The sequence below is a fragment of the Bacillus rossius genome, chromosome 10 (genome assembly GCF_032445375.1).
Source record: "Bacillus rossius redtenbacheri isolate Brsri chromosome 10, Brsri_v3, whole genome shotgun sequence".
NCBI classification, from domain to species: domain Eukaryota; kingdom Metazoa; phylum Arthropoda; class Insecta; order Phasmatodea; family Bacillidae; genus Bacillus; species Bacillus rossius.
Genome location: NC_086337.1, coordinates 57,027,582 through 57,099,670, shown reverse-complemented (window position 1 = coordinate 57,099,670; position 72,089 = coordinate 57,027,582). Strand labels below are relative to the sequence as shown.

At 36.7% G+C, this 72,089-nt stretch overlaps 3 protein-coding genes across 3 annotated transcripts in view; 1 reads left to right on the top strand and 2 right to left on the bottom strand.

The window, feature by feature from the left end:
• LOC134536357 (uncharacterized) overlaps positions 1-5,204 on the bottom strand; it is a 5,910-nt gene extending 706 nt beyond the window's left edge. The window contains exons 1-4 of the mRNA XM_063376110.1: positions 5,074-5,204; positions 2,503-2,635; positions 1,099-1,239; positions 175-335 (exon numbers count right to left, since the gene is read on the bottom strand). Coding sequence (XP_063232180.1) covers positions 175-335; positions 1,099-1,239; positions 2,503-2,635; positions 5,074-5,204 — 566 coding nt within the window. The remainder of the gene's footprint in view (positions 1-174; positions 336-1,098; positions 1,240-2,502; positions 2,636-5,073) is intronic.
• Positions 5,205-6,792: 1,588 nt separating this feature from the next.
• LOC134536245 (uncharacterized) lies at positions 6,793-25,330 on the bottom strand. Its single transcript, XM_063375941.1, has 5 exons — positions 25,205-25,330; positions 17,801-17,933; positions 15,305-15,451; positions 11,537-11,697; positions 6,793-7,146 (listed from the first exon to the last, which is right to left on the bottom strand). Exons 1-5 carry the CDS (start codon positions 25,267-25,269, stop codon positions 6,972-6,974), a joined length of 681 nt encoding a protein of 226 aa, XP_063232011.1. The 5' UTR covers positions 25,270-25,330; the 3' UTR covers positions 6,793-6,971.
• A 2,238-nt stretch (positions 25,331-27,568) lies between these two features.
• LOC134536244 (uncharacterized) lies at positions 27,569-62,181 on the top strand. Its single transcript, XM_063375940.1, has 11 exons — positions 27,569-27,908; positions 29,260-29,420; positions 31,434-31,613; positions 33,985-34,086; positions 35,385-35,525; positions 37,039-37,177; positions 38,742-38,848; positions 41,335-41,497; positions 52,745-53,191; positions 54,366-54,515; positions 56,088-62,181. The coding sequence occupies exons 1-11, from the start codon at positions 27,797-27,799 to the stop codon at positions 56,126-56,128; spliced, it is 1,743 nt and encodes a 580-aa protein (XP_063232010.1). The 5' UTR covers positions 27,569-27,796; the 3' UTR covers positions 56,129-62,181.
• The last annotated feature ends 9,908 nt before the right edge of the window (positions 62,182-72,089 follow it).

The following is a 72,089-nucleotide window of genomic DNA, read 5'->3' as shown; positions in this document are numbered from 1 at the left end:
CCAAAAAAACACGCTCGAGACGTCTCACGAGTCAGCGGCCGGTGAGAAGGTTTGCCGTCAACCCTAGCGTGCACAGGACTTTGGAGTCTGTCGCAGAGGTCGATGGGCCTCTGGGAACGTCACAGCTCCCCCACTGGCCACTGTCTCGTCGACCGCTGAGCTCTGTCCCCTCACCCGTCGTCGGTGAGCTGGAAGGTCGAGAGGGTGGCCCTGACGTCGGAGGAGTTCCTCATGTCGGCCAGCAGCACCACCTCCACGTCGAGCATGGTGATGTCGCCGTGGACCTTGCCCGTGGGCCCCAGGTCCCCAACCTTCGCCGCGAACTCCATCGAGTACTGCAACAACGTGGCGGCTGGAAGCACTGACAGGTCAACAGGTCACTTGGAGGGTTCAGCGACACTTGTGCCAGACTTGGCTGTTTGTGTTCTTGGAGTGATCCTAGCAGTGAAGGATGATATATCGAGAAAACCTCACGAACGGGCAAATAAACAGAAAAGAAAGCCAAAATCAGCCTATGTCTGATGTCAAACGTAAAGACAGCACAGAGAATTCCGTAGAAGGAATAAGTCAGAAAAACATCACAAACCAGAAGAGACAATGCCAACGACAAGTAATAAGTTAAGATAAAAAAAACAACACTGGACAGCACAGTCAGGGGCACAACAACTAAATTTACTAAAGGGGGGGGGCAATATACCTTTTTATAAAGAATCATCGATCCCCCCCTATTGAAGCGGGGGTTACGGGTGTCCTCCCCCGGGAAAATTTGTATTTCAAGGTGGAAAAATGGTGCTATTTAAGCAGTTTTACTATCTAAAAATTGATTACACAGCACTTTCTTTGCCCCCGTTTGCCCCCACTTCAAGTTTTCAGAGGGGGGGGGGGGCAAAATACCCTTGCCCCCCCCCCTTGTTGTTGCGCCCCAGAACACAGTGACACAACGTATAACCCTCCGATGATACTAAACACCCTAATATGCCTATTACTTGTCGGGGCAGAACACACTATCGTCTCTAGCGAAGGCCAACGATGATATCTATTCGGCACTAGGCTGATGCCGTGAGGATGCGGTGAGGGTGCGAAGAGCTCAACTCTTACCGAGAGCTCCTTGAACCCGAGCAAGACCTCGACGGTGGCGTGCCCGTTCTGCACGTCTGCCGAGGTGTTGCCGTTCCTGAAGATGGTGTCGATGCCGTATATCTGGCCCTTCTTGAGGTACAGGCCACCGTGGATGATGCCCTGCAACACCACGTGGTCAGCTGCCTGTCGCTTCGTTCGCACGCCATGCGAGCACTGGCACATAGCTATGGCTGTAGGTACCAAATGTGGGCATCCACCACCCAACCAGATGGTTAATACATAGACACTTATCTGCTTATGTTCCGAATGTCAGGTAAGGAAAGTTTCGGCCATTGAAATAAATAATAGTCTTTTTTTTCTTCAGAAGGGCAGGTTAGGTTAGAATATCGTTACTAAGATGAAAGGTTGTTTATGTTAGGTTAGCATAATTTATAATATTCTATGACCGTAAAATATATCAATATTTTTAATATAGTAATTTTAACGAGTAATCGGAAAACTTCGGAAATGTTCGGGTGTGGCTCTCATCCCTGTAAATTGCAGACTTCTCCTTCCTTGTGAACCTATGACACAGCAGTTATGTTGTCCTTTATATAACCACTTTTCTCAAGGCGAGTTCTCGCCATAGACACTCTACAGTGGGCAGCTGCGATTCCATCCTCGAGCTTTGGGAGGGCGAATAACCGAAGAGTTTGGGGCGTATGGAATACATCCTAGTTACATAGTGAGTCCGAAACTTTCAAACAAAATGGTCCATTAAAATACTGTTTTAATGCATTTATGACGTCTTGAAAATTCATTATCAAAACTATGTTTTATCTTAATCTTAAGAGAAAAAAGTTTTAAAAAAATTACATGCAGTAAAGCATAACTATTAAATGAAAACTACTTAATTTATTTTTACTCAAAAAAATTTATTATTAACCATCTTGAAAGCTTGGGTGTGGCCTGGAGTAGATTATTTTTTAGTTATATCTACAATATCTTTTTTTAAGTTTTAGGATTGGTTACAGGGTAAAATGGGGGTATTATGGGATTTATTTCCTATTCCCCATTGTTCCACCCACATCATACCCACTGACCATGGGCATGGAGAACTTCGTGAATTCATTTGGCAAGACCACATAACATTACAAGTCTGAGACACTTTAGCAATCGGGTCAAAATTTGATCAGGCTTTTTGAGGGCTCCAAGGCAAAGGCGCACCTGCAGGGACAGTGGTAACTAAACTGTTGAGACCCATTCACTATTAAACAAGACTTTCTAAGAAATAAGATGTCACATAGCTTTAAAAACCACACAGGATAACAATCTCAGTAAGCCAGCATTTAAATAAATTTATAGTCCTCACATATGCCCTGAACTAAATGCAGCTCTGAATTCTTCACTCAAATTGAATACCGTGATGGGGCTAAAGCTTACGAATTTGAACGTGTCGTTGACGTCTTTGATGTTGTAGGGATTCAGCCCGTAAGCAGAGGCGTTCTTCTGGATGGATGTGATCACGGTGTCCATCACAGAGTTGAAGCTGATTGTCAGGCGGGGGTTGATGATCCTGTGAGGAACAGACAGGACATGGTCGTGTTAGCCGAGAAGTAGCTGCAGTGCTGACACCGCTGAGGTCGTGACCCTTATGGTGAACTACCAGACACTCATCCGCTTCACAGCACACTGCTAGAACTTTCAGTAAATTTACGGACTTTTCGAAGAAGAAAATAACCCAAATAACGGAAGAGTTCTTTGTTTTTTCAAATAACACAATCTTCGTAAAGACTACGCCGTATTTCGACCTACGGGTTGTATGTTTCGTTCTAAACGAAAGTAAACACACTCGTGAACAAAATAACAGTGTTAAGATCGAAGAGTGACTTAATCAATGTGATTTAACTTTGTGCGAAGAGTGACTTAATATGTTGTTGAATGTTTTGTTAATATACCGAGAATTTTTTTTTGGGTTCATATACAAAGTTAGTGAACTCAGGGTCCATAAATTAAAGAATATCCCTGGAAAATTTGTAACCAGTGTTTTTCGGAAATTGAAAGAGAAATTTTTTAACAGTGTACGTATTGAACCAAACTTTAATTTCAATCATCTGCGCATTTTTTCTTCAAGTGTGAATATACCATCCAGGAGACCTCCAGCCAATGGTAAACATTTAGCTCTGGTTCAAGCCAGGGAGCGAAATGGTATCTAAGTGAAGGGAACCCAAATAGCAGTTAACCACATCTCGATTTCGTGTAGAAATTTTTATTCTAGCCTGGCAGTCAAATTTACCGCTAATTTTTTGGGTGTATTATCATTGATTCTAATAACAGTTTTATGTACACGGATTAACACTCCTTATTGGAGAAATGTTTACTTTTAGAGGAAAAATAAAAATGACTATATACTGCAGTCGTTACTATAATAAAATTTCCTGAATTTTTTTAACCTATCTGCAAGGGGATTATGTCAAGCCATGGCAGTGTCATTTCAATAGGATTATTTTTTTTAAATTCTCCAAAAATGTTGGAATCATTTAACAAAAAAATATTGCAAACATTTTATCCGAATAGAGAATGCAAAGGTATTTGTTATATCATTTTAAAATATTCGAGAACATATAGCATGTTTTTGTAATTATAGTTTTCATAAAGTTCCAAAAACTATGGACATCGAAATCTCTCCGCGCCTGCATCTTGACATATGGGTAAGGATCTTGTGAGTTTGCTTTACATTAAAATAAAAGTCTAATGTAAATTATTTTACGTTGATTGACAACTGAGTTGTATTTGCCTAGAGCAAATGTGCCTAACTCGCTTCACTGCCTCTCCTGAAGCCAGGCCGCCAGTTGTCTACCCGTGTATCGCGGGTTGCCGAGCACACAGGCTACCTTTACTGATAGTCAACCAGCTTGTCGTGTATGTGCTGCGCGTTGTCTACCTCCCGGGTGTTCGCCACGTGCCGCCCTGACACGCAGCCGACCAACAGTTCCCCGGTAACAGATTAAAGAAGAATTTCTTTCAAATTTCTTCAGTTGGCCAACTGAACTGTTTCTGAAGCGAGGCCAGGACTTCTTACGTCAAACACAACGCGTTAACGTAGAGGTTACATAGCGTGACTCATCTTTAGTTGGCAGTATGCATGGATATTTACCCTCTCTTTCCAATGCACGTCTTCGGCCATTATCGTTGTCCTTGTTTCGGTGTGCTATGTTGCCAGATATAAGGCATAGAGCGCAAAGGTTTTAGACACAACTTTATAAATCATTGAAATTTTTTGTTTAATTAATCTGAAACACTGTACTGTATAAAGCGAACTTTGGAATGAGTATTTCATCAACGACATCAAAATATATAACAATCTACTTTTAATTGTTAGGAGGCGTAGCTGAAATACGCCATTTTGGTTTCAATCATTAAAAACAATTCTTATATAATTTAATATTATAAATGTTGACTCTGCTTCAGAAAAGCACATAATTTAATGGAATACCTTCTTATCTATAGTGAAGAACTGCTACACATAGTTTCTCCTGTGAAATAATAATTGGTGTTTAATTTTGAATAAACTTTTGTACTTTCAGAATTACTATAACTGTAATAATAAGTACAGTGCTGTAAACAGACACAATTTCGTGGTGCTATAAATATTCAAAAAATAGTAAAATAAAAAATTATATATTTAAAATTACTATAACAACGATGTTACATGAAACATGGTTCTTAAAGTTAACATCCTGGGTGGTATGCCTCTGGCAACAGTGTGAGCCATTCACGCTGTCCTGCAAACTAAGAGAGAGAGACACCATGTACCTAATGAGCTCTGTGTCTGAGCTTCTCTTCTCGACCGTGCGACTATCAGAACTCAGGCTGGCGTCATCAAGAGTCACCAAGCATCACCAAGTGTCACCAAACATCACCAAGTTTTATCAAGAGTCACCAAGTATCACCAGGTGTCACCAAGTATCACCAAGTGTCACCAAGTGTCACCGAGTGTCACCAAGGACTCACCCGCACTGAACCAGACCGCCGGCGACCAGGCAAGCAGCGAAGACGCCCAACAGCGCGGCACACTTCATGGTGACGTGAATCGACGACATGTGTTCTCTCCCAGGGCACTTGCGCCGCTTTATATCAAGCATCGGTCATATCCCGATAAGCGGCCTCGAAGGTCTCGATAATTCATTTATTTTTCATGTCCAGTGTGTCATTTCACCGCAGCGATAGTGTCGTATGGACAGGGATTATACCAGATAGATCACACCCATGAGGTATGTATGGTCTTTGGAAAAGAGGGTGGTAACCTTGAGAAGAGTAACAGAAAGGGAAAAATTGAGATGTACCTTATTTAACAAGTTCTAAATATACCAAACCACTTATTAAAAGCTACTAATATTTAAAAAAAAAAAAAATCTTATATGTGCCTTCTGAATACAAAAAAAAAATCGTATTACTGACTAAAAGTGGCTACATAAACCATGACTCTACACCACGACTATGTGTAATTTCAAATCGGAAAATAACTATAAGTTTATGGTTTTGATTCGAATCACAATTTTCTCTAATCAAAATCTTGAATTCGAATCCCAAAATGTACCTCGAGTTTACCCATCGAAGTTAAAAATATTCAACCCTTGAAATGTTTGTTTCACAAACTAAGTTTCCAGAATAATTACATATTGTAATTTATTTATATATTAAATATTAAAAGCATAATTTATTTGGGAATGGTAACAGGATAGGTATGAAGAAAAGGTTTGACCTAGTAAACTTCAGCGGTTATCAGCATTGCATTTTTTGATTAATTGTATTTCCTCTAATATTTTTCTTTGAATATTCTTCCTCGAATATCAAGTGCTTTGAACATTAAGGATTTGATGGTATTTTAGGATTTTGCTGGCCCATCCCTACTTATAACACAAGGTTGATGCTAGAATAAAAATGTTACGTGTTACGATTGGACACTTTCAAAAGCATCCAGACACACACGTGTTTCGTACTCGCCTTATCTGGATGAAGGTTATCAACTACTTCTGTCAGCAAGCGATACGCCAACTTCACAACCACCGGCAAAATTACGTAATGTCTGCCGGCAGTGATTTTAGGCAAAATATGTTTTTTTAATAACTGTAGTTAAAACTAACTTTGTGTTTATTACGATTTTGAAACAAAGTACTTAGTTTGTTTAGATAATTTCACCTATATGGCACCCGTGCTCAATACTGACTTTTCGGATGCAAAATTAAATAACTGTCGTAAAACCCTTATTTACATATGTAAAATTAATTCATTTATAATTGCTTGAAAATCTCGCCCTTCTGACTATACGAAGTGTGAGTAAAGAAAACAGTTTTTTTTTAATTTTAGGAGCCCAAAATTCATGTTTTCAGCGTTTTATTTGATTATTCGAAAATGATCTGTGAAAGAAGCGCTTTTTAGCTATTTACTGGGCCAACGAGATGGTGATAGCAGTAGGCCTATGCCTCCGAATGAACGTCAATGGTCTACCCGAATGCAACTACACCCTGCAGAAAAGTCACCAACACAGAATTTTAATTTTTGAAAGGAAACCTACTTATAAAAATTACGATAAAATGGCTATACTGGACCCCCATCATGCACGAAAACTTAGCTGCGGACCTGGAAAAGGGAGGAGGGTGGCATTTTCCGAAAAACCAGCCTGGCCGATGGGGGAAAAGGTTCTATAGGCCATACAAATAAAAACCATAATAAAAGGTAAAGCACCGTTTATTTTAAAAAAAAAAATTTTTTGGGGACAAGAGTTTGTGAGGATTAGTTACAAATTTTTCTCTAACTACAGGATGTTGCTGAATGTTTCAACAAGGGAAGGGTTTTCGAGACACGACACCACCGAGTGATCGTGCGTCTCATTGGCTCGACGGTCCGCTCTAGTCGGACAGGTCGAAGTGCCGCGAGGCGAGGATGTTGTTCAGCGTCGACTTGAACTCGTCCTCCATGACGGACACCACGTAGCCCTTGAAGAAGGTCAGCATGGCTGCCAGGATCTCGTCCTCCACGGCCGTGGATACAGGGTTGCCCGTGTCCACCGCCGCCGTGACGTCACTGCAACAGCGCGCATGCGCACATCGACCTCCTGATGGAGACACGGAAGCGTACAACCAAAACAACCGGTGTGCAGCAGCAACCGATTGCTATGACGTCTGAACCTAAGACGGTGTTCGGAGCATTACAAGTGAAGGATAATGGCTTCTACTTGGCGCAGTCTGCATCAGCGTCGCGGTAGGTGATGGCGACACGATCCAGAGGCGCGCACGACATTTTTTTTTTATGTGGACTATTAGAGTTAACACAGTAATACGCGTTCACTTCTGTTACTATATATATATGGTTTTATTGGATTGACTTCACAGCCTACATCTTATTATATAAATGAAGTGTGTCAGCAGCCTACACAACAACAACAACGGAAGTCGCTAAAAAAAAAAAAAAAAAAAACAATGCTGCCAACATTAACACATAACATCCTCTTCCGCTAACAGAATAATACCAAAACCAGAATCACTTATATTACGTGCCTATACTATAATGTAAAGAACTAAATCGGAATTGTCATCAACATGGACTACCAAAAATAGTGAAATAAAAAGGCGGATGAAATAATGACTATTTTTTATTTCACCTCATTATCAACAATCATGCGGGGTTTGATAATAAAATAATGTAACATAAAATTTTCACGTATACTGTAAATTGATTAAAAATATAAAAAACTATGCATGTTGCGGTTGTTTTTTTTTGCTTTAGGGAAGGAATAAGGGTGTGTCCCCGGGTGCAAGGAAGTCCAGTTGCGTCCCTGGTGGAGTTCAAGAGATGACAATGGAGCACTGGCCAAATACTACCCAACCACCCCCTCCCCCTCGGGGAAGTACCCGGGTAAAACCCACCAATAAGGGCGCAAATGTTAAGGGTTCGTAAGGGGAGGGTGTCCCTTGGGGACTCGGCGACGCAAGGGCTTTGATGGACACAAGTCGTCTCAGTAGGTGGTCCAGGCCTTTATACACGTAACAAACGGAATTATTTATCATATTTAAAAAAAACGTTCAAACATAGTTGTGGCGTTATTGTTGCGTTTATCATCACCGTTTTTAAATAACGATTTCCTCCACAGTGAGGGTTTTTTTGTAGTTCCATGGAGCCTGGGTCTAACCCAACTGCCTTAATCCCAATCGGTACACGCGTCCATGTGGAACCACGATTCCCGCAAATGGAACGTGTGACTGCACTAACAAACAGCCTGCAGGGCACACGGTGGAAGTGGGTTGCGAGTATCAATCTGCTACTTTGTAACTGATACACGCCTGTATCAAGTACTGCAAACAAGTACACTATTCAAGTATCAAGTACTTTAGTATCAGTTTAAAATTCACCTGGAACAACACCACGGCCAATGTGCGCAGAACCTTACGAAAGGCGTGGAAAGAGAACACCGATACCTTTTTTCGACTACGAAGAATGTAGAATTAGAAAACTGATACCATTTTACGACTGCGAAGAATGTAGAATGAGAAAACTGATACCTCTTTACGAAGAATGTGGAAAGAGAAAACTGATACCTTTTTTTACGCTGGTGATGACGGCACGGAGAATGTGTAACCTGTAGCGAGAATGCTGATACCTTGTTGCTCCCTGGGACCGCTACTGCTGTAGCTGATACAGAAGTATCAGCTACTTGTAACTAGTATATTACTGTATCAGTAACTGGATGGAACAGATACCGAAAATTGCTGCAACAACCCACCTCTAACGGGGACTCACCAAGGAGCATGTAAGAAGATCTGGAGTGGACATGTGTAGGGCGAGAGCGAAGCCAGCCGGTTGCGAAGAAGGGTTGAAAAGAAAGAGGAGGAGAGCGTATTTCTACTGCAAACGCAGCCCCAGCCCACTTGTCCTTGAGGTTTGAGTGGCGCTGGTGTGCGGCTACAATGGTGATTTCCTGTAGCGCATATGGCTGAAGAAATCGATGGAATTCCAAGCCGGATGGCGTTGCTTTTCACATGTATTAAAGATTTTTTTTTTTCATTTGTTAACTAAATTAATTCCCAAAACTTTTGAAGCATCAGAAAAAAGTGGCAAATGTTTTAAACAGAAGTAACTAATCTTCGAACTTTTCGAAAAGCCTAAGAAAACTATTTAACAAAGAGAAGTAATTTCAGTTGTATAATTCTTTACTTTTTACATGCTTTATATTAGCTTCACCTGTATGTTTGTCTGTCCGTCTGTAACTCTATCTGTCCGTCTGTAACTCTTTCGACTAAGAGTGAGTGACTCATCACTATAAAATGTCCGTTCGTTAGCCGAGCGGTCTAAGGCGCGCGACTTCTGTGACGTCAGCTGTTGGATTCAGCGATCGTGGGTTCTACTCCCGGCCACGCCGAAAAAAAAAATGTTTTTTTTTCCCCCGGTAAATTCTAATATTATATCCATACATCTAACTGCAAATGATTCGTAGAGACTTTACCATTTCTTTGTGACGTTGCAACTCCAAATAGTTATCTCAGATGGTAATAGGTAGTGTCGGTAACTCATTTCCCTATGATAATTATACATAAATATAGTTTAAAAAACTAAAAAAACATGCTTTTAAAGAATATCAAACTAAAAAGTTAAAAATAAATATAGTTTAAAAAACTAAAAAACATGCTTTTAAAGAATATCAAACTAAAAAGTTAAAAATAAATATAGTTTAAAATCTAAAGAAACATGCTTTTAAAGATTATCAAACTAAAAAGTAAAAAATAATTTTAAAATTAAATTTATGACAATAGTATATAAGCAATACTAGTATAAATGAGAAAAAAGCATGGGGCGCTTAATATTCAAAAAATATGGCACAAAGCGCCTCAAGCTTTTTTCTCATTTATACTAGTATTGCTTATATACTATTGTCATAAATTTAATTTTAAAATTATTTTTTACTTTTTAGTTTGATAATCTTTAAAAGCATGTTTCTTTAGTTTTTTAAACTATATTTTTTCATATATTTCCAAAACGTGACGATCAACGACAGATCTGGGAAAAAGCGACAAAGCGGAAAAATTGGACTGCGTCTCCGAACCATGCATTGTGTACAGTGCATTTTGAAGACAAATGGCTCTTAAGAAGCGAAAATCTAACTCGATTAAAGGATGATATGGTGTTCGGTATATTAAGGTTTCCCTCAAAGGAACGGTTTCACAATGCTTTTAAGATATTAGATAAATCCCAACATAAGTTTAAAACATTTCTCTTAAGAGTGTGCTTTGTAGCATTAAAAGACGTGCCTTAATTATTTTGCAAATTTATCATTGTTATGGTGACGATGTCAGGGGTTTTCGTATTTTTTTTAGAAATATAGTACAGTATGTATTAGCAACTACGTTAAGAACTGTTATTTTATTCACACAGAGAAAAGAAATACAAAATGCTAAAATTTGGCGTCTGTCTTTTTATATCCTATATAGGCTTATTATATGTGTGTTGTAACATGTATAAAAATGTTAAATATATTCAACAATATTTGGTAATTATATATATTTAAAAACTTTTATGTACGCTACTTGAAACTACGTGAAAGGTTTTCAGTCTATAAAGGCCTATTCTATGATTTTTTAAAATTATTAATTCTTATGCAAACAATTAATAAAATTGAAAGTTTCTTACATTGTCAGTATATGCATAGCATTACAGTTATTACAAACAATTCTCTACCAGTGTTAAGCTAAGGTTTGCATGTTACGTTGGTTGAGTAAGTAGACTGGAACATGAACATGATATTGAAAAGACTTCTAACTTCTACTAATACACGTATATTACAAGAGATTTGTAATAGATTAAATGAAGTAAGTAAGAATTCGTTTTTTATAAACGTTGTGTATGAAATTATAAAATTTGAGAAGTATAATAACAAAAAGAAGTGCGTTACGAAGACATATGTCGGTAGTGTTACCCACTGAAACATTATTCCCACTTCAACTCTCTGTAAAAATAAAAGTATTGGGTTGAATGCGTCTAGAGTGGTATATAAATAAAATTTGAAGCTTCTTCCTAATTTCATTCGCAGGTGTCCCCCACCTATAGTTGCAAACAAAAATTTTTCCTCGATGTTGAAATTTACTCTGCGTATTCACAAAAAAATTTGGCAGTAAATAGGTATTTAATTTTTAAAAATGAAAGTATTCATGTTTCGAAAAAAATATTAAAGCGGCGTGGGGAAGAATGTTTACAGATAATCCAGTAAAACTTTCAGTTTGATTGTTTTGATAGTTTCGGAGCTGTTGCGAGTTTAGTTTGGAGGATTTTTTCGCCGCGCGAGACAAGTTTGGCTCGTTTTCGTTTTCTTCCAGCGTAGAAAGCAGGGAACAAACGCCGATACCCGGCTTCACCTCGCATCCTTTGCTGGCCTTCCCTTGTCCTCTCCAGATGTATTACTGTATATTAGCTCCATGGGACTCACCCGACGGAGGTGACCTTGACGGCCGCGACCCTCACGGTGACGTCGGAGGAGTTCTTGACGTCGGCCAGCGCGTAGAGGTCGAGGTACAGGTCGCGGACCTGGCCGCGCGCCACGCCGGAGGTGCTGAGCACCCCCCAGCTCGCCCTGTAGTCGGTCTTGTACTGCGGGGAACAAGCGCCCGTCTCCGCGGTCACTGGTGAACACCCCCTGTCCTCGACCGCCGAGCTAGGCTCAGGCGAGAACGTATCCAGCCCCTTCCCAAGTGGGGGGTTGTCTGTAAAGTCGGTTTACGGTAGAGACCTGCAAAATTCGCGGTTTCAACGGCCTTCAGGATAGACTGCACGTACCCCTGTACACTCGGGCAAATAACGCCCAGTCCGTTGGCTGCCGACTTGTGAGTCGTCTCAGCTTGGTTTTGTCTGTGATTCGATCCTTCCTTGGTTCAAGGGTTTATAACTGGTTGAGATTCGTCCAGATGAACAGTATGTCATTATCAAAATTATCTAAGAGGTGTATGTGTGTTTGAATTCTAGCCTATCGCCGAATGAATCCGCGAATTTTGCAGGTCTCTAGTTTACGGACGATAATTTTACGCGATGTCATAAGAAAACAGTGACGAAAAAAATTGTATACTTTTTTTAATTTTCAAATGTTATTTACAGTTTTTGAAAATCTAATTTAAATAATTTTTTTAAAAATATAATAACGAACAATTAGTTAAAAAGCCCCCGCCTTAATTTGTTTGATATTATAGATTTTCTCGCACGGGGGTTGGCCGGTTCTTGCACGCTCGGCTCGGGCGGAACGTGACAATTTTTCGTGCGTGCAGCCGGTAGTGCAGACGTTATCACTTCAAAAAATTTAAAGCAAGGAGAAATGAACGGTAGTTGGAAGATTTTTTTAACAAACTATTGTTAACTTTTTTCCTAAATTACGTTTTTTTGTTGTTTTTTATTATTATGGGTACCATGGACACACCTCTGCTTGAATTACGAAAAAGGTCCCTCATTGCTACATATACACGATCCTTCGCCCATCCTCCCCCAAACCACAATTAGATAGCCCCTGCCTCCTGTCGCCCCTACACCATTTCATAATTCAAAACAATATCTTTGAGAATGCGGTTGATAGATTGGTAAGGGAACCGACAAGTTCCTCATCCAGAGGCAGGGCATTTGTTAGCCGGTAACACAAATTGGTTGTACGATGTTTTTACAAGCATTATGGTGGACGACTTAAAGTGGTGTGATTAATATTAATATGAACACATGTAACAGATTGATATATACGTAAGTGTTGTGACGAACAATTTTCCTCTTAGACTTGAGCCACTCTTGGAATACACACATCCACGGGCTCCATGATTACTTTCGGCTCAAAGTCTGCAAAGGCTGGTCTGGTAGCCTTGGTGCAAACATTCAATCGGAAGAAACGCACATGTACATAAAGGATAGCAGTGCTGTAGCATACAACATAACGCTTTAACATCAGGGTCAATAATTACCATGCATTTATGTGTACAGTTGATAGCTCTGATAAATATTCAATTCCAATTTTCCTCTACCAGAAGGAAAATTCAACTTTGCCATGGCCCAGTGGTTCGTGCACATGCGTTGATGACATAAAACTGTTTAGTTGCTACGAATATAAATACGCTGCATTTACGCGATTTTTATTCTAGTATTCATAAGAAGAAGGAAACTTTTTTCAATGTCTCTTCAATTTGAAAGTAGCACTCTCAATAACCCATCAAGGCCTGGCAGGGCCGCAACTAGGGGGTAGCAAGCGGGGCATACGCCCCGGGCGCAAAGCTGCGGGGGCGCCGAAATCGCTTGCATTGTAATTCCTACTACAACTGGTAACTGGTAAAAAGTTTTTTAACTCGCATGCCAGGAATGTCTAATCTGATTTACAATATAACGTCTCAACATATTTATTTTAAAATACTATTAGAAAAATGTTAAGTTCATCATTAACATAAAAAATTGTAAAGGGAGAAGTTAGAAAGTTTTAATGCGTCCTCTATACGAATACAGTACAATGTTGTCAGAGAGGGTGGTACCACTGGCTGTGAGGAAGCAGTGGCGATGGAATAGTGAACGCCTTAAAATCTCGGTTTCAGGCTCTTCAAGCAATTAATGACAAGTTTAGCTTTTTAAATGGGAATAACATCTACAAAATGGAAGCTAAAGATTTGATGACTGCAGCCAAATGGTTGTCTGAAACATACAAAGATGACATCAATGGAGAAGAAATAGTCCAAGAAATGGAAAGTTTTAAACATCACGCCTTGGCAGTTGATGACACTATGAAAACAGCATCTGCAGCGACCCTCTTGAAGCTCATTCACGAACACAGAATTGAAGAAGGATATCCAAACCTGACCACAGCCCTTAAGATATTTATTACTCTTCCTGTAACAGTTTCTTCAGGCGAAAGAAGTTTCAGCAAATTGAAATTTTTAAAAAATTATTTAAGAAATAGTATGAGGCAAGACAGACTGTCGAATTTGAGCATTATTTCCATAGAACACAAGAGAGCATCCTCTATTTGCTATGATGATATCATCAAAATCTTTGTTGCAAAAAGGTCTCGCAAGTTGAATTTGAATCTTTAAAAAACATTTATGACGACAATTTAATGAACAAGTCTAGTGATTATACGGACTCCTTTATGGACATAGTGGGTTCATGCATGGAAGTTACAGTAGCACAGAAACTGTTACATGTAGGTATGGAAAATGCTTAAATGGCACCATTTTTCCGTGGGAGGGCCCCCGGACCCCTCGCTTTATTGGTGTGGTATGTGCAAAAAAGAGGGGGGGAGGGGCGCATGAATCCATTCATGCCCCGGGTGCCAGAGACTCTAGTTGCGGCCCTGAGGCCTGGAGTCACCTGCCATTTTGTGTAATCGCATTTGATTGGCTTTATTTTTTATTTGGGTCAATGTTTTGAGATGTTCCACTAAAAAAATAATAAAAATTTGTGCTGTGTAATAAATTGTAATGCTAGACATAAGTTACCGGTTATATGCAATTTGTAAAATGTCATACAAATATTATAAACTAAAATATTTGCCTAAATAATTATATAGTAGCCATCTGTTCACACCCATGAGAGTGCTCAGTGAGTATCTGTTCAAATAGTCGCGACAGAACTAAAAAAGCAAAGGAGGTATCAAGTTAAAATTTTAGTATAAAAGCATAACGAAATATAAAAAACAAAAAATTCTATATGGCATGTGAGACTGAGACTGAACATACAAAATGGCTACTATATTATTATATTTGAATATTTATTCGTGAAAACATTTTCAGTCAGCGAGGAACCGAAAGTTTTACGTGGTAGAAGACACGTTCTCACAAACTATGGTTGTTTACCTTTCTTGTCATTAGTAGTAATCAAAGGATTTACCTGCATTTTTATCCTGATAGGTCTCTTGCATTTGTTGTTGGGTCACAAATTTTCAATCATGCCTAAATTCCTTTCACGGAATTATTGTGCTTTCTGATAATTTATTAAGTTTTAATGTGTTCGTCTCTGCTGTCGACGTTGTGATGTCCATGATACCTGTTTAGGTTCATCATTGGGTTTATCTGTTTGATATCAGCTGGTTTAGGCTTGTTATCTGTGGGTTTATGTTTGTCTTGATTTACACGACAAACAGTGCAAAACTGCTATGGAGTACGTCCAAGAAATTGTATCAAATCAAACACACCCCTTGAGTGTTGAGCTGGGCCTGTGCGGGCCACACGTGGTGGGACTTTACCGTGAGGTTCTTGAATCCCAGCGCCATGGAGATGTTCGATCTGCCGGTGTCGGCGTCCACCGTCTGCTCGGCGTTGCCGTACCTGAAGACCGTCTCGGCACCGTACATCTCCCCGTTGGTCAAGGTCAGCAGCCCAGTGAACAGTCCCTGCGACAACACTTGGACTTGAGGACGTTTTTCCCCTCATTACATATTATTAGCTTTCAATAGTTTTGTGGTTTCGATCATAATTTATATTATATCAATACGTTTAGGATCATTAATACTTCAACACAGAACCAAATAAGCTTCAGTCTCAAGAAATTAAAACAAATCTACTCTTTCAATGATACTATGCTATCGTCCTGCCATTCTCTGCCATTGTTAGGAGTGGCAGGTGGTTGTTGAGGGTGCCAACCAGCCTATAAATGAACCCTGCGGGCCAGTTAATACTTTAACGCAGAACCAAATAAGCCTCAGTCACAAGAAATTAAAACGAATCTAGTCTTTCAATGATGCTATGCTGTTGTCCTCCCAATCTCTGCCGTTATTAGGAGTGGCAGGTGGTTGCTGAGGGAGCCAACTAGCCTATGAATGAACCCTGTGGGCCAGTTTGCAGGTAGAGCAAGACTCTTCTCCTGGTGTGACGTCGCTACGTGACTGACAGAGAGTAGGAATAAAATGGACTAAGGACCCCCCCCCCCCCCCCCCCCCCCCCAGGCTGTTGTAGCCACCAGGGATGTTTATTGAGAAGGAATGTGTTAAACACTTAAGTTGAAATACAAATGCGAGACATTCGGTTATACGGTTTTATTGGCCAGATATTTACCACACAGCGCTGCCAGTTGGCATGGCCACTATGCCATCTGGAGCCTAAAGTTGACTCTTTTTATAGCCACAATCATGTTCAAAAACACATTATAAAAACGAAATCCATAAACAGAACTATAATTATGACTTCATCTTATTTTTAGACGCCTTTCTTAAACAGACAGCTGTCAGACATTAACAATTTTAATTTCTCTAAATTCTACTTCCCAAAAAAATAAATTGTCACCAAACTTAGTTTCACGCTTAGATAGAAGAAAAGAGCAATTGTCTCCCACATATTGATACTAACCAGTTTTGTTACCATTAAAAATGTTAGTTTTTAGTCTAGCAATAATTATATTATTTATTGTATATTTTCAATTTCATTATTTGTTGCTTAATAGTGTCTTTTAATAATATCATTACACTTGTTTACATTTGAAAGAAACCATTATCAATTAAAAAACCAAATAATATTAATTTACAGGAGAAACTATTTGCAGCAGTTGGTCACTATAAATAACAAAGCATTCCATTAATTATATATTATGTTCAAACGGATCCAAAATTTTTAATATCAAAAGATATTAAAAATATTTTATGATCAAAACGTTTGAAACCAAGATGACGTCTTTCATTTACATAGAACCACAGTGTCACATTAAATTTTTTAACTTATGACTTTTGAGGATTTTTGAAATTTTTTAAACATGTATAAATTTTACTCAAAATAATATATGTTAAATAATAAAATTATCGTTCAGTTATTGAAACATAGTTTCCTTTTTACACATAAAATTATTTCGCAAACGATATTCAAATCAACATTATTTTAGTTAGTTCACTTTTATAACTTCTTCAATCGCCCATGCGTGATTAGCCTTTTTAAAGATTCCTTCTGACGATTTTGATTGGGTGATTGTATTCAACATCCCACACATTTTAGAACCTGACCTATATGCAAAATATTTGATGGAAACTCAAGTCATCTAACATGTCAAACAAACATAGATGCGCAAGTTAAGTTTTCGGTGACGTAACAACACTTCAACTTTATTTATCAAAACGCATTGGAAGGTGTTGTAAGGGAAAATTTGACTGTTTTACGGGGTCTTAAGAGCCCGTCTACAATAGTCTTAACATGTGCGTGGTTCGTGTCCTTATCTGAATGTGAGTGACGTCACATTGTCTCACCGAAAACTGCCCTGTCCACAATTGCAATGTCCGATGTCCGAATGTATTGATTTCTAAATTTGTCACCAGAGCGCAGTAAATGTGCCAAACCAAATGTTTTTGTTTATTGTTTAGATGCTTTGTAGTTTTAGATTGAATTTATGAAAGTTGTGGGAGTTCAATATTATATATTTATTCAGTAAGGCAAAATGGCAAATGTAAATGCTAAAAAAATGAACTCATATAACATTTCAAACGGGAACCGGAAATTCAAATATCGTGAGTGTTCTTTTCTTTTTCTGTGTCCGAAGTACACATGTTGGGACAAAAAAGTTCAAATTGACGAATGTCTTCGGACCAGGTAGGTTCGGACCTTCGCCCACTTGACGCATGACGTCAGAGGGTCACGTGGACCAATCAGCGACGAGTGTCCTTCGGACACAGTTTAGGACATTGCTATTGTAGACGGGCCTTAAACCTCCTAACAGACATGCTCTTGCGCGGGAGGCACCGCCATCTTGTCGAGCCACTCACCGCTCCGAACGAAGTCGTGGAGCCGTTGAAGCAGAAGGGGTCGAGGCCGTCCGCCTCGGCGTTGCCCTGAATGTCCTCCAGCACAGTGTCCACCAGGTTGTTCAGGTTGATGTTCGTCGAATTGGCGGAGACCCTGCAGTAGGGTTACCAACTATTTCACCCTGACCATAAGGGACACTGAACCCACCTAATAGAGCGGGGGGTCCGGTCCTCCCCCGGAAAAATTTGAATTTATAGATGCAAATTGGTGCTATTTTAGCAGTTTTTGTATCTGAAAATAAATTATGCACCTGGTTGAAATATTAAAATTTTTTGTATTGGCCTAATAATTTTTTGAGTGATGAATTTAATACATAAAGATATGATAATAAAGATAAATCTATCCGTTTTCAACTCAACACAATATCAACATAAACATAACAGACTAAGCGCGGACGAGTGATGCCACCTGTCGGCGTCAACATGAACTATTTGGTGGCCAGTGAACTGCGGAGTAAACGGAGCCTCGCAATGTCGCAATACATATAACAGGTGGTGCGGCGCAGGCGGGAAAATACTTTTTCAATAATTGTATGCAGGTGTGTGAATTGAACTTTAAACAAGATACGGGAAATATCACGTCCCGTCCTGCCTACGTACGGGATAATTATTTTAGTCACATAATACGGGAAATCCCGTACAATACGGGACGGTTGGCAACCCTACCCTGCAGCGAGCCAGACAACCGCCATCTTCCAGCCCATACGCGTGCAGCCAAGTCACCGCGAGGAATTGTGCGGTTTCGCCTCAAGCGCATACTTATATGTACTTGTTCCCGGAAATGAATCACAATGGCTGTCTGAATTGGAAGTTAAGTATTCAGGTGTACAAGTAAACAAATCTGTTTAGTCTACTTCTCGCGTAATATAGGTAAAAAAATATAGCCGATTAAAAAAATAAGTTTTTAAATTATATTTGAGAAACAATTTAAGCAACAATAGACTTGTAAAAACATTTTAACTTTAAATTTTGTTGGGATTAACAAATCAAATGAAAAATAACATATATTCTAGTTTCTTTTTAAAGTAATTTCATTGCATGCAAACTGATCATAACTTATGAAACAAAAATATAATCTTGAAAATATCAGTAAATAGTGTATACAATTACTTATTCAAACGAAAGATTTTTGTTGAAATAAAATTTACTTATATAAAAAAGGCTTCATTTATAAACTTCGCCAAAAATACAAGAGAGCAATAATGTAACAGTCAACAAATGCAAGGAAACTATGGCAAGGGCGCCCATACCCGGGGGCAGGGGGGGGCCGTGGCCCCCCCCTAGCTTTCAGGGAAGGAAAAAAAATATAGTGTAGTCAGGTGTTTTACTTTAAAGAAAATTATTTAAATTCGGTATTATGTAGAAGTGGTTCAACACGAAGATATTATTGTATATCGTTTTTTACATGTCTACTTCATTTTTTATGTTAGTTGAAGCATTAGTTTCTGCTGCTGCGATATAAGGTGTTGTGAACAGGGAGAAAACGCTGTTCAAGCGCAACGCCCGTGGCGAGTCATTCCCCTTCGTAATCCTGCCCAAGCTCACTCGATAACACAACGCAACAGATTTAGACAAGTCAGAGTTAGACGACGCGACAGTTGACATGTACTTGTAGACGGCGAAATGTTTTGCTACTTTTTCGTCATAATAATGTGTATGTTCACAAATAACATCTCAAAACAGATTTTTCAATAGTCTTTAGGTCTACAGTTTTATGCATCTGGTCTAGATTTAGTTTAGTGTATTCAGTCAGTAAAGATAACTTAAGTGTAAATAAATCAGTGAAAAGTGTAAAGATAAAAACCATTGTTATTATGTAGTGTTTCTTAGTTTTCCTCATTCGTCACATCCGCTCAGAATATTCACAAATTTTAAGGTAAGCTAACACCTTTAAAGTTACTCAAATAAGAATTATTGTTCAGAAAAGTCTACAACGTAAAATTTATGTTGGAATTTTGAATTTAGAGGAAAACCACTTTTTCCCCTTCAAAAGTGTTTAAAGGGATAAGGATTCCGCTACCTTCAGTAGACTCGGAAGCAATTTACACTGGAATCTCGATTTTACGTACGCTCACGGTCGCTTGGATTGCATTCGTAAAATCGTTATCTTCATAAAATTTTAAACACCCCACCCCGTGAAGATACATGTTATAATTTATTGAACGGAATATATATATAATATAAAATAGTAAAAACAATGACTGCCGTCTTCCCTCTACCCTCCCCTGCGTTCCCCTTATTTTTTTAGCATTCCACAACTTGCCTCATTGCACGAGTGATATAAAAGTGACATCACAGCGACTAAACACAGTTGCACCACGCATTGCATCATGTTAACTTTTGTGTGGTGACAGTAGGTTGTCCGACATGCCTTTCTTGGATATATTTCCTTTTCGTAAGACGCGTGCTACTAAAATAAATTTATATTTGAGTTTGCAAACTTGTCCACTCCTTGCCAGAGACGACTGAACACAGACGAGACTATCCAGGGTAGGGTTGATGAGCTGGAAGCATGGGCGCAAATCTGTAGGATTTCCAGGGGGGGCCCGTGAATTTAATTTAAGAATTTTGCGCTAGAGGTCAACCGAAACAAGTCTTCTCTGGATATTAAGCTCGTATGTTATACACTTTATTTTTACGTAAGTGATATTAACAATAAAGCAGAGCAACATATGTTTTAGTAATTATCAATTAATGACTATAGAAGTGATCTCTCAAACATGTTTGAATAATTTGCTAACCTAAATACATAAAATATCCATGAAAAAATCTATAAAAATAATATACGTGAATATAATGCAAATAGATAACACCCCACCCATACATTACCATTTTCCAAAAGTGTTTATTCTAATTTCAATTTAAAAATAAATGATTAAATTAAAATAAAACAAATATTTAAGGGGGGCTCCCATACAACAAACGTGAAAACAGAATAAAATTTCACAAATGATGTATTTCTGTTGCCGCTATAACACTGCGCCCTAAAAACCCAAAGCGCCACAGCTAATAAACGGATCAACATCAAATGAACGATCGAATCATATTAAAACTCTTAAAGACTATTTTATTTAGTAAAGGCATCAACCAGGTAAAAAAGAAAAAAAAAATTTAATGACACAAATGAAAAATCTCGGAGATAGAACTATGAAATTTATCCTACAGCTAATTGAACCACATACATTTCTCGGCTTATATTTAGTATAATCAGTATTTTGGCAGTGAATTATTTAGTTAAAATATGCCTCTTGATTAGTTATTAAAGAGACGCGTTTGCTTCCTTATTAACTTAAATACGGATGTGTAACGTTTAAATACTTCTTTCTCACTCTTACTTCTGTTTACTCGTGCAGTGTTGCAGTTATCAAATAACAAATGTTATAAAGTGATTATCGGCCATGAATTGTGAAAATTATCGTTTGATAATAAAAGGGGAGTGATTTTAAATTCCATATTGACGAGGAAAAAAATTATTCCATGTATATTCACATGTAACGTACAGAGCAGCTAGCCTTACAGAATGGAGATGAGCTAAAAAATTCCAGAAAATGGTATATAAGTTTCAGTTCGTAAATAAACTAAATTCTGCTATAATTACTGTTAAAGTATTAAGTTGTTTATTTACTGGAAAAAATAACGTTACATAATCACTTAAATAAAATATATATTACCTAAATAATAGTCACTACTTATAAAACAATCAAGCTTATCAGGTGAGAATCAGATTATGTTTTCCATTTCTTCCGCGTCACGAACTTATCCATGTTGATGTTTGCCAAGAAAGCAGAAGACTGGGGCACACGAGAGCAAAACCACTTTAAAAACAGACTACCTGAAACCTATAATACTGTCGTTTCAGAGGACAAGGTAGTGTGGGTATCAATGGGGAGGAAAAGCTAACGGAACCCTACCCTAGCTTCTTCCTTTGGAATGAACGTTTTCTGGGAATTAAGGGTTTCAAAGTTCTCACTGGAAAACTCCATACCATGGCTTTCGCAGAAGGGGTAGGGGAAAATAACTACGGAACTCGAAGGTAGGAATGCAAAGCATGTCAAAGTGTCTGTCGTCGTTGTAAATAATAATAATATATATAAATATATATAAATATATATAAAAATATATATAAATATATATATATAAATAATATATATATGTTGTGTACACCATTAACTTTAAAATCACGAAGTGGGCCCCCCCAAGGAGGGGCCCATTAATTCCAGGGGGGGCCCGGGCCCCCCTGGCCCCCCCGGGATCTACGCCCATGGCTGGAAGAATTCCCTGCCTTGCATTTTTATGGACTTCACCTTATCATATTTATCAGTTAATCTTTAACAGATCGGCTTGAAAAATATTAATGAACGCACTTTTAGTAACATAATCGAGGAGAACAAGCACACAGTTCAGTGTACACCTGTATTGTTTCATAAAAGTGATCATAGGTAGGGATTGGAAAAATTCGCGGTTTCAATGACCACTAGGATATACTCCACGATTCTCTATGTACTCGGGCAAATATCACCTGGCTATTGGCTACCGACTCGGGACACCTGTTTATTGCGATTATTATGATTCGATACTTCTTTTGTTGAGTGTTTGCCATTGGCTCAGAGTCCTTCAGGTAAATTGCGGTCCAATCACTGACGCAGCATTAAGCTAAACGAGTTTGGATTCCAGCCTGTCTCGAAAGGAATCCACGAATATTTACGGTCTCTAATCATAGGCTTATTTGGTGAAGAAAAACGCTGCTCTGTAACGACAGACATCCATTAAAAACACAGTACATTTTAGTGCGAGAAGCCCTTGAATTTGTGATAGCCATAGGGAATTATTTGTTTGTATAGTAAGTTAAAAAAAGCTTAGTTAAAAACCCGCTCGTCACGTCTACTTGCTGCGTCACTTATACCATTTTTGAGCGTTTTTTACTGGGAAACCGATGCAGCGAAGGTAATGAATGCGACACATGTCAAGATAATGCCTAATGGCATGGGTTGCTGGATATTAGCGGAAAGGAGAGGAAGTAGCTAGGTACTCAATATCGTTTCTTTCTCTCACGCTTCACAAGGTTTCAAGCTCAGTTGCTATGCTCACGAGCTGGAAATGTTGGAATGGGTAAGGAATGTTGAGTATAGTTCATTTGCAGTAAAATTAATATTTTTACAGCCTTGACATAATTTTTCAATCGAAGTAATTTCGAACTTTGCGACAAATAGTGTACCTAGTCCATTTTTTTCTTTTCGATTTTGAGTTTGATGACGCAATAACGTATACAATATTCACTAACGGTAAATGGATGTAGTATTAGCTTAAAAATATGAATACGCTGTGCATTAAAATTAATATTTTTATATGTTTTCATAGTTTTTTAAATTTTTTATTAAATATATTTTGGTGTCAAATTTTCCGAATTTTAGATGGTTCCTGAAAAATGTATTCGTAAAATCGCGGCTTCGTTGAGTCCGGGCTCCGTAAAATCGAGGTTCTAATGTACTCTTAATTCTGAAGTTAAGTACTGAACATGTTATTTAAGGGTTTATCAGGGCCGTATTTACGCGCAGGCTATCTAGGCTGTAGCCTATGGGCCCGCACCACAAATGGGGGCCCGCACCACACGACACGAAAAAAAAATTATACTGCGACGTGGATCTTCTTATATTCTTAAAATATGCGTCGACATAGTGTCCAGTTGTTTTGTGTGGATTAATTGCGCCGAACTAAACTCTTCTGTGGAAAGCTGATATATGAGTTATGTCAGCATTTAGAAATTTTCGATTATTTTCATTGGTTTTGGTGTCACTTAATTCCTTAACCTCTAAATACTGTTTGGTTAAATTGTCTAGTTAAATAATAAACTAATTTTTTCTGCGCTTTTCTATCACTAAATAAACTTATAGTCCTCGACTACTGAATCCATCTGTGCTAATTCTAAATGATAAGCAATTATGATTCATATCTAAACATAGTAATATACATTTAATTGTGAAACAATTTTTGACTATAATTATAAGCGTAGTTCAGGTGTTACATTTAAAAACAACTGTTTTCTGACTGTGATAACATATTTAAATCGCTTCTCTCCCAAAGTTGAATCTTTTGACCAACACTTTTTAAACTTTATAATTATTTTAGTTTAATTTGTACGCGACATTTATTTATGGGTAAAGAGAGCAATTAGTTGAAGGACTGTATTCTTGATATCCGTGTACCCGAGACGCTGCAAAAGTATAAGGACTGTATTCCTGCATTTTTGTTGCTAAAAATTCATTTGTTTCAATAAAATAGTTAATAATTAATTAATAAAGTAGCCAATATAGATTTTTTATGGCGAATGAGTACTGTAGTCTAGTATTTTAGTAACAGGACAAAAAATTTTAATAGGGTCAGAACTGGAACTATTTTATGGCTAGTAACAAGCCGCAGTTGTCTTCCAAAATATTAAAAATACTTCATACCCCTAAGTCTGGCCCCCCCCTACAAATTATCATATGGGCGCCCTTGAACTATGGTAGTTTATAATAATGTTAAGTGCAAGACATCAACTCATAATCTTGAAACTGTAAAAGAGTAAACATTTTTTCTCTATCGGGTTCTTCTCATAAAAAAATGTTTTTATTTTTTTATTTTTTTACAAATACCATGTAAAATTATTGATAATTTTATTTAATAAAATTTTCTTACATTATGCGATAGTTTTTTAATTAGTGAAGAAGTGGTGTGTGTGATAAAAAGACGACCCTGAACTGCATCTTTAAAAATTATTTTAACCCTTCACTCCAAGTCTGAAAGGTGAAAACGCAAGCCAAAATGCAAGAAATTGAGAGTTGGGAATATCTTTCATTGCCTTTTTTGCACATTGCATAATCTATGAATGAGTATTTGAAAATGAGATTCATAACTTATTTTTCATATTATATTTCTTTTGCAACATGCATGTCTTGCATAGTTTATAAACCTGGCCTTGTTTTAGAAAAAAAAAAGGGGGTATGGGGGGGCAAAACCATATAAGTTCCCTTCAATGCATTGAACAAGTAGTTTATTGGACAGCTGTATAATGTCGGCTATGTAGGTGCTAATTATGCACAAATATTCATTCTGTAACAATAGACATGATGTAATTAATAATAAGTTTTTTTTTCCACCCTGACAGGAACCCGTGGAAAGTTTTGAGTAATTTGAATATGAACTTACTACAATATTACACTTAGGGGCTGTAAGTGGTGGCACGTAGGCCTATCTGGCAGTAAATAATTAATTATTTGTAGTCAGAATGTTTGTTGTACTCATACTCTTGAGCTGCGGACTTGGCAATTGAAGAGTTGTGTACTTAAATAAGTATCAAGCGTTCAGGTCACAGTGGATGCACTGTACCTGTAATCCAGAAAGCCACAGAGAAACACAGCGGCAGTTACCACAAAGTTGTGGGAAGTCTTCATGGTCGCTGTTTTTAGATGGTTGTATTTCTTGCAAGGTTCTCGCCGTTGCTCGGGGTTCTGCGCATTTAGAGACATATTTATACACTTAAGTGCAATGAGTTGTTTTGTGCGCTATATGTTTGAGCAGGTGTTGCTGGGACTAGGCTATCCCTTCTCCACACGCATGACACAACTGCGGGAGCACCTGAGCAAACACTTTTCAGGTCACCTGCAGCAGTCACTTGGCAACATACCAATTATCTAAGACCACTTTGCAACTTAGAGCCCACCGTCAAAAGAAATTATTGTGAAAAATTTCTCAACTTGAAGACTTTGTGGATGCAAAAGAAACTGTTTTGCATGTATTGCACAATTATTTTTACAAATCAAATGCAGAGCTAATATTTTGGAAACTTAACAGAAGAAGAAAATATTTTTTTTTAATATTGAAACTAAGTGCTACTTGCTTCTTTCATCATTGGTAGGCTAATAATATTTTTTTTTCTCAGATAAATTTTCTGTAAATTAATTATTTGGTTTGAGAAATTTTAACATCGAAGTAAAGTCGTAAATTACGTTTTTCTTAAAACAATCATAATTTTGTCTTGAAGGAGATAAGGTAGTTGATTTTCAACCTGAAATCCTCAGTTAGGTACCTATGGCATCTATTTAATTATCCCTTAAATTTTTAAAATATGTCTCGCACACAAATACAAAATACACATTCAACATTTTTTTTCTTATTGATTTAGAGAAACTTATGTAAATTAAAATATCTATATACTTATTTAAGAACATTTTATATAAGTAATAAATAATATTTTTAATATTGAGCTAAAAGGTGCCAAAATTCCTTAGCTGTAAAATGCTCACTTGTGCCCCATTTAGGCCATATATACTGCCACCTGCTACAGTATAAAACTTATATTTGAAATGTGGTTTAAGAAATACAATTATAGATTATTACATTTGGAATGTAGGGTCAGGTAATTTTAACTGGATTGGATGAATATGAATTTTATTACACATTTTTAATTAGTTTATAACACACAAACAATTTTGGAATACAATGGAACAAGTATATAGGCTCTCGCGTTTGGTAACAGAGTGATACATACAAAGCGATGCAATGTGCGTCACACCGGAAGCTTGTTACCAGTGGTAGAGTAGGGGGAGGAGGTGTGACAAGATGAAAGGGAAATGTAGCTGTAACCAGGGCCATCGAAAAAAAAAAAAAAAAAAAAACTAAGAGCTCGAGTGCACATAATTATGTCGCCCCCTCCTCCTTTATAAAAGTCAACTAATATACAACTTTTCAAACCCCACAATTTAAAAACAACATTTTTAAAATGTAAACATGATTCCATGACCATAACTGCAACTGTGACCTGTGCATATCCCATAAACTGTAGTGTTTCCAATAAATTATTTTATCAAAACAAGAATTTTAATATTTATTATTATTTTTTTTTAATTTTATCGATCAATAATTCTAATCTAATTAGAACAAATTTGGAAACTCAATCAGGCCACTCTAGGGCCCGGGACCCTGAGTATTTTGTCCCCCATGCCTATCCCTTTCGATGGCCCTGACTGTAGTGCTGTATTGGAAGGACCAGGTTTTTAGAACTATAACATAACATTGAATGAATGTTATGACCACCTTATTGTAATGAGACATAATCCGATAGTTTCCTAGCAATGGTGAGCTTTGTTTGGCTTTACTTTCATCAGCACATTGTTCATTTGGACTCTTACAAATATCTTTGACACTTGCGCGGTTGCAAAGTAAAAAGACTCTATGGAAAATAGTATTACCTGCTACTTTTACGGTCGGTGCATGTGCACTCTGGCGTATCATAATTTATCTCAATCACTACCTGCTGCAGACAAGATTGGAACGTTGTTTCAAATTTTTCCGGGGGAAGGCCACCGAATTCCCTTTTTGTTTTTGTATGGGGCTTTTCCATACCCCAGGCCCCTCCCTGTTTCAGGAACCCTTTTTGACGGTTTAGCCACAATAAAGAATATTAGGAACTCGCAAAAGAAAATGACACAGGATCACGCAAAGTCCAGGGCAAACTGTGTCCAGTAAATCTCTATCAAATTAATCAAAATAATGCGATTGCAGATAAAACATAACAACATTTTATAAAGACAACTGAATGCTCTATATCAAAATTCTTTTAGAATTAAGTATAAATTGTGTTTTCACAGTTAAAAGATCGATTAAGAATTTTTAAGCTGTTGATTTATTACCAACATACGAAAAATCCGTTTGAGAGAAGAGAATGTTTTGTTTGCATAGTTTTCGAAACACATTCTGAATTTTATTGACATATGACATTTATTGTGTTCTCGTGTTGGTAAATGAGACTAAAGTACACATTGCTCAATATAAGTTTTGGATTATGAAATGGGGCTACATATTTTGAATTTTTATTCACTTCAAGAATTTATCAATTAGTTTCCTCACCAAATTAATTAAATCATGTGCACCGGGGTACGCCCCGGAGAGTGGAAGAGTTAACGCAGAACTGCACAAACAATGGCATTTGCAAATGTTTCGTCTTTGTTGAAAACACCAACAATGCTGGAACAGTTGCTTGAAGAAATTAATTTTCAGAGGACCAAAGAAATGAGGCAACTATTAAAAGATGGTGAGTGTAAATAATGAATACGATTTCTTGATTTTATGTATTCTCACATACTGTTAATTATGCTTAAATATTGTGTTAATAGATTATTAGAACATTTAAATTTAAAAATTACATCCACAACATCAAATACACTGTGTACCTACTTATACCGGACAGCTCAAGACTAACAAAATAACCTAGTGGCAAAAGGTGTGGCGACAAATATATTTTATACATAAATTGTTAAAATATATATTATATTACCCAGTGCAAACACAACTGTTTTAAAAAGAAATTAGGATTAATTCCTAGATTAATGACTTTTCTGTAAATAAAGTAATAAAATTTTGAAAAGTATTATTATTTTAACACTTCAGACATCCCTCAATGTAACTCTAATAAACAGCATTTAAAAATTCCAACTGGATTCTTAGAAACTCACATTTATAGAATACGAGGTATATCCTGTGCAGTGATGAGCCTGCCGCCATGTTATGATTTCATAGCACAACTGTGACTGTTTACAAGAGCCTTGATCCTGTTTTCACCACCTGACTATTTACTTGATACTATCTGCAATATGATATTGTCGTTATCCAAAGATTCTTAAGAATATAGCATAGCCAAGGCTGTTTACTAAAGGCAGGGAAGTTTAATGAGTATGGGTAAAAGTTTCCTATTTATTGTCCTAATGGCAAGATCCTGAATACATTAATCCTGTGGTACATGATGATGCTTGCTGTATTAATTTAGCATATCGGAAGATTCTGGATACAACAAAAATTGTGATGTAACAGTGAATTTTGATTTTAACTCAAATAAAAAATCCAAATTTTTTTTTTTTACTTCCTAACATTGTTTGTGTTGTAATATTTTTATTATGTTCAGGATCTTTCAATGTACTGAAAACAGCAAGCATCATGTACCACAGGATCAATCATACCTGATCATGTCACCAGGATCAAGGGATCAACTTGGATACGTGATAGGAACAATTATCTTAGTATGTTATAGCCGAGCCAATACTGTTTTCCACACTATTTGTGCCTAATTAGGTTATTTTCTTTGTTATAAGTTATAATTTTGGTACCTACCATATGAATTAAACAATGCATTGTTCATACTGGGCAAACCTTAGTGCCATCTATCAATCTGACTTGACAACAACTCTCAGTAATCTCAGAGCTGTACGGTATTAGTCATGTAGTGTAATTGACACTATTTTGTCATTTTGCATCTTCAAAATCTAACTTAACGAGTTTTTTTTGTTGTTGTCAGATCCAGATTGTTGGGTTGTCTCGTTTCATATCTCAGGGTAATTGTGCTGTACCTACTTAATTCCAAAATGTCTGTTTTTTTTTCTTCTTTGCAGATTCGGGATTTGTGATACTGCAAGGGACCACATATTGGACTGACCTCTTTGTTAGGCACTTCCTCTTCCAAACAGAACATTGCATCGACTGTGATGACCTTCTGTTCTTCGTCAGGAAGAGGCACGTCAAAGGGTCGTCTCGTTACCTCCCCAAGTTCGAGGTGAGCATTCACAGACAACCTAACAGTCCTAATATATGATTAAGGGGCCCGCCTCGTCAGGGGTGTATGTGTGTTGGTGAGGCGGGACTGGCTGGTGCTTCTAGCGCAGTGTCTCCTCTGGACTGGCGCGCAGTCTTCTCGTCGTGCACAGGATAACTGTGAGATCTCAGTGGTGACCGTAACATTATATTGCTGATAAATGAAGATAAAGGTGTAGTGCAAGTCCCTTAAGTGCTTTCAAGAATCTGTACCGGTTGTTTTACGCCTAAAAATTTCTCTAAAAACATGAGTTTTAGCCATTTTAAACTCTTCTAAAAATACAGTTTGAAAACTTAATCCGAAATCTAAAGTACTTTTCGGCCCTCAGCGAACTCTTAAATTCTTTTCGTAAACAGACCCCACTGGGATGTCTTGAGTAGTTTTGAAATCGCGTTGTTTTCCCTGAAGCTCTGCACACCGTGTGTGTGACTGGGTAGGCAGAGCCCTTAAGCCACATGTTGGAAGATATAATGCGGTGCTATCAAGCCCTTTGATTCCATTACTTGGTTTTTTTTACTGAAAGAATGCGAGAATGGAATTAGTGTTTTTCAGCTACACTCGTGTGGATTCAGGTCATGAGAAACAGATGAGGGTTGATTTGGTGAAATTGAATGTATCACCAATTGCATTAGTGGGGTAAAGTTTGGTTGGTTACGACTTCATGAAAGACTGATTTTAAATCGCTTAACGCTTGTTTACAAAATGTTGAAAAATTCTAGCCCAGATTATTTGTGCAACCGACATGGCCTTGATATTGAAATATTATAAAATTTCTGGGTTCAAAAATTGAAGGTGGTTTTTTTGGTACAGTTTTTGGTAAGTCCTTTAAGTTTTTTCCACCAGAAAAAGGCATTCACTATAAAATTTATGGTGTGAAATTCGTGGTAAAAGTTTGTGTGAATATGTCACCTGAAATTAAAATTAAGTTGTATTTAATAAATTTAAAAGAAAATGTCTAGAATACAAATCCACACCTCATATAAACTATTTTTGGTTTTACATACTTCAAATTTATGAGGAGACGAGGATGAGCATTTCTGCTTACAAAATATTTTAATTATTCTGATAAAACATTTATTTATCCGTCAACTTGTAGCTTTATTTAACCAGTAGGGCATCTTGGAAATGATATACTGAAACAGAGACCATCAATGGTTATACTTTATCGTGCACATTGTAGTTACTTTGTCATTTGTTTTGCCATTAGTTTTTCTAAGCATCAAAATTATTTTATTTCTGTAATTCAGTTTATGCTGTTTGTGTGTGTGTGTGTGTTTTTTTTTTTACAATTTATTAGTGATGAGATCTCCACAGAAAATTAACACTATAAAGTAGCACATTATTCAATAAAATTATCAAATAAGCATTAATAATATTAATATTGAGTATTCATAAAAGCAAATGGAGCACCTTCTTTTGATTTTTTAAGCAACCAAGTTTATTCAAGCATAAAAGGGGGGGGGGGGGGGGGGGGGGGTTGTCTGTAAAGTAGGTTTACAGACAATAATTTTACGTGTTAACATCATAAGAAAACATTGATGAAAAATTGCATAGCTACTTTTTAATTTTCAAATATTATTTACAGTTTTTTGCAAATTTAACTAAAAATAATTTTTTAAAAATATAATCACGGAACAATCAGTTAAAAAGCCCGCCTTAACCTTATTGATATTATAGAAGATTTTCTCGCACGGTGGTTGGCCGGTTCTTGCATGCTCGGCTCAGGCGGAACGTGACAAATTTTTTGTGCATGCAGCCGGCGTTGATCGATTCATAAGATGTTATCACGTAAAAAAAAAATATAAATTTTTTTTCATGAGCATATTTTAAGCTTCCAGTGGTTTTGGAAATTTGCGACAAATGCAAAGCTTTTGCGTCACGACCGAAGCTTCCAATAAAGCATGGCGATGTCAAGCCTAGTGTTGAGAAGAGCGCCGAGCGCGGGGAGAATTGCGACCCCGGCCGTGTGCGCAGACAGAGGTGGACGTGTTCCGCAAGGACAGCCGCAAGCTGCCCATCGGCGACCCGGACATCGACTGGGAGGAGACGGTGTACCTGAACCTCGTCATCCACCAGTTCGACTACACGCTGACGCTCGCCATCTGCACCCGCACCAGCCCCAAGGAGCTGCAGGTGCTCAAGAGGCACTCCCAGGTGCGTGGGGCCCGCTTCCCCCCCCCCTGCACCCCGGTCAGACCCGAGCCTCCGCAGAGTTTCCGAAATACCTCGTTTAGGGTAAAATTTCAATCCGGATTGAACCTGGAGTGGAGTGAACTCGGAGTGAATGTGTAACGAACGTAAGACTGACGAAATGTGATTATGGTAAATATCACAATCCAGATTGAAATGTAAACAAGATCGAAGTTGGAGTCAACACGGACTGGAAACGTTGTGGTGCGATATAATCGATGACAAAGCAAAGCAGAGAACAACTGACTAACGAAAAGCAAAGAATTGATTTTCAATCATTACGTACAAAAATAACTCTACTTCCATCTCTGTCCACACATTCCTCTGCTCTTTTTTTTTGCCATTTTCACAAATTATGCCTGAAATGCAACGAGACCAATAACAAACAATGCAATATGGCGGCGGCTTGTTCGTGCGTGTTTTATTTTCACTCCAGTCCGTGTTTAAAGTAAAATCTCAATCCGGATTCTTCAGTCCAGTCCACCTCAACAAGTGGAGTGGATTATCTCACTTCACTCCAACTTCAGTCCACAACAAAGTGTTTTAAGTAATATTTCAATTTAGATTCCTCACTCCACTCCAGGTTCAATCCGGATTGAAATTTTACCCTAAACGAGGTAAATGTTTAGGAGTCAGGCACGAAATTGAGTAGTCGGCAATAAAAAAATATAATTGTGTGAGCAGTTTTACTTTGAGATTTTATCTAAACATTAAAGTGTACTAAAGGGTACCTTTATAGCAACTTGTTACAATTAGAATTAACTTGTTACAATTTAAATACCATGCCGGTTTCTTGGAACGAGTCTTTTCTGCACAAGATTATTTTGTAACAACAAACTTGACTGATGTTTTCAAACCAACTGTATGGTTATATGTTGGTGTCTTGGAAGAAGTTAGCTGCCGGCAAGGAATAGTTTGGAGTCGGGGTGACCTAGTGCCTAAGATTTGTAGAGCCTTGGTTTTAAACAGTGCAGTGACTGTACTGCTCCATAAATAGGAAAATAATCATCACAGCGGGAGCTTAATTTCGCCCACTTCATACCCAACGAATATAATACAGTAAACAGTTTTTTTAAAAATGTAATTTCCTATTTTATTGTATGTAGTTTGAGATGTACATGGCATTTAAGACAGTAATTTTATGCAAATTGAAGGGCTTAAAGCTGCTACTTGTCTTATAATGTGATATACTACATCTCACTATTACATGGATTTCTCACACTTATGCCATTGTTGCACAGAGAAAAAAGGTGGCACAGGAGAGAAAAAAAAGAGAAAAAGAGCTAGTTTTAGAATTACTTGATTTAGTTTGAGCCTTTTGGGTAGCTTTCGTAGCCGTATGGTGTGATATCAGGAAAAATTTTATATAGTATTTTTGTTTTATGATCCATAGACCCCAAAACCATCGTCAACTCAAAAGTTTATATATATCACATTTTTAGGAACTTAATAATTGCCATAATTTTGTACAAATCACTTTCAAACTGATACATAAAATGTAATCATACAAAAATTAGGTCGAGTTTGTCAATGGGTAATATCACCCAAAGGGGTAGAAATGGGGAAGGTTTTTTGAAAAACAAAAAAATCGCTATAACTCCCATTATATGATGAATATCACACAAATCCCTTTGAACGTATAATATGTAGGAGTAATACCAAAAACTTTTGTCTAAAAACTGTAAGGGGTAAAAAAAATGTTAGAGGCCAAAAATCATAACTCCTTTAAAAAATTGTAAAGACACAGTCAGATCTGTTCAAATAGTTTGTAAAAACTATAATTTTTATCTGAAAATTTTGTCTGAAACAATTTTTGATAAGATCAGCCATTGCTACAAATGGTTGGGAAAAAAAAGATAGAATTAAAAAAAAAAGTATAATTTCCATATTATGTACACTATCAAATTCATTCTAATTTATTGTAAAACCTTTAATTTTTTGTCTGAAATAATTTTTCTATACAACCTACAATGACTGCAATGGATGGAATAAACAGGGGTTGAATGACAAAAAATTTGTAACTCCCTTAGTAGACACACTTATAATCCGTTCAGATTGTTTGCAAATCTTACAAATATTATCTAAAACTTTTGTCTAAACCAATGTGAATGTAATCTTTTAAAACAAATTTTGACCTGTATCATTATCAAACACTGATGATGTAATTTTCCAGCTGGATCAAGTTTATCATGGTCCACGTTTTATGCAAATAATCTTTTATATAGTATCTGTGTATTCCTAGTTCGTTTGGCTAGGGAAATCCTACTGTCATTAAGTGCTGAATTTTGGTGGATCATCTTGTAACACTTTTTTGAATGCTTGCACTGTTCACTAGAAAGTGTATGCGTCGCCCAGCCGGAGAAGAATGGACACAAAAGGAGAAGTGGAGGAAATGACGTATCCACACATCTGTTTCATGGTCGACAATTTCGACGAGGTAGAGTGAACCAGGATCTTTATTTGTTTATTTATATAAATCGTTACTTGTCTACCCACAGTGTAAGGCAAAAGTGTTAGACACCATACAAAAAAAAATAAACAAGGATTAAAAAAATAATAAAAACATAATTTATTTAATAAAAAAACAACATAAAACATTGACAGAAAACACATATAATATAAAACAATAAATTTTAAATAAAATCATTCAAATAATTGATACACTAAGAAACACTTCATAACAGTTAAATACAACATAATTTTCATTTTTACTTGTGTAATATATGTACGTATGTATTATGTTGTATTTAACTGTTATGAAGTGTTTCTTAGTGTATCAATTATTTGAATGATTTTATTTATAATTTATTGTTTTATATTATATGTGTTTTCTGTCAATGTTTTATGTTTTTTTTTATTAAATAAATTATGTTTTTATTATATTGACGTTCTTTTAAAAATTTAAAATTAATATCTATTGGTTAATGGATTATTGTTTACATGATGATTGAATTCTTTTTTTCTAATTTGGAAAGAGTACTATCAATTTTGTTAAAATATTTACTAATCTATATAATAAATATATATTTTAATTAAAAATAATTACATTTTTGTAATTTAAGTTCCAGTGCAGTCTGTATTAACTTGCATTTTGGTATGAGTATATTGTTTATTTACATGCTTTTGGGTGTTTTCTATTTTGGTTTTATCGCAGTTCAACATATATATTGGTCTCTAGTAATACACCATTTTATTTGTACAAAATGTCAAGATTCTAATCCTTTCAGGTTTAGGTGGGCAGTTCACATTAAATAAGATTTCACTGTATTTGACATTTTTTTTTGTCGTGATAACGTCTTATAAATCGATGAACGCCGGCTGCACGCACGAAAAAAGCATGACTCATTGTCACTTTCCGCCTGAGCCGAGCGTGCAAGAACCGACCAATCACCGTGCGAGAAAAGCTTCTATAATATCAAACAGGTTAAGGCGGGCTTTTTTAAAAGCAGCAATTTAAAACAATTTATGGACATTGATTTGATTTAAGTTTATTTCCATAGCTAATTTTTTGTAATTATATTTAAACATTTAAACAAATTATTTAAATTAAATTTGCAAAAACTGTAAATAATATATGAAAATTAAAAAGTATGCATTTTTCATTAATGTTTTGTTTTGACATTGTCACGTAAAATTATCGTCCGTAAACCGAGTTTACAGACAATCCCCCCTTTTCTTTTGTGTTGTATCCCTTATCTGCGTGTCCGCTGACTGCGTGTGTGCTCTTGTGCTCAGGTGTTCTGCGACATCCTGGTTCGCGACGGCGAGATGGTGTGCGTGGAGCTGGTTGCGTCGGACAGGGACGGAGCGATCCAGGGCGTCATCTTCCTCGGCTCGATCCGATACGACGCCTTGAAGCGGGTGTACGACGCGAGGGTTGGTACCCGGCCCGTCGCTCGTTGTTGCGCAGTACTATGACCGGTTGTTCGTATCTCGCCGGAATGTTGAGGGGGTCCACCTAACCGGGGGGTGTACTGTATTTGTGTTCGTGAGGCGGGATGATGGGTGCGACGCTCGGTGATTCTGGCGCGGTGTCTCCTCTGGACTGGCGAGCAGTCTTCTCGTCATACTCGTGCAACTCATAAAGCACAGGAACATCACTTCTGTAAATATTCTACTTACGAGTTCGTTACAGGTGTGACATACAACCTCGTAGACACTAACGCCTTTTTAAAAGTTCCATTCACCGCATCACGCATTATTTATTATTGAACGTGGCACTCAACAGGTAGATGAATTTATTCTCACAATTTCAACACTATGTACTATTTTCATCAAGATTGAGACAGTATTAGAACTGAGACCTGGTGCATATGAAAGCAGAATTGATGAGGAAAAAAATATGTCTTTCCTGCTTGTTCGGGCATTGGTTAATGTGGACAGGATTTTAAAAACAGAGCATGAGTTTTGTTTCTTTAATTGTTTGGTTAATCCTTTTATCAGTTCATAGGTTTAAAAATTAATGTTCATGTACATGTACAGTAGTAGTTAAACTAAAATCAAGATGTAGCAAAAGTTATATTTATGAAAGAAAAAAAAACATTTTTGGTTTACACATTTTAAATTTCATTACGTGCATTTTGAGGCAAATTCCGTTCAATCTGAACTTTCGGTGATCTAGACACAGTCTGGTTCCATCTAATTCGGATTAGAGACACTACTGTACTGAGTATGTACTGCACAAATGTAGTGTGACCCAAAAAATATATATATATATTTTTTGACCACATTTATGCTTTTGTTGGGAGTAGAAAATCACAGTATTGTATTATTTTCAGTTTTTGACATGATAAAACCTTATAAATCGATGAACGCCGGCTGAAAGCACAAAAAGCATGACTCATTGTCACGTTCCGCCTGAGCCGAGCATGCAAAAACCGGCCAACCACCGTGCGAGAAAATCTTCTATAATATTAAACAGGTTAAGGCGGCCTTTTTAAAAGCAGCAATTTAAAAAAAATTTTGATTTATTTGTCCAATTTCGTCATTTCAAATTAACAAATTTATTGACATTGATTTGATTTCAGTTTATTTCTATAACTAATTGTTCGTGATTATATGTAATCAAATTATTTAAATTAAATTTGCAAAAACTGTAAATAATACTTGAAAATTGAAAAGTATGCAATTTTTCATCAATGTTTTCTCATGACGTTATCACGTAATATTTATCGTCCGTAAACCGACCTTACAGACAACCCACTTTTTTTTGTTTTATATTCTCCCAAACTAACCTGTCGTAGAGCCCCATTCAACAACATTGGTGGAGGATGCTGTGGTCCTGTGCTTGGGCCCACGCGTAGAGCGAAGTGTGTTAGTGGTCGATGCGGCGTGTTTAGTGGTCGATGGGGCGTGTCTAGTAGTCGATGGGGCGTGTGGTGTGTTGCAGTCGAGCCTGAGCAGCAAGATGGCCCAGAGGATGACGTTCGGCCTGTTCTCGGGCGCCACAACCCAGCGCGTCGAGTTTGTGCGCATGAAGGGCCCGCAGGGCAAGGGACACGCGGAGATGGCCGTCACCAAACCAAAAGGTGCCCTTGAGTCTTATAAATCACGTCCTATAAATATTGAAATATTTTACTTGGTATGTAGTCTTGTGCACTTTGGTGATGGTGTATCTGCAAACATGAAGTAGCTTGGCTTCTGGGTTGTAGCCGTGTCCTCGGCAAATAAATTCACCGACGTTTCGGTCGACACTGCAGTCGCCATCATCAGGGAGCAGTTGCCTATTTACAGTAGGTACAACGGCTACAACCCAGAAGCCAAGCTACTTCAGACAATGGCAGTGAAAGCCTGCGAACGTTATCTGCAAACATTTCATTGAGCTCACCATACTGGATTTGCATGCACGATACCACGAATATCTGGTTCATATGTCAGTGTGTGTACTAATCATGAAAGTCCCAATAAGGAAACTGAAGGACTGTCACGAAGGTCATGATAAAGTTCTTAAATAAACAGCATTAGTTTTGAAAGTCACGAAACTTTTAATTTCCAATTGCCTTTTACCAACTCAATTTTTTTTATGCCCCACTTCAGTTCATAGTTGCATGTTAAATATAAATAGTTGGATACTGTCCATTTAATTATCTTGGAACGGTTTTTATCTGTCTTAACTTACAAATTGGAATGTTCCTTCAAATGGTGGAAAATTTCTTTTTACATTCGCTCATGCTTGGTTTTTGTTGTATAAATTTAAAAATCACCCTTTGATAGAAAAAAAACTTTTTGAAAAAATTTTATTAGCTACCCTGGATGTTGAGCAGAACAATTTGAATGATATTTTGCCCGTCTTAAAGCTTAGTTAAAACTGTATGGTTAGAGACAGTGGAAAATAATTCCAGTATGTAGGAATAATATTTTAAATTTCACCATAATGCAGCAATAAATATAATTTTACTAGCTGCAGTACCCGGCGTTGCCCGGGCTGAACACAGGGTGAAGGGGACCTTTTTCGACACAAACAGATGAAAATTAAAGACATGACAAATGCATCAAATGATGGTGCGTTTAAAATTCAAGGCAACTCTATCTATTGACGAAGTTAAGAACAAAACTGTTATTAGTGCCTTTATTTTGCTAGCCGCTGGGAGCTCTACTAAGCGGGCTGGTCTCACCAAGGAGAAAAATATGAATTTGCCAGACCTTACTATGTGTATTATCATGTGGCAGACATAGACAAATGACATTCACTCACTATTTGTATGTCTATGAGCTATCATTTTTTCTGTTATAAAATGAAAATTATCACTTTTTCACTCCCTTAGGGATGGAATTTCATATTAATATGTGGTCTATGTGTTAATCCAGGATATGAGTTTGCTGTAGGCCAAATTTCATCCAGATCCGTTCAGCCGTTCTGGCGGGATTGAGTAACAAACATCCATCCATCCATCCATCCATCCATCCAAACTTTCACATTTTATTTATAATATTAGTGGGATAAGATGCAGGAAACTGAAAAGTGCAACTTGAGGCAAGTACGTACATGTGAGAGAGAACGCCAGGTTGGTTGAGCGAGTGTGTCTGTCGCAAGGCAGAGAGTGCGCCTGCTCGCCAGGGAAGGTTGCGACAGGTGAGGCGTGGGTCGGGCAGGTTCCGGGGCGGAGACCCCCACCTCGGAGCCGGGCCTGTGCGCGACGGACATGTGGGACTCGGACTGGGACGAGGACCCAGAGGAGTTCTACGTCTACAGACACCAGGTGAGTCTCGAAGCACAATTCTGTGCAAACTGTTGTGCTCGGTTGGGATGTACTATGATGATAAAATAACTATTTTCTATAAATTTTTGAAGTGAAAACTTCTTTAGCCGCGTTGAGCGATTTTCGGTAGGGGCGAAACTATGGGTTCGCGTCACTGACATGCTAGTGACGTGTTGCGCCAGACTGGCGAATGACAACGGCCTGTGTACATGTACATGCATGTATACACTAATACATTGTATATACTCGACTGTATCACGTGCGTGTTGGACTCTTTTTTTTGGATGGTGTAAAATCTTGTGAGTTCGTGTCACCGACATGCTGTAGTAGCAGTAAGTGAAGTTAATTTGACCACGTGAATACACGACCTAGGTCTGACAATTGACATCACTGGTAAGTCATAGCTAGATATTGAATTTTTACGTAATTTTGACATACCACTGACATCTGTTGTGACTAAAAAAAGATGTAAAAATAAATGATATCATGCTGACAAGGGTACTGATATAATACCAAAATAATTTTCTCACGTAGATTTGACGTAGAAATGATGTCATATTACACTTTTAAAAACAAAGTTTTAAGTTTTCCCTTCTGTTGACATTCCCCATGGCTGGCTATTTTTTTTTAATGTTTTTGATTATGTAATTGTATTATATTAAGTTGTCGCGTCCCAGATATTCACGTGTCCCTGAATTAAAATTGTTGGCGTTCCATTATGTGGGCTCTGTGTGAGTGCTACAGTGGCGTGGTTACGTGAGCATTCAGCCAACTCGGGCGCCGGCAGTTCTAGCACAACGCATTCCTGAAAGCGGTGTTTGCACAGTTGCGCACCCTGCTGACATCTTGGTCGCTCCCTGACCCGAGTGCACCACTCCCGTGGGGCGCTGGCGAGATAGGTCTTCACTTCAAACAACTGTTGATTTGCAGTTGGGTGCTGAATAAGAAAGATGCTTAAGAATTTTAAAAGTTAGTTCGTGTATTTCTAGGTTAAGTTGCCAATTGAAACTAAAAAGAAAAGATTCCCAAAATTTAAATACACAACAGTCCAATATGATTCTTCACACATGAGCACAGACTATTTGGCTTATCGCTCAGTGCCAGTCACTCTTTAACTAATGTTCCTGCGGGGAACAAAAAATTTCTAGGGGCAACAGCCGAGCCATGCCAAGGCTGCACCACGAGCCATTAACGCCGACACGGGTGGTCCAGAGATTAAAAAATGTTTCAACAAAAACAGGTTATTTGGTGACTGCTTAGACCATGGATATTAAATTGTCTCTAAATACAGTCTATAAATGATTTTGTGAGCCACCGACCGCTCTCAGCCGCTCCTGGCTACCGCTGAACTATGACTAGTCAGAGCACAGTACAAAACCCACACAGAATCCATTAGTTACGTATCTGGGAACTTCCCCGGTATAACTTATCTGTCTCTCTCTAACACAGGAGGTGATAAATATCGCATATCACTTTTCGCGCATCTGTCTTTCACAAAAACAACTGTGTCTCATTGTAGAAACATCACAACACCCTATGAAAAACATATGTAAAATGAAATAACATTTAAATGAAATAAAATACTGAAAAATCACACATAAATAGTAACCCAGTCAAACTTGTGGAAACCAGTAAAAACATAGTTAATTGGCTTTTATAAATAACAATAATTAATTGTCAGAAACTTTAACAACAATAAAATACAAATACAAAACTAGAACACCATGATCTTGAACCCAAATAGGTTATCAGCTGATATACTGCCTTACTAAAAAAAAATATTCCCTTTATCATAAGCATACATATTGTGAGAAAGTTGGGGACGGCAGGGCATACATGATGAACAGCAGCTGTTGATCTCTTCTAAAATGTATGATGTTCTCGTCTTGCCCACTGGTGAATACAGTAGGGGTCGTCCATTAATCACGTGATTTTTTTTAGCAAATTTTTAACCCCCCCTCCCCCCTAGTGATTTGTGGTGAGGTTTTAGACTAACCCCCCCCCCCCCCCCCCCAGAATATTATCTTTAAATATGGGTATAATCTAATTTAATTCTGGAAAATTAAACACAATGATAAAAATGTCCAGACATACATTAAGGTTGCAGGTTTATTCTCACTGGCATAAAAATAATAAAGGAAAGGCTTATATGTGATTTACGCATGTTTTCGGCGCCAAAATCACAGTCTCACTGGCGACTGGCAAGCCGAGCCGGGTGGTTCATGTTGCGGCGGGCTCGGGATATTGTTGCCTGGCTACGGCGAGTCAAGGTCACGCGTCGCTTTTCGGTTTAGTAGAAATCGGGCGAAAAAAATAAATACACGTGATATCTCTCTACACCCCCCTTGTAATATTTCATGATTTTTCCCGACTCCCTCTCCCCCCATACCTTTCGAGCCTCACGTGATTAATGGACAATCCCGTAGTTGATGACTGTACGCGAGATGGCGAGCGTGTGCAAGTGAGCGTCTGTGACACCCTTGCAGCGCCGGCTCAGCGACCCGAGCGCGAACCTCAACAACTTCGTGCGCGCGGGCTGGAAGACGAAGCCGTACGAGACGGCGGGCTCCAAGTCCCGCTCGGAGAACGAGGGCCTCGACTCCATGGCCAACGGGCTGACCGAGATCGAAGCCGGGGACGTGCGGGATGGTGAGTGTCGTCGCGTTCCAAACTCCCGGTGTTCGTTTGTGTATGTTCCGTAGTGTGTGTGTTCTTTTACTTTTTTGTAGTGGGTTCGAAACCAGGTCTAAAATATTGAAAACCTAATAACAGACATGTGAAACAATGTTAGCTGACCACGAAAAACAAAACCTTTAAAAACCATTCGTTAGAATAAGTTTGGTTTGTTTTTTTCTACTCCAGTAGAGGTTTTAGGAACTTTGTCAAAACTCTTCTGTTACTAGATGAGTGATGTTTGGAGACACCATTCTTAATCTTTGTGTACAGATAGCTGCGATTTCTTTAGTTTGCAATATTGATTTATCTTGGACATGAGATAAATTGCCACTATCTTTAATTTATTTTTACTGTAGAACCAAAGTTTTTAAAATTTTAAATATTCACAATAGGGGTGAAGATGAAGCTTGAGATTTGGTCTTTTTGGGAAATGTATCAAGGTAAATTAAACTTCGTTGTTGTACAAAGGTGAAACAGTATTTGCTTAGCTTCGGATTATATAGTACATTAACTGTGCATAATTGTAAAAACAGATGCATAATTATAATAATAATGATACTACCTATTATTAGTATGACTAGGTAACCCTGAAATTATGAATCCAAATTTAAATAAGGTATATACCTATATATACTTTTTTAATAAATCACCTATGGCCAGTCGTTTATACAAAACCTCAAATGTCCTGGTTTCGTTCTCTTATTTTTTCTGCATTGGCTCTCTAGTGCATGTATGTTGTGTGTTGCTTGATCTATGTTAAAACTATTGCGTTTCTTACCTTTGCTCCACTGCTTCTCGCTCTCTAATACTGGTACCTCCCCCCCCCCCCCCCCCTTTTTTTTTTTGCCCGTATACAGCCTACAAAATTGTCTGCTGGTATTTTTACATTCACAGTAAGTACTCCAGTTGTTGAAGTTTTCAATAGTTTTAGAGGAGAATGTGGTAGTTGTGTGTTGGTTTAGTTACTTACTGAGGTGACATGTAAAAATACATAATTAAAATGTTTTGTGTAGTCAATAATTTTGTGTTAAGGAGTGGCTGATACTATCATATTTATTCTGTTGTATCAAGGGCACATAGGGTCCTTAGAAGTCCTTAAAAAGTTCTAATGTTCAGTTTGATATATGAGGGTCCTTAAAGTCGACTATGGTGTATAAATTAGGTATCTTCATATTTGTTAACTAGTATTGCGGTAAGGGAAAATGTTGGCTTGTTAAAGTACTTGAAACAAAAGAAGGTGCATTTGGAGATAGAAATTGCTGTATCGGAAGCACACGAAGCAGAATCGTCCAGAAACATGTGTAGGATGTATCGATAGTAAAAAAATACTGTTCCTGAATGCATTTATTAATTGTTGATATTAATTGACTGCAACTGATTTTCTTCACTGATTATCAAACAGTGCGAAATGGCATCATGTAAAAATAATATGTTTATAACTTTATCATTTTTTTAATTTGTTTTCTTCGACTTTTGTTAAAACAAAGCAAAAATACTTAAATGTTAAAAAAAAAGCAAAAGACATTATGAAATAGTATCTTTTTTTACAAAACAAAAAATTTAACTAAACAAACAACTTTTAATATTCTTAGACCTACATCATATTTAACTATAGCTAAAAGCTTCCCAGACTACATTTTTTTTTTAAATTTATTCTCTAATTGTTTCTTTAGGGATGAAGGGATAGTGTACTTGCATGGTATTTGCTACCTTTCCCCCCCTCCTAACCCCTCCATACTACTTTATCACCTATGAAATAAGGTTTACGTTTCTGCAACCAGACAAAATGAACAGTGGCACACTGTCTATCTCTACAGTTATTTGCTGCCCATATTACAGCCTGTTTCTGCCTCCATAATATTACTTTCCAACTGAGCCTTTAATTTTCTCATTTGCATCAAAACATACAAGTTTTTATGTTTATAAATTCAGTTTTTGACACAAACATTGAGAACTTAAAAAACCTCAAAGATACACATTGATCGCCTCCTAACTACCCAAAAGCCCTCGGATGTATGTTGTTATGTTTAAAAGGACATTTCAAGAATATCTTGATTCTGTAGAATTAGTAAGTATTGCTTATTTCGAAAAATCTTTTCTGCATTTTAATTGAAAATAATATTTTTGCCATCAGAAACTTCTGGATCATAAATATCCATTTCCACTAACCCTAGTAAAATAGAAGTTTAAATATTTTCAGTGTTGATGGTTTGATGGTTGTTGCGATGGAATAGTGTTTTATTAGCATCAGCTTATCATCTATCAATAGCCAAAAAACATAGTTTACATTCTGTAATTATTTTGTCTTTATAAAGTCTGCAACCTGCTATGGTAAGATTATTGTGAACGGCTTAAAATTGTAATTTAATTAAATATTTTTAATAAATTTTGCAGTGCTATTGGATAAGTCAAAATTTTTGTTTTGTTAGAAATGCGTACAAACTTGACTATTATGTTTTTTTTATTTTCATTCATTATACTTTCAACACTGATCTAACCACCTTTTTTTTACCATGCATTGAAGAGTTTGTTGTTTTTCATCAAACTAATGAATCAAGCAATTAGGGATGTGGTTCTGTGTAAATTTTTGTCTTGTGTGGTATGAGCTGTTGATCTGATGTGATTTTCTTGTACCAGCATAGAACTTCAAACAGTTAATATGCACATTGTGTTCCTTCACATTTCTGGTGTGAATGTTTGTAGGTGTTTAACGTACCTGATTCAGAGGATGTTGGTTTGATTCCCGGTCACACCATCATATGTATTTTCCATGGTTTCCTAAAAGCTCTCTATGAAAAGCTAGGGGTGGTGACGTTGTTGATTCTTGTCTTAATATCCCTCATCTGTGTTCCAGTGTCTCATCGACTCTTGACATAATTGTAAACACAATGTTAAGCCTAAAGAAATGTAATATACGATTGTGCATGTCACCACTGCACTTGCTCGGGGTCAGTGATAACATATCCAGCACCCTGCGGGGAGCTATGCTAAACTGCGGTGCACACACGAACAAAAAATTTAACTGCCCCGGTAATCAAGGGACTAACTCTCGCACCTAAAAGGGTGCTAGTAAAATTATACCAAACAGTAATTAAATATATAACCACTGGGGAGTACGGATAGAAGGAAGCATTAAAAAGAATTACGTCAAAAATATATTTTAACAATGTACTATAAAGATGAAATATGCTATTAAACATCTCCTCCAGTGCAAAATTAGCATGACCTTAAGTTTATAGGCAAAACTGACACAATTACAATGTTCGCAGGCTCTCACGGCCATTGTCTGAAGTAGCTTGGCTTCTGGGTTGTAGCCGTGTCCTCTGCGGATAATTCATCGGCGTTTCGGTCGACATTGCACTCATTGCAGTCACCATCATCAGGGAGCAGTTACCTACTGCTCCCTGATGATGGCGACTGCAATGTCGACCGAAACGTCGGTGAATTATTCGCCAAGGACATGGCTACAACCCAGAAGCCAAGCTACTTCAAACACAATTACAGTCATTACCTATATTAAATATTATTGAAATGTATCCTACTACAAAATCTTCATGGATGAAGGGCTACCATATACCCCGTGGGGCAGAGGGGTTGGGTTGCGAAGTCACAGTGGAATGCATTGAAAAACCACTCTTACATTTATTATATATATAGAGTTCATATGTGTACTCCAATTTAGCCATCATACTCTCAATTTAAAATTAATATTTAATTTTAATTTTAGAAAGAGGAGCGTAAGACGATTTTAATGATAACAACCCAAACTTTTGTCATGCATTGATAAGGGGGAAAAAATAATTTTAATAAGTTGCCAATATGAGATGTATCTATCTTAAGTTATCTGTTTGAATATTTGGCACTTATTACCTCATGTACAAACACAAGTAACAAATTTCAATTTCAAATGCGTTATAATCATATACCTTACACGAGTGAGTGAATCAGTGAATCTTGGAATTTATTCTGATTTTCCTTGATGACTTACTTCGATACTAAAACTGCTTAATTTAGTTACTAAGTTATTACAACTTTTTATCATAGTGGCAAGTAAGTCTAGTAAATTTAAACCAATACTATATAACTGATTGTTTTTGACAAGGAACTAACTAGTAAATTTAATTCTTACACAGTTGTGATATTTTAGCTCCATCTACTGAGAAGCAAGTTCAGGTAGGTACTAATTACTAATTAGAGTTTTCGTGTTTTTATGTTTTAAGTTTAAATGGTGTGGCCAACCCCCCTTATACCGGGGTAGTTGCACACGTCCGCACTCGCCACGCCAGTCCCGTATACGCGTCACCACTGCCATGCTGATATTGAAATTGTAGTTAAAATTAAATTAAACAGACGCGCATGGACTGGTGTAACATTTGGCCAGTGCGCAAAATAAATCATTAGCATACTAAATTTACCGACAGTCCTGCATAGCATAACCTATTGTGATAGTTATAATAATGAATTACTAAAAACAAGATGCTCAAAATTAAGTACTGTAAAAGGGTAAAGGGATCTAAAAGGTTAATTCGAGATATCATTTAAATTGCTATAATTAAATTCAACACATGTGGCGACCTTTGTATACAGACACTCTTACACTAAACTTAATTATATTCCAAAGTCCCACAAAGTCTATTACGGAGGAGGGGGGGGGGGGGGGGGGGGGGGGGGGGGGGGAAACGAAATAGTGACGTCCTTCAGTCTAGATAAATTCAACCAGCAATTCCCGTCGCCACACTCTGTCTTTGAAACACGTCTTCCATAAGTCATACCAGCCGGGCACAAATAACAAAATCCAGTTCTCGCACTTACTTGTTACTGAAGCATACCTCTGTAGTTGGTGACTGCCGGGGTCGGGTGTAAACCCCACTCACTTTTTAGCGCCTCTTGCATCGCGCTGTATCGGTGGCCCGTGCACTAGGCCCCCAAAAATCGCGTTCTCGTATACCACCATTTATGTTGCTTCGCCCAAGGTGTCGTGGCGTTACCGTCATATTCAATCTTATTCACGTAACGTAACACCAGTTACTCATCGCTGGAATGCAAGTTCTACTATCCACCGAGTAGTTCCGCGGCTGGCGGTCAAACACACACTCCCTCGCTGCAAACAGCTGGCCGTCGCCTCCCCTTGTCACGTCAGCTGACGTCACCCCCCTCCTCTACTACCACCTTTCACTCCGCTAGATCGTTCTGGTTATTTCTTGCAAGTCCCACTCCAGAATAAGGGTACTCAACGTAAAATAAAAAAGGTATACAATTAAAAAGTTACAATAAATAAATAATAACATACACCATTAAATAATATAAACACATAAATAATGTTATTGAAAAAATTAACTCATCTTAAAATAAACTTTACGCAAAATAAAGGTAATAGTAATAACCAAGACGACTGAGGCCGCCACAAGTGGCCTCAATGGTGTTTCATAAATTCTCAAATTGAAAAAAAAATAAAAAATATATATGTAATCAAAAAAAATGTGGCTAGTTAATTATATGTGCAGTTTATTTCTCTGGATTGATGAACTTGTAGTAACTAAAATGGCCATTCATAGACATACATAAATATTGGTGCTTTCTGAAATGGTCGGTGAACAGTAAAATAACAGCGAGGTGCTACAATTGTGGAATATGAGATCTGTGTTTGGGAGGTCGTGGGTTTGAATCTCTGTGCAGCCAATTTGAAGATGTTTTTCCATTGTTCGCCAAAATTTCAGCAGATATACTTGTTCTGGATGTCTGGCTATAATGATGTCGCTTTCGTTGGGAGACAAAACAATGATCATTAGTGAAGGCTATCAGTGGAAGAACATCACATAACATGGGCTCACAAGTGTAACTAATGTGAACTAAGTTGTTGCACTTTTAGTGAGAAAATGATACTTACATTGATTGATCACATCCCATTTGTCTTTTACACTAACCCCTGATTCTGATTTTTCGATGGTGCATCAAATAAACCCTTTGAATTCTATACCTCAGTGTTATGAACTAAATAATGTATGGGTGAGAATACATATACTATTTTTTTTTTTTTTTTTAAGGAATTCTTGAGAGTCAACATTTAAAAAATAAAATAAAAATGTGTGCTTGTACACACATTAGAAGTTATACTTACTTGACATAATAAATGCTAACTTTAATTTTGCATGCAAATAATTATTAGAAATAAAATTACTGGAGTGATATTACAAACACTATTGGTAAAGTATAATTTTTTTAAAGTAAATATCTAATAAATAACTAATTATACAATGAATTTCAGTTAGTAATAAAAATCAATAAATATGCTGAATGTTTATTCTAAATTTATTAATTTTATTTATTAAATAACAATGTAATAATTTACAGTACAAATAAGTTATACACACAGGAACATAATTTTGAAAATACCAATACACACAGGAACATAATATTGAAAATACCACTTGAAAAACATCTGAAAAAGTTTATAAACACAATTCCTCTCACTAATATTTACAAAAAAATAAATGTTTTATACCTACAAACATAGAATCCAAGCATAGTTTTGTACTAATTTTAACATGCAGTGGACAGCAAACATTTTGAGATCACTAGCTGGTAGTACGTCAGTCATTCAGCTGCATGTTTGATTGAATATGGCTGCCAGCTCATCTACATTCTTGTGCTACAGAAACAAAGTTTCCGCAGTCAGTACTCCAATTTATGAAATAAAATTTCTTGCATTGGGGAACTGTATTACAATAGCTATAATTGCATGAAGTGGACAATGAAAGAAGTTTCTCAACCACTGAGGTGTTACTGTTTGAATATCTTAATATTTTTTTTACTTTTTTACTAGCTCCAATATTTTTCCTTTTCCTAGAATATCAAGTCTTTCGAATATTAAATACATGTGGTATTTAAGGATTTTAACAACACATCCCTGAATTTATATAATTTATTTAATGATCTTTTAAACAAGGTATTGTTTGTGAATAATAACAGTCACCATTGCTCAGATGAAGCCATACTTAAATACATTGTCCTGCATCAGAATACATGCATGTCTGTACAGACAATACATATGTGTGTATTCTTGTGTGTGGAAGCCACATGGCTGACCAAGCAATGATTAAATTGTCGACAAGATAAAATAAATAGTTGAAGGCTGTGCACTTATTTTACATATACACACGCTCACTCGCATGGTACTTGCTCTCTCACACATACTTTCACACACACATACTTTCACTCACACATACTTTCACTCATGTATACTTTCACTCACACATACTCACACACACACACATATACTTTCACTCACACATACTTTCATGCACACATACTTTCATGCACACATACTCTCATGCACACATACTCTCACTCACTCACATACTCTCACTCACCCACATACTCTCACTCACCCACATACTCTCACTCACACACATACTCTCACACACACATACTCTCACTCACACACATACTCTCACTCACACACATACTCTCACTCACACACATACTCTCACTCACACACATACTCTCACTCACACACATACTCTCACTCACACACATACTCTCACTCACACACATACTCTCACTCACACACATACTCTCACTCACACACATACTCTCACTCACACACATACTCTCACTCACACACATACTCTCACTCACACACATACTCTCACTCACACACATACTCTCACTCACACACATACTCTCACTCACACACATACTCTCACTCACACACATACTCTCACTCACACACATACTCTCACTCATACATACTTTCACTCATACATACTTTCACTCACAAATACTCTCACTCACACACACTCTCACTCACACACACTCTCACTCACACACACTCTCACTCACACATACTTTCACTCACATACTCTTATTCACATACTCTCACTCACTCACATACTTGACGATAGACTTCTTGGCTGCTTAAATGCGTGGCTGAAATGTCGATTTAGAATCATAACGGTTGGGTTTTTATGTATTTGTGAAGAAATAATAACAAAAAAGTCCTAACTAGAGGTTGTTTTAGTGTGACACGGGTTGTGTTTGGGCTTGTTGAGTGAACTTTCTGTCCAGAAATTCAAACACACTTCACCATTTGCAAATCTCTTCATGTTTGCATCAGGTTTCCACATTCACGCGAATGCATGTTTATCAGTTCATTCTTTTTTATTCTGAGCTTTCCAGTGAGATTGAACAACTTTCAAAGTTACCTTTCCTGTTTTTGTTATAATATTAAAAATGTGTGGAAATCAGATTTCTAATTGTATTTTGAAGAATAAAATTTTAGAAAAAAAAGTGTATTAATTGTTTTGGACAATACATAATTTTAATGTGTTATCTCGCTCTTATTTCAAATGTAATAAATTTATTTGCAGGTTGTGTGTGGTTTACCAGGGTGTCCAGCGACCTGGAAAACCTGGGAAACCTGAAAAAGTCAGGGAATTTTGGGGGTCAGGGTAAAGTCAGGGAAAATTGTGAAAGTTCTGGAAATGACCAAAACCACTAACCACTCGCTTATCATGAAGGTTTTTTTAATGTTTTACAGAATTCACTCTTTAGTTTTACTATTTGACAAATCAAATCATATTTAAACTAATGTTTTCCTTTACGTATCTGGACTTGCGACATACAAGCGTACTGCTTTCATGAAGTATATAAATACCTACCGTATGTATGACATGCATATTGTATTTTGATAATACCGCACCCAACGTTAGGAAGGGGACAGATAATACCATAGTTTGTAAACTTGTAAGCTACTGTTCATAGTTAGTCTGCCTAATATGTTGCTACTGTACCACATTTTGGGTTACAACATACCATACTTTTGGCGGTTCTCGAGTGTACCCGAAGGTTACCGAAGCTGGCCGAACCGACCACCGGCACCATTACTGCAGTTTCCTCCGTTTGTTTATACGTTTCGTCAGTTATCTCAGATTCCCAAACATAATTTTCTTTGAAAGATAGAAATATTATTTTGGAAATTTTTGTACTCTAATCATAGCCAAAATACTTATGAATTTTAGTGCTGTGATCTTAGGAAGTTATAAAATGTAGCATATTTCTTTACACTGTAGCGATGTGCATACAAACTTACGCTTTGTTTATTGCGAATCTTTCGCGGTCTTTCTGCTAGATTTTACTGGAGCTGCGACTAGGCCTCTACAATTTCGGTGAATAATGTCTAAATTCAAGAAAACATCATTCAATCCTACATGGTTACTTGACCCAGCATTTAGTTGGTGCACGGAAGTGCCGGGCGATAAATTTAATTTTTTTTGTAAATTATGCAAGAGTGCAAGACTGTTGTTTCCCTCAGTAATATGGACAAACGAGCTCTTTCAAGCCACATGAAAGGCCAAAAACACCAACGTGCAAATAATGCAGTGAATTCTTCCAAGTCATTTGGAATTTTTTTCAAATCAGTTACTGCTGTTTCTAAAGTTACCACAAGCAAATTCGATGGACAAGCCTCTAATGAATAATTTCATTCGTCAGGTAACGTCAAATCATCTCAAAGCTCATAATAGTGATTTGCCTAGCAGATCCCAGTCTGTGAGTTCTCGAGGTTTTGAACAATATTTCAGGAAAGATAGTGTTACAAAATCAAAAATTTTGTGGTGTTTGAATGCCATTATGCAGCATTCTTCTCTTAGGTCTGCTGCCAATAGTGTATCTTTATTCAAAATACCTAATGTTTCCAGATAGTGAAATAGCTGCAGGAATGCAATTACAGAAAACCAAATTAGCATACACAATTGTGTCGGGCCTTGCTCCTTACTTTCAAAAGGAAATGTTAAATAATGTTGTTGACTGTCATCATAATTTTGTTGCTTTTGATGAAAGTTTAAACAAAGTTGCTCAAATGCAACAAATGGATATTTATGTCAGATTCTGGGACAAAGAAAAGGAAGCTGTTGCTACACGATATTACAACTCTGCATTTCTGGGTCACTCAACTGCAAATGATTTGTTACTTTCATTTAAGAAATCTCTGAAAGATATTAATCTGAAAATCTGAATTTTTCTGGAAAAATGTTCATTTTTGTCTGGAAAACCTGGAAAAGTCAGGGAATTTTTCTATCCTGGTTTGCTGGACACCCTGTTTACATTGGAATTGGTCTTTATGTAAATGGTAGTCCAGCTTTCAATGACAAAGTAAGCTGTGTTGATGTGTAGGGATTTGAATTTTTACTGTCTCGTTCCAGAAACATTGGTGTGCATTATTTTTGAACGGTTGAAACTATTATTTTATTTAAAATATTTCATAATGGTCGTAGGTTTTTATTCTGCCACCCAATTGCTGAAGTCATTCAGTTACTGGGTAGCACAAACATGCAGATAAAAGATAAAATAAATGGTAGTAAGTAAGGCTGGTGTTGAGTGGTCTGAGCACTTTCCTCCCACTGGTAGTCCGTGTTCGATTCCCCGCTGGGTTAGATATGGGTATTTTGTACTTGGGAAAATGGTGGAGATTGCTAGCGGCAGCGGTGGGCTTTCTCAAGTGCTCCTTTTTTTTCTGCCCTTTCATTCTCAACTCATTACGCCTCAATCTCTAATGACCCCCATGTTGATGAGACATGAAGTCATCATTTATTAATTCATCCATCCATAAATCACATTCAAGTATCAAAGATGTAATTTGTCAGAAAAAAAGTTTAATGATTTATGTTTGCCTGACTATTTACTGTTAGTAGATAGCAATTAACATAAGTCTGGTGACAAAATTATCTAAAAAAAACAAACACTGGAATGATTATATATAGTGGAATATCCCTACGAATTGTCCTAAATGAAACATAATTTCACGAGAATGCAAAAACCTAACTTTGAGGTGCATATAAGCCGTAACACCCAGTACTTTGCCCAATGACTGTAAATGTTATAATATAAAAACTACCTGTGTGTGTGTGGATGTAGCCATCAGGCAGTCTTTGAAATCCTTCTAACAGTATATTTCAGTTGGCCTGGCGTAGTGTGCATGCATGTTTATTACAAGGAAGCGGAACGAAGACCATCCCAGCGATGTCTGCAAGATTGTTGAAGCTGTGTCTGTAGCCGTAGGCAGTAGTTGAAGCACAGGTGCACTTTTTTTTCTGGATATGTTACATGCTTCTTTGTTAGGTGTAACTTGTACTCCTTCGTACTGAGTGTCTTCTTCCGTTACTTCCTTTACTTTTTTTCTACACGCCTTTTTTTTTGTTTGCTTCTTTTGTTTGTCCGTAGAGCTGAAGTTTTGCCTTCACTGTTCCGCCTCTTCCACCTCTCCCTGCCGCTGCGTGGGCGGACGCTCGCCGCCAACGGCACGCTGCCACAGGTGTGCCTCGTGCCTCAACAACAACGCAGAGGCGAGCGCGGAGGGTCTCTGCGCTGACGGCGAGGCACTGAGCCCTGCCGAGTCCGTGCTGGCGGAGGGCAGCCTCGCGCGGGAGCTGAGGCGGGGCGACGCCGGCTCTCCGGACGAGATGACTCAGTCGTGCCACGAGGCGCTGCCGGACGAACCACCGCCGCCCCCCTCCTCCCCGTCCGCGCCCAAGGCCGTCAAGGACTGCCTGAACAACCGCGCGCGCTCGTGGGGCCGTGCCGTCGCCCCGCCCTTCCGCATGACCCCCGACGGGACGGTCGTCAATTACTGGTGCGACGTCCCGAGCAGGGCGTTGCCCGGCCAGCACGGTAGGTCCAGCATGTGCAGACGCTGCCCCTTCGGCTTCGTAGCTTCCCGTTCAGTTTCTGTGTAGAGTGTGGCATGCCGTTTCTATTGCTTAGCTGTAGTCCTTTTTTTTCACCCCCTTATTTGTTACGTTTATTTCAGTGGTTCTATCTAGCACAGCTGTCATCTTGTGAAGTTTGTGCATTGTGTTGTGATTTTTATAATCATTCAAAGAAGGAAAAAATAAATGTTAAGGTTTTGGAACAGTACATGTGGTACATTGAGTGTGTCTATATATTAGAATGGTATTTTCTATCTGGCGGTGATTTGGAATGGAGTGAGATTGAAGGATTACTTAGATTCCGCAGGTTGAGCGTTTCAGTTGATCTGCAGTTTAGGTTTTTGTTGTGTGGCTATTCCCCAAGGGAACAAGAACAATTATTGCTTCCTGTAACTTAAGTCTGCCTTCGGCTTTCAGATGTATTTGTTTGTGATAGATCTGTTTGTGTGCAGTACAATTGCAATTGTTTATCCTCCAAATTAGCTCTAAAAAATTGGGCAAGTATATATATAAATATTTGGGTAATGCCTGAAAAAATAAAATAGTGAAATTTTTTAAACAAATGCACAAGAATGAGTTTGTGATACTTTAGAGTGACAGGCAGGCAACTCACAGCAAGGGCTATGCTCATCTAAAGTGACTTCTAAGTCTGACTTGTAACAGGCACTAAGTAGAATGTGACATAAATAAAAGTGGACTGCTGTGTTGGGCACCTTTGCATATACGTACTTATTTCACACTATTCATTTATTTAGGGTCTGGGATTTAAAAAAAGTCCTGGCTTCTGTAATATTCTGTATTTTTAAGAATCCTCAAATTCGAAATACCTAAAATTTTTGTAGAAATAATTGTCCGAGATGACATGAAAATTGCTCCAATCATGTATTTTATTTTTTTCAGTATAGTTTCTGTAATGACATACGTATGCGTTTCTTTTACATGAAGAATAGCAAGTGCAGATTTTTTCGTGAAAGAAAACTTGAACAGATCCGGCTAGGGCGGACAGTCAGTGTGTTGTGTACAGTGTGCGTGTGGAAGGAATGCCGAGTTCTGTCCGTGCCCCGTGTGTGCTGACCTGCGTACGGCTTCGCTGCTGTCTCGCTGTGTGTCTGAGAGAGGCGGCGTCTTGCTTGCAGAGCTGGACGACGGGGCCTACAACCCTCTCTGGACGATGCGCGGCTTCACCCAGACGTTCCACTTCTGGAAGGAGACGCGCCGCGCCCAGTCCGTGCCGCTGAACGCCTTCCTCACCTACATCACCCTTCCGTGGTGGAGCATAGCGCGCGGTGAGTCAGCTCTGTGTGCTAAAGGATAGCCTCTTTGTGAAAATTACAGTCCTGTAGAATACATTGCATCGTGTCACGACCTTGACCTACACCTTAACCTTGACTCCACATGCATGATACCAAGAGGGTCATGCAGTCAGCTGCCCGAAACAAACCTATCTGCTATACTCGGTTCCGTGAAGCCTGAGTCTCCTTTAGCGTACTGTCTGGTGTTACACAATTTACCCAACAAATTATCATTAACAAATTCCTCTTTTACATTGAAGAGCATAAAATGGGATTTAATGATAAAAACAAATATATACCAGCTTAAATTTAATAATTTCTTCTGAAATTTATTACATAAATTACAACTTATGTTTTGCAGGTAACTTTAGTGTCTCTTAAATATTGGCATTACCACTTAATCCTTAATGCGCATAAACTGTATGACTACATAAATATTTTGTATACACAGTTTTTACACCAAATACATATGTAGGTGTTCTTAGTAACATCACCATAAAAATGTGTAAAAAATAAATGCCAGGTAAATACAAATACGTAGTATAAATATTATTTTCTCAGACACTCTACTCTTACTAACAGGAATATACAACATGGTAACACTAATCCCCAATTCCCATAAAAATGGGTTATTATCAATTTGAAATAGTATCAATGATTGGAGCGCTCATAAAAATGTTCTTTTGGCCATTGATAATCATCTCGAATGTTCATGTCCATTTACTTACACGCTTGCCCAAATTACTATTCCGTGCACATTAAATTATACTGGTATGAGGTTCTACATTTTTAAGACCTCAATTTTACATAATACATACTTGTAAAATTTCTTTATATTGTGGTTTTATAAGGGGGGTAAGAAATAACTTGGTTAATATTATTTTTAATGGCTAAGGGTTATCCATTCCAGAAATTTTTTAAATATCCATCTTTAACTTACACTACAGAATTTGTGCTATATTGTTTGGTACGACAGTGTCTTAAGCAAGGCTTCATGGGCTATTGTAAATTTGGTTATCTGTGCCAAAAGTCTAATTTTTTTCCTCTGTCTTTAAACTCTAAACTGGTAAGTAACAAAAACTGTTGCAATTCAAAAAAACTTGTTAAGATTACACCGTGGAATGTGTAACATCTTCAATTTCTTCTCGCTCTCCCCCTCTGCTCTTCTCTTGTCATAAGTACCAGTAAACATTTCTTTATTACAATTTGTGGCATGACCTAGTTGAGCCACTTCAAAACTAAAAATATTCACACTAGTCAAACATGGGTGACATTGGAAAATTCCTTCTCTATGCTATTTCAAACCATTAAATTTAATACAGAATCTATACTGAACATAATTTATAACTGTTAGCTATCGCCATTGCACCCTTTTGTTTCTTTGATTGTTTGTTTCTGTCATGCTTGTCTCGTTCAGTACATACTTTTTTTTTTTGTTTTGTGACATTGTTCTCTTGAAAAATTTTGTATTAATCAAGGAAATGGATTTTCAGGGATTTCATTGTGTGTTTAAATAAAATGAACGTTATGTAATTTAGAAAGAGTAATTGTGGTTGTGTTTTCCAGATATCCTGGACCATCGAGAAGGTCCTATCTTGACTTTCTAGTGCTTGTCCTGGAACGTCCAGCCAAACAGTTTGCGAGCCAAGTCGACTTTGACACAGTTCCAATTTTTGTTTTCATATAGTGTCCGAGTGTAATGCCTCAGGTTTTTTTTGTCGAGAAAGCTGAATGCAGTTTTGTGGCTGTGTTTGTCATATTTCGAGTTGAAATACCTACAACCACTTGGTACGCAAAGTCCCTTTTCACGTGGTTCTAAGCAAATTGCTCAGCTAACTTCTATCTTGTAGGGTTCATTACGTGTGCAAGAGGCATTTAATGGTTTTAACTGCCAATTACCTCCTAAAGGTTGAAAAGCGAAGACTGTTTTAGCTTTGTTCAGTTCATGTTTTGTACAATATCATTGGAAATTACAGAAAATCATATGGAAAGTTGCGTAAGACCTGCTGATCACACTTAAAATTTTAGTATTTATCACTTTTATGTGAGTGAGGGGTTTAAGAAATTCTAATTTTTTCGAGGAAGTAATGCTGATAGTCCCATTTGTTACGTTAATTAGGCTGTCAGGCATTATGCCTGGTAATATTTTAAGCTTAGCAAGCACTTGATATCTTATTTTTTGTCTTACAGCATGTTGCTTTCTTGCTGTTTTTCTGTATGTTTTAATGAATTGGTGCTCATCTATTTCACATGGAAAATTAGTTGTAAATTTGTTCAGCTACTTAAATGAGATCATGTTGAAAGAAATATTTAAATTTACTCAAATTGACTGTATAAGTTTGTACTGTTGTTTTCCTAGTTAGGGTGATTAAGGTTTTTAATTTTAATGAAGACAAGGTCAGCGAAAATAAGTCTTCAATTGGACTTGGACTTTACGAAGCTTCGCAAACCCCTAGTAATTTCACACTCTTGTGTTTTATTATTTTGCAGTTACAAATCAATGTTTTGAAAGTACATACAAGTCATAAATTAAACTTTACCAAAAATATTAATACATAATTTTTTTGTTGGAAATTAATTTTCTCGCTTAAAAGGTACAAATTTAGTATAACATAATAAGGTACTCATTATAGAATATATATATTTGGAAGACTGATGTTCTAATTATAAATTACTCATAATATTATTTCTAATTTAGGTTTGTATATCACAATTTTCTAATTTAATAAAAGCAAATAAAATTGGATTTGATATAATTTGAAGTTCAATAACAGAGTGAATGATAGTTTCTAAAATGTGCAAATATTTTTTTGTTTAAAAATTAGACACTTTTCTCATTAAAACAAAATTATTTTATTTGATTTATTTAACTGGCATACAGTAGTTCAATGACGCAGTAGTTGTAAATAGGTTTTTAATGACTTAATTAGTTACATAGAGATAGATAGTTGTAATTTTCTTTTATTGCATTCCACTTGTCATTCACACACATACGTATAGGGAATCATGTTGTGAAGGTTTATGAATGCCTTTTTCCTTTTAAATTCTTCAATTAATATATTTAGGATATATCTTTCTTCCATGTATTTTAATATAAACGCCAATCACAAACACTGAAGTTTCCAAATGAAATCAATTGCGAACAATTATTAATTTTTATAAAATTAATATATTATTTAATATATTAATTAATAGATGGACAGTATTCTTTTCTAAAAAAATACATTTAAACTATCTTACTCAATTCTTAAATGTTAAATATCTTCTTGAGTATAAAATGCACTTGAGTTAAAGATATGGTTAATAGTAATATATAAGGTGCATTCAAATATAAGGTAATCTGGAAAAGATGAATTAAGGGATTTACATGTAACTTAGAAAGTCACAACTTAGATCAATCCTAGTTTAGTAACACACAAGTTAGTAACACATAGGTAACTTACAGCAAGCATAGTTTACAAAATTCAATGTTGTATGTTTTTAAGTTATGACAATCCCGACTATTAACATAAGATAAACTCGAAACATAATTTTGTCCAAACCTAAGATGGCTTTGCACATAAGATGATCTCAAATGTAGTACAGAGTACCTAGATTGTAAAGTGTATGTAAGATAGCCTTAAAATTAAGACTACTTACAGTTCAAAATTTTTAAAATTTATTTTTTGGCAAAGTTTATATGTGAAATAATTTTGTCTTTTCATTTCAGACTTGTAAAATTTCATAATTTTCAAATTTTAGATATAAATAATTAACATCAATGCTATTTAATTTTCAATATGGATTGGCTAGTCAAATCTTCAAAGACTATCAAATATTTAGAATTCAAAATGATTTAATATTTCAGGGAAAAATTTCAAAGGAAAAAATTGCAGAATATTAATTTAATACTAGAAATTCATAAGGACAACGCTGAAGTACTATTGGCTATTGCTTTTACTGTTTCCCAAAAAACTACAATATGTATTGTGCCAAGAAACTTATTTCGGGAAACTAACATTTAAAGTGTTATAGTATATATTTTTTAGTTGATTTAATTTTACCAGTGTGTTATAGATTTTGGTTCAAGGGGTATATTTGGGGTATTCTACGTGAAAGTTGTATTAAACCCATCACTGGTTTTTAATGTTACTTAAATTTTTCTGGAAGTTTTTAGTGAGCTTACAGAGTATAAATACGTACTTTTAAATTTTTTTTCCATACTCCACTAACAAGGGACTTTTCGTACTCCTGGAAGAAATTTTCATTGAGAGGTGAACCTTGGATAAGAATTCTGATTTTTTGTTTCATTCTTACAAAGTTTTTACAGATATATTTTTTTTAAGTTCCGTAAAGAATAGCAGAACTGGCACAACCTCGGAAAGTGGCATAGGACAGTGAGGTGTAGAAGGGGCAGATATGTCCCCAACTTTCACTAGACTCTCGGTGACAGTCCAGTGACGAATCAAAAAAAAATCATAAAGAGATTGTGGTTATACAGTCGGATTATGTGTATTGTAAAGTCTTGTTAAGTTAATTAATTGTGAATGTGTAGTGTTGTAATAAGTGGTTGTAAATGTTTTGTTAAGAAATGATCTGTATAGTTCCTTAGTTGGTAGGCACAAATCACTACCTGCATAGGCCATGCATTTTCGGAGAAATATCCGGTGCATGCGTGTGTGTAGTGGTGTTAGGGGGGGGGGGGGGGGAGAGAGTGTTTGAAGCTGTTTTTTGAGGCTGTGCAATTGTGGGTTTATTTTCATGAAATTATGTAATTAAATATACATATAAAATTATATATTTTTTCTATGATTTGTGAAATTTAATCACAGTGCCATATAATTTCAGTAGTACAGCTGTAGTAAATCTTATTAAGTAGGTAATTGTAGCCAATATAGCTTGAATTATTCAGTGTCGGAATGATGTCAAATTGAGTGAAATGTTTCTGCTGAGCAACAACAAAATTATAATTTGAGTGTTAAAATGTCAGTTTTTTAAATTGTCATTGTGGTAAAAAAAAATTATTTGGAAACTTTCCAAGTTCACAGTGAAAATAAAGTTTTTCATTAAAGATATAACTAAAAATTTAAGGCGTTTGAAAAAAAATCTTTCAGACAAATAATGGATGACAGAATTAATTTAAAAATAGTTTTGAAAGAATTGTGTTAAATGTATTATGTAAGGTTCTTGATATTATTTTATCTTGGAAAGGTTTAAGGTTACAAATTTACAAGTTTCAACTACCAAATTTTATTGAAATGCAAGTTGGAATTTTTTTTAGTATTAGTTGGAAAACGTGTATGATTTTTTATGCTTAATCTGAGATTATTAATATTTGTTATTGCTGTTGATACTTAGTATTTTTATTATGAAGACAAACCCACTAAAATTTTTGCAATACAAATCATATTTGTTATTAGTAAGCAAAACAGATATGGTAGACATTCGTGAATCTTTGGAGATGGGGCTATACCTAGAGAAATTTTTCAAAACAAAAATTTCCACATTACAAATTTTTCTTTTAAAATAATGCATACGAAAAGAGTACACACTTTAATAATCCTTTGTTTGATATTAAAAAAATATATCTGCGTGAAATATTAACTGGGCATTGCATTTAGTTGTCTTTTGACCTCCTTATGTTGTTTGCAATGATAAAAAATAAAATTAATTGTTAAGTGTACAGTTATTTCCTACCTGAACAAATGGGTTCTTTATGTATATTTTTTTGGGGTTCATTCAGTTTTAAAAACAACTTGAAACCCAATGTAGTATTGTGACATGCTCTTTGGCTTAAAGTGTCTATGTGTGATGCTTGAAAAGGTACACAAGGGGGGTTGTGGACAAGGGGGGGAGGGGAATATATCACCCCCCAAAATACTAGAAAAACTAATAATCCCATCAACAAATGGAAATAATTTAAAGGAAAACAGAGAGCAACGTGGTTATATATTCACCTTCCTCTCATTAAATGAAATTCTGTGTATGCCCCTGGTGCAGCAGAACAGAACCTGTGTTGGGTTTGTCATGTAGCAGAGTCTGTGAGTGCTTGTGTGATGTGTTTGTCGTCTCGCAGTCGCCAGTGGCCCATGTTTATCTGCACAGAGTAGCTTGTTTACATTCTTCTTGATTGCACTTTGTATCTTGAAGTCTGTCTTTGTGTTCTAATGAGATTATTTTTACTTCGATGTGAGTGAGAGAAGTTTATCATCCAAGGTGATTTAGTGTTTTTGTGGTGTTATTGGGTAACACATTGCTATCCTTTTTTTATAGCTAAAATGTTTTTTTTTCTTTGTATTTTTAAAATATGTTTAATTACTGGTAAGACTGTTTTTTTATAAATTCTTATATTTTTTTATAATCTATAAATATTTATGTAAATAATATTCTCAAATGTTTATGAAAGACATTTATGTAATACATAGAAGTTGATATTGTGTGTACCTTACATGTTGAAGGTACAATTATTAAATGATTTCAGGGTAGCCTTTTAACGAATTTTTTTTTTTGAGATTAACACAGTATTTTCAAAAAATGTGATAAAATTTGAAGTGATTATTTTCAGTAGTGGAGACAGTTGGTAGTGGGTATAGTCTTCCTCATTTTTTTGAAACTTAAGGTTTGAGCATTATGTGCATAAGTTTCTGGTTTCATTGCATATTTACAAAAAAAAATTGTAACAAATTGTTTATTACCATGTGCTATTTATATTTAGTCTTGTGGCAGCAATGGCTGTGAGGTTATTTGCGGTTATGCCTCAGTTTGTGAGAATCAAGTCTATTTTTGTGCCGACTTAATACTGCATTAAGGCATTCAGCGACAGATAAGTTGCAGTGAGATTCTTCTTTTATACCTTTATTCAGCCACAACTTTCAGTACTTTTTTTCGTGTTATATCTGATACAATTTAGGGTTTGCTATGGACAGACTCTTTTAAAGTAAAAGCCCACGAGTCTAAATCAGTTGCGTATTTTCTCCTGGAAGTTACATGCCAGAAACTTATTAGACCTAAAATATTCCAGAAAGAAAATTCTCTAGGTACTAAGAAATTATGTACTCAAAAAAACGAGAAATTATATTAAAAGTGGAAAAGTGTATGTATTTATAGGTTCATTGCTAATTTTTTAAAAACTAATTATGCAGGAAATTTTCTTAAGAGGGTTTTACTGTATCTATGTCTTGTTTTACAGAGGCATTACATTTTTCTACAGAAATAACAGCAATATTGAACAAATTCAAGAAAATAGGTGTAAAATGTGCTAAATTCACAATTCGTATAAACAGTGTATGTAGGGTGCATTTTGAGATTGAATGATATTAACTATAGTCCATTAAAGGAACAATCTCTCTAGCTGTTTCAAGATGTTATAAGTGTCGTAGATGTTTAAATGTTAAATTTCATACAGAAAATATGTTATGACTGAAGAATCTTTGAGTGGTAACAATTTGATTTCTTTATACAGAATCCGTGATTTGTTGATTTGTATTTGAAGACTTGTTCAAAAGATTTTTATGTAATGAGTTTTGGTGAGACCATGATTTCATTTTAATCTAGGAGAATTTGACTGTGTAAAAGTCACTTTATGATTTATATAGTGAAGGCTCACACTTTTAATGTCTTATTTTGTATTTGTAGTCTTGTTAAAGGGCATTTTATAAGATTATATTTATTTTTTGAATCATGTATTTAATTTTTATTGAAAACAATATCTTGCCTGGCTCATGACACCACTCAAAACGTTATGGATTGAATGCTCAGGTTCCTTTAAATATTATATTTTCGGACTTGTAAATTTTCTTGAATATGATTTTCGATCTTCATTTTTAATTTCATTTTGACTGAAATTGTGTGTGAACTGAAAACAATCCAAAATAATTTTGATGGAATATTTAAAAAAAAAAAACATAAGGAAATGGACACCTGGAATTGGTAAATATTAAAATAGGTGCTGAATTTTTCAGTTCAGCACATTTTATCAGTAACTTCTCACACAGTAAAAAAAAAATTTGATCGAGCCATGAGCCATGCAAATTGTACCATTTTCCCACAGGTGTGTGTGCTTTAAGACCGAGCCTTGAGAACAAATGTTTGTGGTCTTCTTTTTGTGACAAGTAGTTTTTTCTGAATGTTTTTAAAGTAGTAGTTTTCTGAAACAGCTACAGTCAAACATCATATCCTAGTATCAGTCAAGACACAAAATAAAATTTTCAGTGGCATAGGTTGGTTGTTATAAGAAGTTGGGATTCAATTTTTTGATTTCTTTTTACAAAAAAAAATGCAAGTAATTGAATTTGCAACTTACTTGTGTGACATATGCTGAGTGTTGTTAACAGATATTAAAATATTGATGTCAAATGTATTGGAAAATGTATCTTACACTTGTATACAACGCATAGAAGAATTTAGTTGCCTCATGTGTAATGTCCACTGTGAATGCCTGCCTGTGCCTCTGAAATTGAGTCTGCATCATTTGTCTCGTGTGCAGTTTAAACAAAAGACACATACATGTTAAATATTATTGTGTACTTAAACATACTGCCAAAAGCAAGACCTCTTTGTATGGTTTTATCTTAACGTGAAGTGCTTCTGAAATTTGAACATTGTATAACATAATTTTTTTTATTAAAATATTGTTATTCTCATTGTGGTCTGTTTATTCTTAATATTACATTCTTATTTTTAAAAAAAAATTGGTTTGAAGAAAAAATTATAAGCATTTAATCACATAATTGTTTGAAATGTCAGCCTGGAACCAAAGGTCTAAAAACAAAAACTTGGAAAACACGATTTTAAAACTGTTAGTGCGGTGTTAATGAAAATTAAAATTGTTAGAATCTATACATAAGATGTACACAGTCTGGGAAGTCAGGGAAGTTGGAATTCGTTAGGGAAAGTCAGATAATTTAATTGAAATCCTGGAAAAGTCATAAAATTCCCCAGTAATAGTAATTTGAAGGGAAAAAGTCTATGTGCAGTTTGCTATTACCCAGATTCTGACCAGATGGTGTATTAGTGCAGTCATACTCCACAGAAAAATGGAATTCACAAAAAATTTAAAAATTCTGTAATTTTTTTTGTACAAAATTAATGTATAATAGCATTGCTACCCTGGTTTTTGCATTCATATTTTTTTTTTTTGCAATTAGTTTTGATGAATAAAAAGTTAAATATAAAAATAAATAAATGTTGTGGAAAGAGAAAAGGGCCAGCTTTGCGGATGGTGCAGGCAGTATAAAAATAATTCCGTACAAAAAATTTAACCATACCATCTTAAACTTGGCCACAAAACCAGTAATATTTGAGATTTTTACAAATTTTTGACAACAATCATTCATATATGACATCTCCAACTGAAAGGAATGAACACTTTGGCATGAATTTCTTGAAGCTGTAACAATCCATCACCTCACAAAATTTTACTTTAATTTAGATTGGCAGTTCGTAACATGTAACAAGTAACTTTATATTTTAGCATACTATTGACTTGATGGAAACATCACGGGGTTGAAAACAAACTGATGCATGGAGATGTGTTTTGCTGTCAGCAATGATATAAAATTACACATGCCAACAATTTATAATATCTAAAACATTCATAATAAATACGCTTTGCTGACTTCTGGACACAGAAACAGTTCTCTTAGCTTTGGCTATTATAAAATGCCAGGTTTCACTAACTTACTCCAATAATCACATGATATGATGAATGCTCAGCATAGTTTATTCAACAGACTTCGTTTTGCTTATTTAAATTCACGAATGAATAAAAACTACTGTAAGAAGCTTCTATAAAAAGAACTTTGTGCACAACTATAGCACTTAAGAGGCAGTACCGCGCTAGAAACACCAGCAAGTATCTCACATATCCTGCCTCACCGGGCGGGCTCCTCGAGTGGAAGGTAAGATTTAAATTAGTTTGAGATCTCTTTTCTTCCCAGAGGCAATGTTAGTCCAGTCATCAGTTCACTCTTCTCACACCAGGGTGATCTGGGTTCGAAACCTGCTGTGTGGCCAGGGCCGCAACTAGAGTCTCTGGCGCCCGGGGCATGAATGGATTCATGCGCCTCCCTCTTTTTTTGCTCATACCACACCAATAAAGCGGGGGGTCCGGGGGCCCTCCCACGGAAAAATGGTGCTATTTAAGCATTTTCCATACCTACATGTAACAATTTCTGTGCTACTGTAACTTCCATGCAAAAACCTTTTACCAGTTACCAGATGTAGTAGGAATTACAATGCAAGCGATTTCGGCGCCCCCACAGCTTTGCCCCCCCCCTAGTTGCGGCCCTGTGTGTGGCTCTGAAAATACTTTAAAATCGGTTGGATGGCTACATTTAAAACCAGCAATAACTTATTCACATCGTAATTTTATGCGATTTACATTTAGGTTAAAAAATACGCGACGTGCCACATAGACATTTGAGCTCTCTACTGGATCATTCCTCTAGTGAAACTACTATCAATGATACAGTAAAACGCTCTTAAGAAAATTTCCTGCATAATTAGTTTTCAAAAAATTAGCTATGAACCTATAAATACATACACTTTTCCACTTTTAATATAATTTCTCTGTTAATGAGTAAATAATTTCTTAGTTCCTTGAGAATTTTCTTTCTGGAATAGTTTGATAGTATCCAGGGGCGTAGCCAGGGGGGGGGGGGTTAGGGGTTCAAACGCCCCCCCCCCCCCCTTAGCACCAAATCTTTAATTAATTTCTTATTCATCACTTAAACAAATTTCATATTAAAATTAATAAAAAATTTACCATTACAATATTTAAATTTAAGTACCGAAAACTGCTAAAATAGCACTATTTTACACCTTAAAATCCAAATTTTCCCGGGGGAGGACCCCCGGACCCCCCGCTGTAATACGGGGGGGGGGGGGGCATGCTTCTTAACACCCCCCATACACAAATCCTTGCTACGCCACTGATAGTATCAAATATGGGAAACACGTAAGAAATGCGCGAGACAAGTGATGTCAGCGAACCTGGCGGCGTGCACGATGTGTGTTCGAAGTGCGTGAGAATAATTGCAGTAGTGGCGTCTGGCGGCGTGCAGTTGAAAATAGCTAGCAAGTATGTACTGCAGTATTTTGTCTCGTGCTTCGCCAACGCTAATTGGCCAGAGTTTCCAGACGATACTAGTTATACCATATGCGAGGTCACGTTTAGTTATGGACATGGTAACGTCATAGAGGTGCCCAGACATTTCCATTAGGGGGGGCCTTGCTAAATTTTTAAATCAGAAGCTGAATTTAAAATGTTAAATAGCCTAAATACATTCACTCATTGCGTGTTTATATTTTTGTGCAGTATCAACGAGATATGTTTACTAGTTAATATTTATATCCGTATAATTTAAACAATCTTGAAAATAAGTTTTTTTTTTTCCATAGACAATGTTTAAAGGGTACTTACACATTTTTCCCTCTCGAATTTTCCAATAGCTTGGTCCAGATCTACCTTGAAATGAACTACTTTTTAGTGAATGTAAACACAATTGTGCGCTGTGTCGAAGCATTATACACCTCTGCCCGCGGCGTAATTCCACCGCACGTGCGTCGGCGGCGACTCGCAGTCCATCGCTCCCCGAGGCTCACAGCTCACTCCCCACTCCCGCACTATGGGGCTGGTGACGTCAGACCGGGAAGCGACGATACCGCGCCCAGTAGCCGGCCATAGAACCAATATCGATGTACAGTATTAAAGAAACTGAATCAAACCAAAACAATGAATAATAAATAAAAGAATTATTCATAAAAATTAAACAATTAAAAATACTGCGACTTAGTTTTAAAGATTAAAACGGTAATTTAAAATTGAAATAATTGAGAAAAATCAGAATAGCCAAAATAAAATATAAATAATAATTGTGGCCTGGTGGCCACAACAACCCCTAACAAAAAAAACTTTGGTAGATAAATTAGCTAAAGATAAACGCCAAATTGATAAGTGAGACAAACATTAAGTTTACAAATTTAGTAACTAAAAATATGTTTTGCTTAGCTCAAAAGATACCTAGAAAAAAATATGCAAATAGGAAACGTTAAGATTAAGAAAAATATAAAAGATTATAAAACCTTAACATCACAAAGCACATAGAAGATATGACTAGATAGCACTACAAATAACTGCATATTAGCAGGTAAATCTTAAAAGCTAAGACAAAAAAAAATCCAAATTTTAGTACATCAGTCCAAAAACATGATATTAGCAAAAATTGAAATGGTGTAGTCCAACAGTTAGGATCGATAAATTAACTTGGACACTTCGATCCAACAAGACGTACTCAAAAATAAATCAGGAATTTAGGTCCCGCCTTACAAATTTCTTTATGTGGCTTAAATGGGCCCCTTTTTAAAATCTTATTAGGCCTTTCGACGTCTTGCAACAGAGCGGTTACAGGTCCCAAAAACTTTATGATCTTGAAAGGTCCATCATAATCATATTCTAACTTCGCAGTTTTGTACATAGATTTATTACTTAGTACAAATTGCTTACATAAAACTTCATCTCCTATCTTAAATTCATCATTCACCCGTCCTTTGTTATAATATATACTTATTTTATTTTTAGCTTTTTTGCAAATTATCAGCTGCTTCGCCCCACATTTTTTCCTGCAGACGAGGACTTTGAGTACTCAAACATTTCGGATGCAAACCCCAGCAGTTAAGTAAAGGATGCGGTACGTTTCTCCCCAAAAATATTTCTGACGGCGTAAATTACACAGTCATATTGAAAGCCAAATTTAAAATATGGATGATACTATCCCACTTAAAACGATGATTGCGTTGTAGAAAAATAGTAAGACCGATCTTGATATTTTTGTTCATTCTTTCCACTAAATTAGGATTCGGGTAATAAGGACTGGTAGTGATATGTTTGATACCCCAATGGAGGCATATGACTTAAAAATTTTTACTAGTAAAATAAGTGGCATTGTCCGACACAATCTGTCCCGGGCTACCAAACATGCTCCACACCTTACTTTCCAAAGCTTTTATAATATTTTCACTTTTCATACTACGCAAAGGAAGAAATAAACAAAATTTTGAAAAAAAAACCATCCACCAAGGGTGAGCAAACAACTATTACCAGCTAGGGATCTTGGCAAAAACCGCTGGTAGCGGGGTATATACCTTGTTTCAGTCTAATAGGCGTTCAGATATCAATCCCTGATTTCAGGACTGTGAAAATCGTGTCCATCTGTGACGTGTGTGTTTTTCAATGTTTGTTTTGGCGAGTGACAATTTCGATTGACTATTTCGATGGATGGAGCCAGTGGCGTAGCCAGGATTTGTGTATGGGGGGTGTTAAGAAGCATCCCCCCTCCGTATTAAAGCGGGGGGTCCGGTGGTCCTCCCCCGGGAGAATTTGGATTTTAAGGTGTAAAATAGTGCTATTTTAGCAGTTTTCGGTTCTTAAATTTAAATATTGTAATGGTAAATTTTTTATTAATTTTAATATGAAATTTGTTTGAGTGGTGAACAAGAAATTAATTAAAGATTTGGTGCTAAGGGGGGGGGGGGGGGTTGAACCCCTAAACCCCACACCCCCCTGGCTACGCCCCTGGATGGAGCCACATAGGTCTCTACTGCGCAGCACGCTCCTCATCGCTAGTCCACGCACGTCACGTCACGTCACGTCAGTTGGGCCCGCCCGTCTGTCACGCTCCGCGGAGCGACACGCGCGCATCCTGGCGGCGGCCGGCCGAACCACGCCGCAGTCTCTCCTCTGCTGCACGGGCGCGCGGGAGTTCTCTCCCCCCTTCGCTTTGGGCGTCCTTGTACTGGAAAACAATTTTTTTAAACACCCATTTAGAAAACGAACAAACAGGGCTACCACCGCAGCCAAGTAGTAGGCTTCTGTTGGTCGCACGTAGCAACGTAAACGGAAGAGCTGCAGCCAAGTAATCGGCTTCTAGACGTAAACGGGAGAGCTCAGCACTGCCGAGTTAATCCGCAAGGGTCCATCTCCGTTTACGTGTCACATATATGACGGGCCTTAGACCTGGCTTATAAACTATGCAAGAACGTAAGATGCAAACTATTGAACAACCTCATTTTAGAGTACCTGTTTATGAACTACGCAAGGTGCAATAGCTGGGGACCGGAAAGATTCGTCGGTACAGTGTACTCTGGGAAAGACTCTTTAAGACCTCTGTAGACACGGTGGCAAATACCACCGTTCATTGGCTGCCGACTTGTGAGACGTCAACAGGGTAGCTTGTGATTGGTTGCTTCTTTTGTTTAGTGTTTGTAATTGGATCAGTGACCTCCAGATTAACTGTGAGCCAACAGCAGAAGCAGCATAAGTAGAGACCGGAAAAATTCGCGAATTCATTTCGCGATAGGCTAATATACAAATAGTTTTACCTCAGTGCGGCCTCTGCTATTGGCTCACAATTCACCTGGATGACTCTGGGCCAATGAGAAACGCCCAACCAAAGCTTTATCGAATCACAGGCTGCTATGCTGGGACGTCTCACACGACAGCAGCCAATGAGTGGGTGGCATTTGACCGAGTGTACGTAGAACTGTGGAGTTCATCCTACAGGGCATTGAACCCGCGAATTTTTCAGGTCTCTAAGCATAAGTAGTACATATATGTATTTGAATTTCAGCCTATCGCGAGAGGAAACCGCTATATCTTCCGGTCTCTAGCAATAACGCAACGCAGCTTTCAATAAATTAAAACTATTTTAAATTCTTATGCCATTCACTGTAAGGTCGGTTCTGTTCATAGGAAGCTAGGAAATGTTATTCTATGAATTTTCACATAGAGTCTCGAGCTTTTCTTTTGTAAACTGTTGAACTTATTAATGGCATTAATATAATAAATTTTAAACGGTTAAACGTATTACATCAAAACCATTCTATGCATTTGCACAAAAATGATAGTTACGTAGTTATAATAAAAAAATCCAGTAAAAAAATTTAAGCACTTTGAAATAAGTTCAGTAGTCCTTAGTAAATATTTTTTTATGTTCGTATGGATATACCAGTCACAAATACATTTTGTATTAGATCAGTAGGTAGACTTAACTTAACGGGTATTCCACATCCCATTAATTATGGGATGAGTTTTGGCAGTTGTTACGAACGCCTTCGAACATCAAAGGAGCGTCAAACACACACACACCAAACACAACACAAAACACACATCACAAACAACAACTAAAACACACAACACACAACCAAACAAACAACTAAAACGTACAACACAAATAACCTAAAACACACAGAAAACACAAAACCCATAACTCAAAATACATAAAACACATATCACAATACACAAAAAAAAAACAAAAAATATAAAACAAACACAGACAAAACAATACATAAAATACACACACCACAACATGCAAAACACACACACACCACAACACAAAACACAATCATAACAAAACAGACACCACAAAACACAACACAAAACAGACACCACAAAACAAACAGCAAAACACACAACACCTTAAACACAAAACACAATCAACACAACACAAAAAACACACATAACACAAAAACTCTAAACAAGAAACAAATTTCAGTGCAAAATAAATAACACACACAACTCAAAACAAAAAAACATATAACACAAAACACACAAGCACAAACCACAAAACACACCACATCACACACCAAAATTCACTACACACACCACACCATACAACACATACTACACAACACACAACAGAAACCATATAAAAAACACATGACAAAGCATAACACACACAAAAAAAAAATTCAAAAACCAACAAAACACACATCACATACAAAAAACATAACACACACAACACAAAAACACATAACATAAAACATAAACAAAAACCGAACACACCCAAAAAACACCAAAAGCACACCACAGGACACATCACAACTCACTACTCACAACATATACTACACAACACACAACACAAACCACACAACATAAAAAAACACACATGACACACTTAACACAAAACACACATCACAAAATACAAAAAACACAAAACACACATAACACACAAAACCACAACACACAAAATGCATTAAACAAAAACACAAAACAAAAACAATATGAAACAAAACAAATATCACAAAAACACAACAAACAATTAAACTCACAACAAAAAACACACTACAACGAAAAAAACACCTAAAAAACAAAACACAATACAAACTACACAAAAAACACACTACACACAACACAATAAACACACACAAAACACACCATCCACAACTTAACAAACACCACATTCCATTCACCACAAAACACACACCACATAACACCACATTCCACACAACACAATCAACTCAACACACCCCACTCAACACACCCCAATCAACACACCACTACACACAACACACACCAAATCACACTCCACACAACAAACACCACATTCCATTCACCGCAAAACATACACACAAACACACAAAACGACACACACAAAACACAAAACGCATAACAAAAACATAAACCACAAAACACCAAAAACACAAAACAAAACACACAACACACACAAAACACTTGACACAAAAACACCAAACACACAACACATAAAACACACAACACATAAATCACACAACACATAAATTACAAAACACATAAATCACACAACACATTAAACACAAACCTATAAATCACACAACACACAACACAAAACACATAAAATGCAAAACACACAACACGAAACACAAAACACACACCACAATACACACACCACATCTAACACCACATCACTCCTCACACCACACACCACAAAACACATAAGTCCACACACCACATAACATTCACCACACAACACACCAAAACTCACTACATACACCCCACCACACTACACAACAGACAACACAAAACACATTTCACAACACTAAAACACCAAAACATAAACCACAAAAAACACAAAACACTTAAAACACACAACACATCAAAAACCACACACCACATCACACATCAGTCCACACACCACAAAACACTCACCACACCACACACCAAATTCACTACAAACACCCCAACAAACTACACAACAGACAACACAAAATGCAAATCAACATAACACTAAAAGCACTAACACAAAACATATACAACACAAATTACATTAAACATTTTACACATAAAAACATATAAAACATAAAACGCAAACACATAAATCACAAACACACAAAACATAAACACATAAAAAACAAAACACACAAAACAAAACGCATTACACAACACTAAAAACACTAAAACATAAAGCACATACAACACAAATCACAGAACAAATAAACAAAAAAACACTTATATACACAACACATAAAAACAAAACACATAAAACACACAACACATAAAAGGCAAAACACACACCAGAAAACAAACACAAAACACACAAAAATAACACAAAACCCACAAACCAAAACACACACCACATAAAACACCACATCCAACACCACACACTCATAACATCAGTTCACACACTACACACAACATTACACCACAAAACACTCACCACACCACACACCAAATTCACCACACTCCCCACCACACTACACAACGACCACGTGAAACACAACACACAATAATAAAAACAAAAACACACAAAACACATAAAACACATACAAATAAAC

What these genes read in the sequence shown, in the direction of transcription:
- LOC134536244 (XM_063375940.1), top strand. Translation starts at nt 27,797, where the DNA reads ATGGCATTTGCAAATGTTTCGTCTTTGTTGAAAACACCAACAATGCTG. An exon ending in TGCTCAAGAGGCACTCCCAG is followed by an intron (nt 31,614 to 33,984) that starts GTGCGTGGGGCC and finishes ACTGTTCACTAG; the next exon opens with AAAGTGTATGCGTCGCCCAG. An exon ending in TCTACGTCTACAGACACCAG is followed by an intron (nt 38,849 to 41,334) that starts GTGAGTCTCGAA and finishes ACACCCTTGCAG; the next exon opens with CGCCGGCTCAGCGACCCGAG.
- LOC134536245 (XM_063375941.1), bottom strand. Translation starts at nt 25,269, where the DNA reads ATGAAGACTTCCCACAACTTTGTGGTAACTGCCGCTGTGTTTCTCTGT. An exon ending in TGTGGCTTTCTGGATTACAG is followed by an intron (nt 17,934 to 25,204) that starts GTACAGTGCATC and finishes ACCCTACTGCAG; the next exon opens with GGTCTCCGCCAATTCGACGA. An exon ending in TGGGATTCAAGAACCTCACG is followed by an intron (nt 11,698 to 15,304) that starts GTAAAGTCCCAC and finishes TGTTCCCCGCAG; the next exon opens with TACAAGACCGACTACAGGGC.